This window comes from Mustelus asterias, chromosome 20, assembly GCF_964213995.1.
Source record: "Mustelus asterias chromosome 20, sMusAst1.hap1.1, whole genome shotgun sequence".
In the NCBI taxonomy this organism is placed as follows: domain Eukaryota; kingdom Metazoa; phylum Chordata; class Chondrichthyes; order Carcharhiniformes; family Triakidae; genus Mustelus; species Mustelus asterias.
The window spans coordinates 35236747-35308835 of record NC_135820.1 but is presented as its reverse complement, the minus strand read 5'-3'; positions in this window follow the sequence as shown (position 1 = coordinate 35308835).

The window sequence follows — 72089 nt, the reverse complement described above, 5'->3', positions numbered from 1 at the left end:
ACAGTCTTCATCTTAACATTCTGATAATCTCCCTGTTCCCTTGATGCAATTTGCAACTATTGTTGGTGAGAAAGGACATTTTTCAATATAATTTTTAAATCACGTTCTTCTTAAGATATGTTGTCAGTGAGAATTTCCTCAGATCCAACTGATGTAAAGTAGTCAATTTTATACATCTAGGGGCACTTAAGGTTGGAGGATATCAAAGCACATCAAAGTGGCAATAGTGAACAACATTTTTGTTATGTCGGTATACACTAATGATGCTTTACCAGTCTGAAGCATTAATGTAATGTCAGTCACTGCCTGGTGCAGCCACTTGAATCCCATTTATTAATTGCCTTTGATGCCTCCCTCTTCTCTTCAGCATAAACTGATGGATGTCTGGAGAGATCTTACCACAGTTAAATGTCAGATGAAAAATCAGCAAAATCAAAAGATTAAAAATAAATGAAATATTAACCACAGTTAGAAGATCATCAAATCTCTTCATTAGGTGTGGAAGGGAACTTTTTTTTCATTAAATATTACTTGACTTCTTGAGTGATGTCAGTTTAAACCTGAGCAAAAAGGATACGTTTATTTTGTGTCAGATTGCCTCTCGTTAAATGCTAATTTTATGCAATCGCATTTTAATTTTGTTTAATTTCGCAATTATTTTCTCTCCTCTCTCATCTCACCCATGTGACATTTCCATTTCCCAACTAACCATCCTGAAGCCCTTTTGGAAGAACATGGTGCCAATTGATGGGTTTTGCTGTTTTTCTTTGTAAAAGTATCCACAATGGGCCAGCTAAGACTCGGAAACAATGTTTACCTGGGCACTTAAGCTCTTATCCTGCAATATGCCTGTTTGTGGCAGAAGTGAAGGACATAAAGAATGTGTTTGTAACTGTGACACACTATATGTTTGATTGTCATTTTATTATTAATATTATTTAAAGGAAGAAAGAGTGCAGAAAGCTGGAGCACAGTGAGTCCTCGTCCATAAATCACAAAAAGCTACCATGCAATTTCAGCAGGTAATAGGGAAGGCAAATGGAATGTTGGCCTTTATTTCAAAGGGAATGGAGTATAAAAATGAGGAAGTCTTGCTAAAACGATACCACACCTGGAATACTGTGAACAGTTTTGCTCCCCTTATCTAAGGAAAGATATACTGGCATTGGAGGCAGTCCAGAAAAGGTTCACTAGGTTGATTCAGAGTACAGGAGGGATTTTCTTATGTCAAGAGGTTCAGTGGGTTGGGCCTGTACGCATTGAAGAATGAGAGTTAACCTTATTGAGACATAAGATTCCCGGGGGTGGGGGCGTGGGGGGGCGGGGGGGGGGGGGGGGGGGGGGGCGGGGGCGGCGCATGGGGGGGGGCATGGGGGGGTGGTTGACAAGGTAGATGGTGACAGGTTGTTTCCACTTGTGGTAGAGTCTTGGACTAGAGGGCATAATCTCAGAGAAGGGAGTCACCCATTTAACATAGCGATGAGGAGTAATTTCTTCTCTTGGAGGGTAGTAAATCTGTGGAACACTTTACCACAGAGGGCTGTAGAGGTTGGGTCATTAAATATGTTCAAGGCTGAGACAGACAGATTTTTAATCAGTAAGGGAATCAAGTGTTATGGGGATAAAGTGGGAAGTTGCAGTTGAGGATTATCAGAACAGATCAGCCATGATTTCATTGAATGGTGGAGCAGACTTGATGGGCCGAATAGCCTTCTTCTGCTCCTAAATGTTATTTGTCTTATGCATCCGTTTTTAATACATAATTTAGATTTTATAGGACGCTATATACATGAAACATATTTTTCCTGAACAGAAAATGGGTTAACCAGATTAATCCTAAATTAGAAAAGGCCAAAACGAGAACTTCAATAATTATTAAAACATAAATAATGAGTAGTTTGGAGGAGCAAAAAATAAATTTGGCTTCAAATGTAGCTCAAAGCATTTTGTTTAATCTACAAGCAGGAGGGGTAAAGGGAGGAAAGTAGACATTGATGGCCCACCTCAATACTGAATGTGGACTGCAAAATTCTGTCCAAGGTCATTGCCAAACAGGTCAGGTCATCTCTGGGGTTGGTGATTCGCTCTTGCCAAACTTGGGCTATGCCCAGAAGGAAAATCTCTGATAGTTACACATTACAAAGAGCGATGAAAAATAAAGCCCAGGAACAGGCCATTTAGCCTTCCAAGCCTGTGTCGATCATGATGCCCTAGGTAAACTAAAATAAACCTTCTGCTCTTACTTGGTATGTATCCTTCTGAACCTAGCCAGATGCCTCTTAGGTGTTGCTAATGTGCCTGCTTCCACCACCTCCTCTGGTAGCGCGTTCCAGGCACCCACCACTCACTGCGTGAAAACCTTCCCCTGCATATCTCTCTTAAACTTTCCTCCTCTCATCTTGAACCTGTGCCCACTGTAAAATACCTCTGACTATCCACTCTGTCTATGCCTCTCAATTTTGTAGACCTCTATCAGCTCTCCTCTCAGCCTCCATCTTTCCAGTGAAAATAACCCTGGTTTATTTAACCTCACCCCATAGCAAACGCCCATGAGACATCTGCCTCATCAGCCTGGACCAAGAGAAGGCCTTTAACAGAATATTGCACACCTATCTGATGGATCTGCTCTCCAAAGTAGGAGTTGTGGAGGGAATCGACAATTGGACCCAACTGCTCTACACAAATATCATTAGCGCAGGTGGTGGCATGGTGGTTTTGTAATCCAGGCCTAGTAATCCAGGAATCCTAATGCTCTGGAGACCAGGGCTCAAATCCTACCATGGCAGATGAGAAAATTAAAATTCAATTAAAAAAATCAGGAATTTAAAGTCGAATGATGACCATGGAACAATTGTCGATTGTCATAAAAACCCACCTTGTTCACTAATGTGCTTTCAGGAAAGGATTCTTACCTGGTCTGGCCTACATGTAACTCCAGATCCACAGCAATGTGGTTGACTCTTAAGTGCCCCCTGAAATGGTCTAGCAATCCACTCAGTTCAAGGGAAATTAAGGATGGACAATAAATTCTGGCCCAAACAGCAATGTCCACATCCTGTGAATGAATTTTTAAATAGTTTTAATCCATGGGTGGAAATCAGAAAGCTTTCTGATCAAATCTGAAGCCAAGCAGGGCTGCCCTCTCTTCTCTGTCCTGCTTGTGTGTTGCATAGATTTTTGGTGAGTTCTTCAGGAAGAATTCTGGCATAAGAGGGATGAAGATCCCAGGCAGTGAAAGCATACAGGTCAATGCCTCCCTGTACATGGACAACATGGCCATCTTCTGCTTGGATCTGCTGTCAGTGCGCAGGTTAATGAATGTCTGTGACCAGTTCAGACTGACCTCAGAAGCAAAGGTAATTTGAGGCAAGTGCAAGGCTATATTCTTTGGCAACTGGGCTGACCAATCCTTTTTCCTCTCATCATAAGGTCAGACCACCTAAAGGTGTTGGGGATATGGTTTGGAGAGGCTGGGCATGTTCCAAAATGGGGAAGAGCATACAGCCAAGGTGAGACAGAAACCGGGCACATGGGAGTGAGGTTACCTTTCTATTTCAGGTAAGAACCTGGTCGTCAGATGTGAGGTGCCCTCAGTGTTGCCATATGTAGTGCAGGTATGGCCCATACCCTGAACCTGTGTCAAGCAATCACACAAGCCATCTTCTACATTATCTGGAGCTCAAAGATGGATTGTGTCTGCAGGAACATCTGAATAGAGGGGGAACATTGTACCCATCATTGCCCTCATCCTGATGACCATCTTTGTGTATGGCTGCATCAGGCTGTGCCTGGACTCTTGGTACACAAACACCATGCATCATTACTTGCTGAGTTTCTACTCTACTTGTTCCTGGTGTGTGTGAAGGATGGATCTGGGCACACTACTGCAGAACATTCCAAGTAGTTGGACCATGTCGTATCACCTGTCCCCTGTGAGAAAGTTTGTACAGAAAAACAACATCAGACAGTGGTTCATATGCAATGCCCTCGAGGACTTGACGGAAATGAGATGGTGGATCCTGTTGGATCATTCCCTTAGCAGGCCATCAAAATGATTTGACAGAGTGTCTCATCACCAAAACGTTTAAATAAGCACCAAGACATAGTTTGGTTGGTGATGAGAAGGGAATTCCCCGTCAGATCTTTCATGCACACCTGATGCCTCTGTGCCAATGTAAGCTGCCCTTGAAATGACAGGACTGAAGAAGAAACCATCACCCACCTCCTTCTGGAATGTGCCTTTACAAAAATGAACTGGAAAGAAATGAGATGGTTATTATCGAGGTTCCTCCTGAGTAGTTGGATGACTCAGGACTGTGTGCTCTCAGGGCTATTCCTCAAGACACACACTGAGACAAATATCAAATACTGCTGCTGGACCATCAGCTCATTGAAAGAAACTATTTGGTCTGCTCGAAACGTATTCTTCCAGTGCAAAGAGTCGTCCATGACTCAGTGTTGCAGACTGGCACATCCAGGACAATGTACCAGGGGACGCAATGAAGCTTGGGGCAGCTGCAGCAAAGGTGCAATGGAGAAAGGCCACCGCCATAGTGTACTGAGGGGCTGGAAACATTGTAGAACCCCCTTCCCCAGGCTGTATGCCTGATATTGAACATACATAGTAAATATTACATGTATCACAATTGATAAGAGGCACCGGAGTGCAACGTGCTCTATGGAGAGAAGTTGAATGTGATTACACATCCTGTATTGTCCAGTTTGAAATGTCTTGGAATGTACTTTTTGAATTTTAAGATTAAAATATGTAGTTTTGGAAAAAGAAAGGAAGCCAAACATAAATCCTCCCAGTGTCAGACAGTCTTTGCACTCCTGCCAATGGTTATTCAGCACCTTCTTCTGCAACTCCCTGACTTTCTGCTTCTTATTGATGCAATTTCACTGGGAGGGTGATCTTTTGTAACATTCTGCAACATAAACTATACCAAGTTAGTTCTGCTTGGTTTTGTGAGCAGTCCAGCCTTCTGATGTGTTGTTTTCCACCACAAACACTTGTTACTATTGTTGGGTGTGGGCCATTGCATCAGTTTTTAATGTACCATGAGTCTCTAGTTTCCTAGCAACAAGCATGACATCTTACCTTCTCCTAAAGCACATTGGACTTGTCAGTCTGAAGAAACCATTCAAACAATGTGGACATCATCCTCTGGTAGTTTTCCATCTTGTGAGATGATAGTTGTACCTTGGTGGTCAATTCTGTGTTAAACATAACCTGCTCTGGCTCAGGATCGACACTGTCTGGCCGCCTCTGCTGCATATGTTACAGGTGAAGACTATTGGTTGAGAAACTTCACCATTTGCTGACCCTATTTACTCTTGACCTTCTTTTCAGCTAGTTGAGCAATAGCCAGTTCACCATGGCTATGATCTTTGGGTATATGACTGTCATCCATTTGATGAATGTGGCCAAATCATCGCAGATGTCTTTGACTTAGTAGAATGTGTGCTGACAGAATTAGCATGCTTCAGCACCCCTGAGTCAGTAATTTGTCAGAATCACAGAATTGTTCTTATGCAGAAGGAGGCCATTCAGCCCATTTTGTCTGCACAGGCTGTTCTGAATGAACAATTTACTTAGTGTCTTTCCCCCTGATTTCTCCCCATAACCCTGCACATTCTTTCTTTCCTTTTGAATGAATTGATCAAACCTACCTCCACCATACTCTCAGGGAGCACATTCTAGACCTTAACCATTCACTGCATGAAAAGATTTTCCTCATGTCACCTTTGCTTCTTTCACCAATTACTTTACATCTGTGTCCTCTTGTTTTCACTTCTTTCATCAAGGGAAACAATTTATCCCTATCTACTCTGTCCAAGCCCTTCACGATTTTGAATATCTCTATCAAATCTCCTTTCAACCTTCTCTTCTCAAGGATAACAGTCCCAAATCCTCCAATCCATCTTCATAACTGAAATTCCTCACCCTGGAATCATTCTCATAAATCTTTTTGGCACAATTTCCAAATCCTTTATGTCATTCCGAAAGTAAGGTGCCCAGAAACTGAGGCCAAACTAGTATCTTGTACAAGTTCAACTTAACTTCTTGTTATCTATGCCCCTATTAATAAAGCCTAGGATAATGTATGCATTATTAAATGTGCTCTTAACCTGACCTGCCACCTTCAATGAATAATACACTTATATACACATGTCCCTTTGCTCCTGCACATCCTTTGGAGTTGTACCCTTTATTTTATGTTGCCCCTTACCAAAATGAATCACTTTATGCTTCTCCGCATTGAACTTCATCTGAAACTTATCCACTCATTCCAGCATTTTATCTGGTCTTTTGAAATTCTAAACTAGCATCTTCGCAATTGTCACAATTTGTTTCTTCCTGCCTGTAATCAGTATGTTTTGCACGGAAAGACAGCTTTGAGCAATGGCAAGTGGTCTGATTAGCTCAGTTGGTTGGACGGCTGGTTAGTGATACAGAGTGACGCCAACAACGTGGGTTCAATTCCCATACACCTGAGATTATTCATGAAGGCCCCACCATCTCAACCTTGCCCCTCGCTTGATGTGTGGTGATCCTCAGGTTGAATCACCACCAGTCAGCTCTTCCCCTCAAAGGGGAGAGCAGCCTATGGTCATCTGGGACTATGGTGACTTTACCTTTACTCTCTTTTTCCGGGGTTCTGCACTTTTGAATATTGAAGAAATGTCTCTCCTATTCTTGTATGACCTGAGATCATAAGGAAGTGCAGGCTTCATGCATGTAGTTAAAATGTTATACATTTTTGAGAAGATGCTTCAATGAGTCAAAGCAACTTATTTTGCCCTTGGTTCTGGTGTCATTAATGTTTAGGGTATTGATGAACTTCACTTCCATCAATAGGGCAGTTTTGCAACTGTTTGTGTTGCAGGTCATCTTGGACCACGTGGCAGAATGCAGTCACTACATCTTGTTCTGCCTGAGTCTTATTGGCAAATTGTACGTTCACACAGAAGCTCCTCATAGAGGTGATGGGTTGGAACAATATTGAGTTTTCTTGTTCTTTCAATCCTTTTTAATAACAATCACCATCTGTTCCTTCACTATCTGATAGCCCTCATTGGGCACCGCGCTTGTTTTTGCTGCTGACGAGACAAAACGAAAATGGCAATGTGATGATTTTGCTTGCAGTTTGTCTTTTGGCAAAACCTCAGACTGTGTAATTAGGCAGCCAAGTTTAACTGCAGGAAGGCTGCTTCACTCTGATTGTAATTTGGACGGGTAATAAGATGCCATGTAAATGGAAGTTATTGCTTTATGATCAGCATCATTTCTCTAATGTTACATTTTATGCTCTTGAATAAAAATAGCTGTTGTGGCCAAAGACTCTGCAATCAGTAGCCAAAACTGTGCCGGGAGGAGATTCAAGAAGGAAATAAATTGTATAGTGATTACATATTAAAGTTTAAAGGACACCTGTGCAGTATCCAATGGAGGAACTAATTTGGAATTAGTGCGCACATCAGTGTTAATTTTTTCTTCCTCATCACACCTGTAGGGAACATAGTGACTCTCTATCACAATTAGTGCTGATGCTATAGGACCCAGGAATGACCAAAATCTAGTGCCCACTTATTGATTGTAAGAGTGTTAATGTGGGTGTGCCTTGTGTGTACTACATTGATGCAGAGTAGGCAGATGGTGCCTTCAAACCAGCATTGACACTCAACCTGCTGCTTTGGACCTTGCAGGTAATATTACCATTCCTCCCACTGCACGAGGAACTCTCATCAACTCACCTCATCCTCCCAAAATGTAGTAAAATCATCAGCATGGGACTTTCAAGTGAGGTGCATTTGACTTTCCTTTGCAATTGCAGGGTTAGCGGGAGCACTGTGTACCCTATCCAGAATTGAGAATCCCTACAGTGCAGAAGAAGGTCATTCAGCACATTGAGCCTGCACTGACAACACTAGGCCCTATCCCTGTAATCCCACGTATTTACCCTGCTAATCCATCTGACACTAAGGGGACAATCCACCTCATGTGCTCATTTTTGGAGCATCCAGAGGAAACCCACACAGACACAGGGAGAACATGCAAACTCTACACAGACAGTTACCCACGGCTGGAATTGAACCTGGGTCCCTGGCACTGTGAAGCAGCAGTGCTAACCACTGTGCCACCATGCCAGAAGAGTTCACATGAGCCATTGGGGTGAGAAGGCAAGTGGTCCTAAGCCTTACCAAGGAATTGAGTGAATGTTGGAACAGAAAGATCTCACGCAGTCAGGCTGCAATTCTTGAGCTGCAGCACATCAGGGAGACGGAGAATAGGGACCTCAAAGGGGGAGCTTGACAAAGAGATGATGAGGAGGAGGATGAGGTAGAAGATGACAGAGTTGCAAAGGAGGAATGGAGGAGGAAGGCAGGAGATGGAGGAAGAGAGAGTGAAGAGACCCATCTGGGAAATGATTGATCTGAATGGGCTATTGGGAGTGGAACATCAGCCTCCTGTTTCCCTTAAAACATCCCCACATCACGATTTCACACTATTCCCCAACTTTCCATCCTTCTGCTATTGACCATTGCACCATCTTGGCCAAATTCTGAAATATATGACAGCACAAAAAATGTACAGTGGTTAGCACTGTTGCGTCACAGTGCCAGGGACCCAGGTTCGATTCCTGGCTTGGGTCAGTGTCTGAGTGTGAAGTTTGCACGTTCTCTCCGTGTCTGCTTGGGTTTCCTCCGGATGCTCCGGTTTCTTCCCACAGTCTGAAAGACGTGCTAGTTAGGTGCATTGGTCATGCTAAATTCTCCCTCAGTGTACCAGAACAGGAGCCGGAGTGTGGCTACGAGGGGATTTTCACAGTAATTGCAGTATTAATGTAAGCCTGCTTATGACTCTAATAAATAAACTTTAAACTTCAAGGTTTAGCCAACTTCTTCCAATATTACGTACAAAACTGAACTAATCAATCATTTGCAGACTCTTTCATTCCTACAAAAACCTTCTAACGTGGTTTCAACAGCTGGTGCAGCTTGAGAGCACTGCCCGCTTAAGATGGGAATGCTGACTTTAAGAAGAGTTGACCAGCTGTGCATTGTTCTAGGCAGGCATGTTAAAATCTCAGTTGGGCCACACTAGAATGGGCTAGGCTCAGCTATTTGTTGGAGCAATGCAATGGTTCCTAGTTCCTAGATGGACAGTTTATATACAAAGGACATTGGTGTCAGAAGGATTCCCAGGCCCCCTGTTGTGCAGTCAGCCAGCCAGCAGCATGTTTCATTTTGGGCTGCATGCTGTATTCATATTGATGAACAAGCCACATTAAGCTTACCTTCCTCAACTCGACTGGGAGTGGGGTAATTGTGCATCATGATCCCTGTGCCCATAAATGGACCTTCTCCAATGTTAACCCATAGGACATATTCCTGGCACATTGTCAAAACTTAGTGAACAAAAATAAATCAGCAGCCAGTTAGAAAATTCATATTTAGTCATGCTCCCTGAGCTCGCTCAGCTTCATGATTTATCCCGTGTTTTGGGACACCTCGCTGCAGTTCACTTGGGTCATTCTTTTCTTAAAGCTCTGCTTTCCATGTGCTCTTTAAAAGAAAACTTTGCAATAACTCTGTTTTTTTTTTAACTTAAAGCCACAGCACTTGCTTTGCAGAGTCATTTCCTCTTTATTATTTTTCTACCCACTGCTGGCCAATTCAGGTTTCTACTGCACCTATACCTCAGGATCTGGCAATATCTCAACATCTCAAATGACTCTATTCATGCAAAGAGAGGCATTCTGCTGAGTATTTATTTCAGGCTTCCATTAAAACAGGATACCCACAGGTGTCGGGACAAAGGCAGTATCATGACAATTCATCCTTGTCACCAGATGTAAAGATGGACATTCACATACTTCATTAACGAACACAAAAAGGATTTATTAATAAAAATTGTTCCGCAGCCTCATGGCTGAAGCTTGCTCCCTACATGTCTCCTTGCAAAAGTGGACTCTACCTCCTGAGGTGATTACCCATTCTGAGTCCCAATTGGTCCCCCAAGCCAGGTGATCCTTTCCTGCTGTGTTACCCTTAAAGGGGCAGTCATCACAGTGTTTGTATGTTGAACTTATGCCATCCGCTTTTTTAAGGTTTCATGTTGTGGTGATTTGCCTCAGAAAGGAGGCATCAGATGACTTCAGAAAGGAGACAGTGAAAGACCCCAAAAAGAGGATAATCATAGAAATCCTACAGTGCAGAAGGAGGCCATTCGGCCCATCGAGTCTGCACCGACCACAATCCCACCCAGGCCCTGTCCCCACATATTTACCCGCTAATCCCTCTAACCTACACATCTCAGGACTCTAAGGGGCAATTTTTAACCTGGCCAATCAACCTAACCCGCACATCTTTGGACTGTGGAAGGAAACCGGAGCACCCGGAGGAAACCCACGCAGACACAAGGAGAATGTGCAAACTCCACACAGACAGTGACCCGAGCCGGGAATTGAACCCGGGACCCTGGAGCTGTGAAGCAGCAGTGCTAACCACTGTGCTAACCGTGCCGCCCCAATGAAAGATCCCTCAAGGGGGGGGCAATGAAAGACCCAGACAGAGGAAACAAAATACCTCAGAAAGGGGGCAAAGAAAGACCCGACGAGAAAAGCAATGAGATAATTGCAGAATGGAAACACTTTGTCAGAGACAAACTTGACCAACAAAAAAAGTTGCAAAGAGTTACAAAATGAAATTAAGAAGAAGGATAAATTAATGTAGAATAAGCTGAACTCCATGAAAAAGCAACTAGAAAATAAAAACAAGTCCAGTGAAGAATTGAATTGAGAGAATAGGAGCTTGAGGAAGGCTAGATTGGCAATGAGAAATTAACTGAAGAGGTAAAAACATTGAAATTGACAGCAGAATCAGCAATTCAAACAGAGAAAAATACAGATTACGTGCCAGAACAAGATTGCTGAAATGGTCACAGTAACAGAAAAGCACAGGAACCATTAAAATAAAATGGTTGATGGAAAAGATGCTGAATTGAAATGCTGGAAAGAGAAGAAACTTTATCACATGACCTAAATATTAGAACTAGAGTACTACAACCATTCCTTCACATGTAACAGACCAAGATTGTGAAAGAACTGTCGAGATGTAGGACTCTGTTGTATTGTGATGATATGTGCCTGCATGTATTATAATGTAAGGTGCTCGGCAGAGCAAGTGTCAACATGTGACTGGAGAGCCACACCATCCACAGAGTGATGTATATAGCCACATGGTCAGAGAACCGTCTAGGACAGAACTTGGTAAGCAGAAAGTCTGCATGGAACAGCACCATTCAAGACCATATTTGAAACTGTTCATTGTTAAAGCCTACTAATAATATGTTTAAACACAAGCCTCAAAAACATATCAATGAGCCATCACCACTGCAACCCATAGAACCCATATTAAGTATATAATAAGAAACTTCAGTAGTGGATCGAGTTAGATCCCCAAATTGTCTCTAAGACCATACCCCTATTGTAACAAGTTGATATCATGGATCATTCGTAAACATGAGGAGTAGAGAGATGCTCCAACAGTCAGTGTTGCCATCAAGAAATGTTTTCAAACCTGTAGGCATCAAAGTACCTGATCAACCTGCTATAGACATAACTGATTTCTCCATGGAAGCAAGCAGTCTATGCCAGAGGAGGTGTCCATTATTACAGTTCCTGTTAACATGGCTCATGTGGAAGCATCTCAGACTACTGAATTATGCTGCTCTACAAGAATCAGAAGAAAACCCCAAAGACTCAATTTATAATTTTCCAACTAATGTATATAATGTTTAGTTAAAATTTAGGACTGAGTAACTTAATTATTGAAGATTGTATAAATGAGTTAAAGGGGGAGATATGTGGTGATTTGTGGTGATTTTTCCTCTATGGGCAACACAGCAGAGTAAGGATCACCTGGCTTGTGGGATCAAATAGGACTCACTGGGTAATTACTCCAGGTGGTGGAGTCCCCTCTTGGACAGGAGACATGTGCAGCCATTTGGTTGCTGTTTTCTTATTAATAAATTATTTTTGTGTTCACCAATTAAGTCTGTAAAAATGCATTATTACACAGGTCCAGTGGTAAGAGACCAGTATTGGAGAGGAGTCACAAGGCATTCTACATTCTGCATGCACTTGGAAAAGGAGCAGCCTGGACACATCACAAATCATCGAGGATATTTGTTAGTTTGTGAGTTAACGCAGGGTATTCCACTGGTCGTGAGTAAGAAAGAGACGGAGGTACTGGATGAGGATGGCGTGGCTATTGTGCTGTGGAAATACAATGCGGAAATTGGATTTGCCAAGTTGTTTTGTAATTCTAATCTTTTATGCAGTTGATGAGACAGAGGATTAATTACAAGCATGAATTGGTGAATTGATATCCAGTGCACGAACTGAAGAAAGCAGGTCTGTATAGAACGATGTATTCAACCATCTATTTGATCAATGTCCTATAGCAGGAGTTCTGTGGATTCCTGTTATACAGTGTACAGCACCAGTGAGGTCTGTAGGGGTGACCTCAGGCTCATAGGCAGCAAATATAATTAGATCATCCATCATAATTGAAAATGCACTCATGTATGATTTCAAGAATTTGAGTTCAATAGTCCAAAAAATGACTACAGCCAGGTTTGATGCATTTGGTGGCAGTTATAAAGAAAGATTCAGAGTCCTTGTAACAGTCTTTGCTCACAGGAATCGGTGACCGCAATCACTATTGTCATGCTGCTTTCAAAGTGTAGGATTTTTTCTTTACTAATGAGCCTTGATATCAATAGTGTGAAGGGGCAGGCAGCAAGAATTGTGAGCTGGTATATTCAACAATGGCATTCCTCAACTGCAGACAATAGTTTTATTTTTTCCAACATTATTTCCAGTCAAAACATTTCCTGACTCTTTAATACGGACATTGTATTACCCACTGTGCCAAGTACAATAACCATTACAAAACCACAGATAGCAGGTCAGAAGATAGGAGGGGGTAGGTCATCAAACTAAATGATGTTACAATAACATGGCAGTGTTTATTCTGTAAGAAGTCTCACAACACCAGGTTAAAGTCCAACAGGTTTATTTGGTAGCAAATACCATAAGCTTTCGGAGCTTGCTGCTCCTTCGTCAGATGGAGTGGTCTCTGTTCTCCAACAGTGCACAGACACAGAAATCAAGTTACAGAATACTAATTAGAATGCAAATCTCTACAGCCAGCCAGGTCTTAAAAGGTACAGATAATGTGGTTGGAGGGAACATTAAACACAGGTTAAAGAGATGTGTATTGTCTCCAGACAGAACAGCTGGTGAGATTATGCAAGACCAGGGGCGAGCTGTGGGGGTTACTGATAATGTGACATAAATCCAACATCCCGGTTTAGGCCGTCCTTATGTGTGCGGAACTTGGCTATCAGTTTCTGCTCAGCGACTCTGCGCTGTCGTGTGTCGTGAAGGCCGCCTTGGAGAACGCTTACCTGAAGATCCAAGGCTGAATGCCCGTGACTGCTGAAGTGCTCCCCCACAGGAAGAGAACAGTCTTGCCTGGTGATTGTCGAGCGGTGTTTATTCATCCGTTGTCGTAGCGTCTGCATGGTTTCCCTAATGTACCATGCCTCGGGACATCCTTTCCTGCAGCGTATCAGGTAGACAATGTTGGCCAAGTTGCAAGAGTATGTACCGTGTACCTGGTAGATGATGTTCTCACGTGAGATGATGGCATCCGTGTCGATGATCCGGCACGTCTTGCAGAGGTTGCTGTGGCAGGGTTGTGTGGTGTCATGGTCACTGTTCTCCTGAAGGCTGGGTAGTTTGCTGCGGACAATGGTCTGTTTGAGGTTGCGTGGTTGTTTGAAGGCAAGAAGTGGGGGTGTGGAGGTGGCCTTGGCGAGATGTTCTTCTTCATCAATGACATGTTGAAGGCTCCGGAGGAGATGCCGTAGCTTCTCCGCTCCGGGGAAGTACTGGACGACGAAGGGTACTCTGTCCACCGTGTCCCGTGTTTGTCTTCTGAGGAGGTCGGTGCGGTTTTTCGCTGTGGCGCGTCGGAACTGTTGATCGATGAGTCATCGATGAACAGTTCCGACGCGCCATAGCGAAAAACCGCACCGACCTCCTCAGAAGACAAACACGGGACACAGTGGACAGAGTACCCTTCGTCGTCCAGTACTTCCCCGGAGCGGAGAAGCTACGGCATCTCCTCCGGAGCCTTCAACATGTCATTGATGAAGACGAACATCTCGCCAAGGCCACCTCCACACCCCCACTTCTTGCCTTCAAACAACCACGCAACCTCAAACAGACCATTGTCCGCAGCAAACTACCCAGCCTTCAGGAGAACAGTGACCATGACACCACACAACCCTGCCACAGCAACCTCTGCAAGGCGTGCCGGATCATCGACACGGATGCCATCATCTCACGTGAGAACACCATCTACCAGGTACACGGTACATACTCTTGCAACTTGGCCAACATTGTCTACCTGATACGCTGCAAGAAAGGATGTCCCGAGGCATGGTACATTGGGGAAACCATGCAGACGCTACGACAACGGATGAATGAACACCGCTCGACAATCACCAGGCAAGACTGTTCTCTTCCTGTGGGGGAGCACTTCAGCAGTCACGGGCATTCAGCCTTGGATCTTCAGGTAAGCGTTCTCCAAGGCGGCCTTCACGACACACGACAGCGCAGAGTCGCTGAGCAGAAACTGATAGCCAAGTTCCGCACACATAAGGACAGCCTAAACCGGGATGTTGGATTTATGTCACATTATCAGTAACCCCCACAGCTCGCCCCTGGTCTTGCATAATCTCACCAGCTGTTCTGTCTGGAGACAATACACATCTCTTTAACCTGTGTTTAATGTTCCCTCCAACCACATTATCTGTACCTTTTAAGACCTGGCTGGCTGTAGAGATTTGCATTCTAATTAGTATTCTGTAACTTGATTTCTGTGTCTGTGCACTGTTGGAGAACAGAGACCACTCCATCTGACGAAGGAGCAGCAAGCTCCGAAAGCTTATGGTATTTGCTACCAAATAAACCTGTTGGACTTTAACCTGGTGTTGTGAAACTTCTTACTGTGCTTACCCCAGTCCAACGCCGGCATCTCCACATCAGTGTTTATTCTGAACAAGGTTGCTCCATTCTTCCAATTTAATAAATCTGTAAAGGGCATAGCAATTTGGCATAAAAACAGAAAGTGCTGGAAATACTCAGCAGGTCTGGTAGCATCTGTGGAGAGAGAAACTTAGAGTTAATGTTTTGAGTCGACTATGGCTCATCTTCAGAACTGAAGTGGGGTGGAGATGTGACGTGTTTTATGCTATTGAAAAGGATGAGAGGGAGGAAAGCAAAAGAATGGGCCTGGGATAGGGTGGATGGGGTAGGGATTAAATGGCAAAGATGTCATGAACAAAGGGAAACAGGAGTAGTCATGGTTGTAGTAAAATTCAGGGAAATGATGGCATAGTGGTAATATCACTGGACTAATGCTCTGGAGACGTTGGGCACAATCTTACTGTCACTGCAGGCCATGCTTCCGCTGCAGCGAAAACGGGGAGTTTGGCGACAAGTCAAATTTCCATCAACTGCAGTGGAAGGTCGGAAAATTCCGCCCATGAGTTCGAGTCCCACCAAGGCAGCTGGTGGAATTTAAATTCAATTACTCAGTCTGGAATATAATGCTAGTCTCAGTGATGGTGACCGTGACAACTATATGAGCCAGATAGGTTGTAATAACCTATCTGGCTCATGAATGGGAAGGAAATCTGCTATCCTTACCTTGTCTGGACTGCATGCGACTCCAGACCCTCTGAAATTGCCGAGCACAGTGGTTCCCAAAGGGTACGGCGCGCCACACTGGTGCGGCGAGAGAGGATGGCAAGTGTGGCGGGAAGATTCAAGGACAATCAAAGAAACATTTAAACATGGTTTAAACAAGCATTGTTTTATACTTTCTGGATGTCCCATGATCATATTATAAAGTAGTTGTGTTCTATGTTATGAATCAAGCACTGCTAGGAGTTGTTTTTTTTTGTTTTTGAATGTATTTCTTATCAATAAAAAATTAGGTGTGGCGCGAGCAAATTTTTATTCTGAAAGTGCGGCCTAGCAAGACATTCAGTTAAAGGGCAAATGCTGGCTTTGCCAGTGACACCCACATCATAGAAATCATAGAAACCCTACAGTACAGAAAGAGGCCATTCGGCCCATCGAGTCCGCACCGACCACAATGCCACCCAGGCCCTACCCCTATATATTTTACCCGCTAATCCCTCTAATCTACGTATCCCAGGACACGAAGGGGCAATTTTAGCATGGCCAATCAACCTAATCCGCACATCTTTGGACTGTGGGAGGAAACCGGAGCACCCGGAGGAAACCCACGCAGACACGAGGAGAATGTGCAAACTCTACACAGACAGCGACCCGAGCCGGGAATCGAACCCAGGTCCCTGGAGCTGTGAAGTAGCAGTGCTAACCACTGTGCTACCGTGCCGCCCTATATCATCTCATGAAATAATAAGGAAAAAACAGTAAAGCAACAAAGTATTTGTCTAGAACAGGGGAGGGTTCACAATGAAACATACCGTGTTGTGAAATGCTGCAGTTGACCCCATAGGGGCCACAGAATGATGGGTGAGTGCTTAAGCAGAAAGCTGCTGCAACTGTGCAATGAAGGATGGTGTTGGATCTACAGGAATTTCTCCGAGAATATCAACATCATGTGCACGGGTGCTGGATATGAGGTGTTCAAAGCCTCATGCAGCTCCCAATGTATAAAACATGGTGTTACGCTGCTCTGTATTAGAAGAATGAGCTCTTGCAATACTCTCACACTGACTCCATTTCAATGACAAACAGTAACCTTTGCAAAAGCTCCTTTCAATGCCCAGAATTTTATCCGTCTGAACGAAACTATGAAAACAAAACAGCTCGAGTCCCCAACCCAAACTTACTTACTCAAGGAAAGCTTAATCCCCAGCAACTGGAAAATGGGGGGTGGAGGGATTAAAAATAGTTGTTTTATTATTTTGTTTAAAAAATCTAATTGGAGGTGTTTTGCCAAGAGAGACTGTGTGGTAAATTCAGGATTGTAAAATCAGTGATGACACGAATACAGTGAAACTGATGTTATACATTCGTGTTCTACAGTGCAGAAGGAGGCCATTCAGCCCATCGAGTCTGTGCAGACTCTCCGAAAGATCATTCTACCTAGGCCCACTCTCCCGCCCTATCCCTGTAGCCCTGCGCATTTACCATGGCCAATGCACTTAACCTGCACATCTTTGGATTGTGGGAGGAAGCCAGAGCACCCGGAGGAAACCCACGCAAACATGGGGAGAACTTGCAAACTCCAGTCACCTGAGGCCAGAATCGAACCTGTGTAGAGGGAGTTACGTGACTGTGAAATAACCAATGCCCGTAGCTTTGAATTGTGTCAGGTGGGGAAACAGGGGGGGATTCCCAAAAATGAAGCTGAGCACCGGACCCCACTAACTGTAAATCCGCCACTGATTCAGAATGAGTGTGAGTGCCAAAAGAATAATCGGCCCTGTCCAATAGCTAAAACGTGAAAAACAAGATTAAGACTGGCATATGACAGAAACACATAAACAAAATCAGGGACAGAGTTCATGATTTGAAATTGTTGAACTTAGGGCCCGATTTTACCATTGCCCGTCCAGATTCAGCGCAAAACAGACATGCTCGGCAAAGGTCTGTTTCGGGTGCTCCAACTTCTGAAGAGGTAAGTTCAGAGCTTCCAATGGCTCTACGACTCAGATCAATGGTGTTTGGGATGGGGGGGGGGGGGGTGCAGGGGGGTGGGGTGGGGGCGGGGGGGAGGGAGGCGGGCGAGATCATTCTCTGGTGAGGGGTGGGTGGGGGGAGGAGGGATGCCAGATGGTTCTCTGGTGGGGTGGGGGGGGGTGGGGGGGCGGAGGGGGGGGGGAGACCAGATTGCTCTCTGGTGGAGGGGAGAGGGAGGGCCAGATCACTCTCTGGTGAGGGGGGAATGGGGGGGCGGAGAGGAGGGAGGCCCGATCATTCTCTGGAGGGGAGGACAGATGCCCGATCATTCTCTAGGGGGGAGGAGGGAGGCCCGATCATTCTCTGGGGGGGAGGAGGGAGGCCTGATCATTCTCTGGTGAGGGGAGGGAGGGAGGCCAGATGGTTTTCTGGATGGTGGGGGAGGAAGGAGATGGGTCAGATGTATCTCTGGCAGGTAGGGTGGGGGAGGCCCGATCATTCTCTGGTGGGGGGGCAGGGGTGCAGGGGCAGGAGGGACCGCTGCCACTCTGCGGGCGATTGGTGGGGGGGAAAGTGTGGCAGAGGGTCGCGATTGGTCTGGGTAGAGGGGGTTGGATGGATAAGGGGGACAGTTATGTTATAGGGGTGGGTCAATGTCTGTGGGAGCCATAGCACCCGCCTTTTGCTCCTGGGCCGCTTTATCCGCTTTTTACCCATGTGACAGGGGCGCATTTTTCAAATTTTTTTTTTCACTGCGCAAGTACAGTTCAAAGCTCCAATCAGAGCTGCAGCATTTCAGGTGCGATGAGCTCCGCCCACAGAGCGATTCAGACTCGTGATTTTTTTTCAGGCTAAGTGCGTATGGGGACGCCTGAGAACAGGTTTTCAAGTCGGATCTGATTTGCGCCCAAATTCAGCACTTAGAATCAAAATGGTAAAATCAGGCCCTCAGTATTGAGTCCAGAAGGCTGCAAAGTACCTCATCGTAAGATGAGGTGCCATCCTTCAATATTATTTCTGTTTCCTTCTTTACAGATGCTGACAGACCTGCAGAGCTTTCCCAGCTTTTTTCTGTTTTTATTTCAGCTTTTCAGTATCTGCAGTATTTTGCTTTTATTTTTACCACAATTTTGCACTAACAAAACTGGCGTATCATAGCTTGTTGGATGACGTTCCCAGGAGTGATTCTCCTGATGCTAAGTATTTTTTGCCACATTTAAGACATCAAATGAACATTTCCTTGGCCTGACATCTGTGACTGGAAACAAAAAATAATGTTGCCAACAGTTGACAATGGAAATATTTAAAACCCAAGGTGTGATTTTTCGGCCGCACTCGCCCCAAAATCGGAGAATCCTGCCCGAGGTCAATGGACCTTGGCATGGTCCCCCCCCCCCCCCCCACCCCAACCCACTACAATTCCCGTGGTGGGCGGGATGGGAGAACTCCCCCCATATATTTCTTCCTCTTTCTCATTAGAGCTCCAAGTACATACCTAGTACGCTCGGTGCCCCTGGAATATATACCAAAATATATTGGCAAGATCACAAATATTTAAAAAAATAAGCTTCCTGGTGACATGCTGAATGATTTCGGGCTTAATACACAGCTATAATGGATGATTTACAGCTAATCTTATATCAGGGCAGGAAAGTGCCACTTGCTGAGCTGGATCAGGACAACTAAAATAAAAGCAAACGCTGCGGATGATGGAAATCTGAAATAAAAACAGAAAATGCTGGATCAACTCAGCAAGTCTGGCTGCATCTGTGGAGAGAGGAACAGATTTAATGTTTTGAGTCCATATGACTCAAATGATGTGATGTAACCGGAAGGGTGCAAAGGAGGTTCACCAAGATGTTGTCTGGGATAGAGCATTTGAGCTGTAAAGAGAGAGACTAGATAGGCTTGGATTGTTTTCTTTTGAGCTGAGAAGGCTAAGTGGGGACATGATTGAGGTGTATAAAGTTATGAGGGGTAAGGACAGGGTGAGTAGGGAACAGCTGTTCCCCTTGGTTGAGGGGTCAATCACAGAGTGAGCATAGTTTTAGGGTAAAGAGCAGGAGGTTCAGCTGGGATTTGAGACAAAACTTTTTTCATCAGAGGGTTGTGGGAATCATCATACAGAGACATGGTTGCAGGATAATCATGACTGGGAGTTCAATATCCAGGGGTATCAGACTATTCGGAAGGACAGACAGGAAAATAAGGGAGGTGGTGTAGCTCTGATATTTAAGGATGACGTCAGGGTGGTAATGAGAGATGACATAGGTTCTATGGAAAAAAAGGTTGAATCCCTTTGGGTGGAAATTAGAAATAGTAAGGAGAAAAAGTAACTGATAGGTATCGTCTATAAGCCACCAAATAATGACATCATGGTGGGATGAGAAATAAACAAAGAAATAACTGATGCATGTAAAACTGGTACAACAATTATCATGGGGGATTTTAATCTACATGTCGATTGGTCAAACCAGGTCGGTCAAGGCAGCCTTGAGGAGGAGTTCATAGAATGTATCCGCAATAGCTTCCTTGAACAGTGTGTAATGGAACCTACGAGGGAGCAAGCTATCCGAGACCTGGTCCTGTGTAATGAGACAGGAATAATTAATGATCTTATAGTTAGAGATCCTCTCGGAAGAAGCGAATGGTTGAATTTGAAATACAGATGGAGTGTGAAAAGGTAAAATCCAATACCAGTGTCTTGTGCTTAAACAAAGGAGACTACAATGGGATGAGGGGGGAGTTGGCTCAGGTAGATTGAGAGCAAAAACATTATTGTGGGACAATTGAGGAACAGTGGAGGACTTTCAAAGCGATTTTTCGCAGTGCTCAGCAAAAGTATATACCTCAGTGATAAGGAAGGACCGTAGAAAAAGAGATAGCTATGGATATCTACGGAAATAAAGGAGGGTATCAAATTGAAAGAAAATGCATACAAAGTGGCAAAGATTAATGGGAAACCAGAGGATTGGGAAAGCTTTAAAGGTCAACAGAAAGCCACGAAAAAAGCTATGAAGAAAAGTAAGATGGATTATGAGTAAACTAGCTCAGAATATAAAAACAGATAGCAAAAGTTTCTACAAATGTATAAAATGAAAAAGAGTGGCTAAAGTAAACATTGGTCCTTTAGAGGATGAGAAGGGGGATGTAATAACTGGAAATGAGAAAATGGCTGAGGCATTGAACAGGTATTTAATGTCAGTTTTCACAGTGGAAGACACAAATAACATGAAAAAAATTGATGACAAGAAGGCTATGGCACGTGAGGACCGAGAAACTATCATTACCACTAAAGAGATAGTATTGGGCAAGCTAATGGGGCTAAAAGTAGACAAGTCTCCTGGCCCTGATGGAATACATCCCAGGGAACTAAAACAGATAGCGGGGGAAATAACAAATGCACTAGTGATAATTTACCAAAATTCGCTGGACTCTGGGGTGGTTCCTGCAGATTGGGAAACAGCAAATGTGACATCACTGTTTAAAAAAGGAGGTAGACAAAAGGCGGGTAACCATAGGCCGGTTAACTTAACTTCTGTAGTAGGGAAAATGCTTGAATCTATCATCAAGGGAGAAATAGTGAGACATCTGGATATCAATTGTCCCATTGGGAAGACGAGCATGGGTTCATGAAGGGCAGGTCATGTTTGACTAATTTGGTGAAATTCTTTGAGAACATTACGTTCGCAGTGGACAATGGGGAACCTGTGGATGTGACGTATCTGGATTTTCCTAAGGTATTTGACAAGGTGCCGCACCAAAGACGGCTGCAGAAGATAAAGGTGCATGGTGTTATGGGTAATGTATTAGCATGGGTAGAGAATTGATTAATTAACAGAAAGCAAAGAGTGGGGGTAAATGGGTGTTTTTCTGGTTGGCGATCAGTGACTAGTGGTGTGCCTTAGGGATCAGTGTTGGGACGGCAATTGTTTACGATTTACATAGATGATTTGGAGTTGGGGACCAAGTGTAGTCTGTCAAAATTTTCAGATGACATTAAGATGAGTAGCAGAACAAAGTGTGCAGAGGACGCTGAAAGTCTGCAAAGGGATATAGATAGTATAAGTGAGTGGGCAGGGGTCTGGCAGATGAAGTACAATGTTAGTAAATGTGAGGTCATCCATTTTGGTAGGAATGACAGCAAAATGGACTATTATTTGAGTGGCAAAAAAATGCAGCATGCTGCTGTGCAGAAAGACCTGGGTGTCCTTGTGCATGAATCACTAAAAGTTGGTTTGCAGATGCAGCAGGTAATTAAGAAGGCAAATGGTGTGAAGTTGTACAAACTAAGTAATGGCATGATGGGAAAATTGGTCAACTATTTGCTACAATCTAAGAACGGCTGACCAAGCTATTTCAAAATGCCTGACCCCTGTAAGACCTGATAAGGCTGACTCTGCATAACTTAAGACATGAATAAGACCAGAGAAGGTCAGGCTATTCCAAAATGCCTGACCTCTGTAAGGCCTGATAAGATTGACTCCTCATAATCTAGGGCTCTATGAGTAAGACAAGATAAGGTCAGGGATGAAGGAGTCACCGACCTTTTTCTGTTACATCAAAGGACAAGATAAAGGTATGAATGATGAGACAAAGAGTTCTAGGAGGTCAGCAGGTTGTGCCATGATTAATGACATTGTTTATGATTCTATTACTGATCGAATTCCTGAATAAGCTCTAGTCACGCAAACTGATAATGATTATGTATAAATACTGAACTGATTGTGTAAGCGCGGACTTGAGGAGGAATGAGCAAGTTGTACCAATTGCTCTCTGAACTCAAGTTTCAGCCAATACTGCATGCAGTCTTTCGTAAATAAAGACTACGTTATTTGTGGGAATGAATTTTCTTGAGTCTTTCTATCACAGTCAAGAAGCAGGAAAGTTTCCACTTCAACATTTGGCGCTGTGAAGCAGACATCAATACCCTGAGTGAATTCCGTGGGGGACTGAAGAAGTGATCAAGCCACAACCCGGAGGGAAGAGACGGACGCCAGCACAAGGTAAGATTCACCTTGGTCTCTCTCTCGGTTCGGTACCATGACCCCTCGTCCCTGACGGAGGACACTAACAGGTGACGGTATTTGAAGCTAAGTTGGACTGTGAGTAGAGTGTTTAGGGTCAGGGACCCGATTGTGACTGTGAGTAGGGTGTTTAGGGTCAGGGACCCGATTGTGGCTAGCCTAAGGTCAGGGGCCCCTTGATCTCATTTTACATCTGGATCAGGGTGATACAGGCTTAGTTTGGGTCAGGGACCCTGTGATTTGATTTTGGTACCAGGAATTCTTTTTATTAACGTTTTTTGCCAGGGGCACAGTATACTGACGTTATGGGACAGAGTTTAGACAAAACAGGGGGCAATTCTCCTTTACTTTTTATGTGTTCTGAGACCCCCGCTCAGGAACGTAATTTATGTCTATTATCTGCTGCACTAAATAGTAAATTGGGTAACGATATTTGGCCACTAGGCGGCACATGGAACTTGGAAAATTGCACTGCAGCAGAAAAAGCTATTTGGATGAGAAATGCAGGTTCCAGGTGGAAAACTTTAATTTCAAAATGGAAAAAAGAGTCGACTAAGCGCCGCGAACAGTTGCTATTAATGAGTTGGAAGGATAACGCCCGTAAAAAAGAGATTAATGAATGTGTGGACGGGAAATCAAAGGATTGGGAAACTTTAAAATTGGAATGTGAACTTTGGGATAGGAAGCATCATGAGACGAAACGACAGGGTAGGGATGAGAAAGCATTGGGTGATAGGCAGGCTGGGCTAGCCCATCAGATTAAACAACAGGAGGATCCTCCCAGTTGCTCTGGCATGTCGCTGTTTCCCTATTCAGGCGATACGGAGGAAGAGGAGTTGTAAATCTCCTCGATGCTGTTCAGCTTCCTCGTCAATTGGCTGTTATTAAATGTGCTGCACACACGAAGGGGGACACTCCTGTACAATTAGTGAATGCCCGTGCTGATTCAGCTGCTAAGGTGGCAGCTGTATCGGTCTCTGTGATTGTTCCCACTGGGGGTTATCAGGCTCTAAATCAGGTACCTGCATTAGGAACGAAGGGCATGCCAGAGATAACTGAGGTTCAACAATTACAGAGGGAGGCCTCTGATTCTGAGCGTACACTATGGAAGTCAATGGGGTGTTCGCACTCCTTGACACGGGACCTCTGGCTTACTCCAGTTGGTCAAGTTTGTATTCCGGATTCTTTATTGCCACTCCTTATTGACTATTTGCATTCTTGTACCCATCTCGGTAAGGAGGGAATGGTACAGCTACTTCTAAAGACTGGGTGGCACCCAGATTTGAATACAGCAGCGCAAACGCGGCTGGATCGATGCCTCAGTTGCATGAGAAATAATAAGGGTAAAGGCATTAAATGCCCTCCCGGAACCACTCCCTTGCCAGATGGCCCTTTTGCCTGTATACAGCTTGATTTTATTGAATTACCAAAAGTACGTTGCTATAAATATTGTTTAGTAATAATCGATGTGTTTAGTAAATGGATTGAAGCCTTCCCCACCACGAATTGTACTGCACATACGGTGGTGAAGTTATTGTTGACAGAAGTTATTCCAAAATGGTGAGTTCAGATAATGGACCACATTTTGTGGCTCGGATCAATACTGAATTGTGTGAAGCGCTCGTAATTAAACAACAACTGCACTGCGCGTATCACCCGCAGGCAGCAGGAATTGTGGAAAGAACCAACAGGACTTTAAAAGAAAAATTATCTAAATTGACTGAAGAAACTGGATTAAATTGGCTAAAGGTGTTGCCCTTGGCACTGTTTCACATGCGGGTGACTCCACATTCGTGGACCGAACTGTCAGCTGCAGAGATAGTCTACGGTCAGCCAATGAGGACTCCCTGGGATGCCCATGAAAAAGCCCTGGAGGGAGTAGACCTCCATGTGATGGGGGAACAGATGCAGAATTATTTGAAGCAATTAACACTTTCTCTGAAGGTTGTCCACTCACAGGTGAAACAGGCACATCTCCCAGTGACAGCAGGGACAGCCACCCCTCGATATCCAGTGTTCGAACCCGGAGACTACGTATTGGTGAAGAACTGGGATAGAAAGAAACTAGGACAATGCTGGAGCGGACCTTTTCAAGTACTACTGACCACACCGACTTCCGTCAAGCTTGAAGGACATTCAAGTTAGATACATCTATTCGATTGCAAGAAGATTGCCTCCAACCCAGATACGAACACAGGATGAAGATCTTCATTATACTGTTTGGACTTTCTGGACTATTTGGCCTTAATGGCCACTCGGTAGTGAAAAAGCTAACTACCCGGGGACTGCATGCCAATATCTATTTATGTATGTCATATATTTATGCTGCAAAATTGAATGTAAACAAGTGTTGGGTTTGCACCCACATCCCCGTCCATTCGAGGGAAGGAATACCTCTCCAATCCCTCCCATTCCATATAGCAGAGACAGTTGAATGGATTCTACGTCAAAACTGAACAGGGAGCGGGGGAGATATGAAAGAATGGAAAGCAGCTGGCTATGAAATGACTAGGTTTTCGGCTTGGTACCAGCCTACTTATAATCATGCCTTGCTTCCACCCTCCCTCACCATCCCCTCGAGTGATGTGTGGGGTTCCCTATGTTTTAGTATATCAGGGAAAGGAAAGTTGATGGGGCAAAGTAGATGCAACCTTACAGCTGAGTGGCAAGGACCAGTAGCAAACCTATCCACCAATGGTATGTTTATTCTTGATTGGTCCAGGGTATGGAATATAACCTCTAATAGCTCATGGGCACATACTTCCCCAACACCCTGGATGACATTGGCTGATGATTTTACGGCCTATAATGGAACATATTTCATATGTGGCACTAAAGCATACTCGTGGCTTCCTACCAATTGGATAGGATCCTGTTATCTGGGATATGTCGTATCCTACATGCACCACCTACCCTCCCTTCAGCATTACCCCTCGCGAGCCAAAAGGACCATTAGCGGAACCGAACGGTTCTTTATGATGGCCTTTCCACTATATGGAAGGGGCAGGGCAGCTAACGAACTGATTCTTATGGCCTCAGCATTGGAACAACTGGCAAACGAAACAGCGGCAGAAGCCAGGGCAACTGGACAGGTACTGGCCGAGGTCTCGGCTGAGCTGGTGGCTGTCCGGACCGTGGCATTACAAAATCGGATGGCTTTGGATTATCTGTTAGCCTCGCAGGGAGGAACGTGCGTCATTGTAGGTGAGGAATGCTGTACTTATATCCCAGACGCCTCTGAAAATATCACCAACCTTGCCGACCATATTAAGAGACAGGCTGATCAAATTCAAGAGGTTGGCCGTGAATTTCTTGATTATGACCCACCGGGTTGGTTAGGATGGCTGGGTCATGGATTATTTGATTGGATCTTTAAGGCCTTAATGCTACTACTACTACTACTGCTACTGGGGATAGGATTGCTTGGTTGCTTGTGTAATTGCATTTTTAATCGGGTCATGGATATAGCGATTTAATTAGTTGTCATGATATGACAAAAGGAGGGAATGTGAAGTTGTACGAACTAAGTAATGGCATGATGGGAAAATTGGTCAACTATTTGCTACAATAGAAGAACGGCTGACCAAGCTATTTCAAAATGCCTGACCCCTGTAAGACCTGATAAGGCTGACTCTGCATAACTTAAGACATGAATAAGACCAGAGAAGGTCAGGCTATTCCAAAATGCCTGACCTCTGTAAGGCCTGATAAGATTGACTCCTCATAATCTAGGGCTGTATGAGTAAGACAAGATAAGGTCAGGGACGAAGGAGCCACCGACCTTTTTCTGTTACATCAAAGGGCAAGATAAGGATGTGAATGATGAGACAAAGAGTTCTAGGAGGTCAGCAGGTTGTGCCATGATTAATGACATTGGTTATGATTCTATTACTGATCGAATTCCTGAATAAGCTCTAGTCACGCAAACTGATAATGATTATGTATAAATACTGAACTGATTGTTTGTGTAAGCGCGGACTTGAGGAGGAATGAGCAAGTTGTACCAACTGCTCTCTGAACTCAAGTTTCAGCCAATACTGCATGCAGTCTTTCGTAAATAAAGACTAAGTTATTTAGTCGGAATGAATTTTCTTGAGTCTTTCTATCACAGTCAAGAAGTATGAATGTTTCCACTTCAACAGTGGAATTTTGTCCTTAATTGCTAGAGGGATGGAGTTTAAAAACAGTGAGGTTATGTTCCAGCTGTATAAGGTGCTGGTGAGGCCACACCTGGAGTACTATGTTCAGTTTTGGTCTCCTTACTTGAGTAATGACATACTGGCACTGGAGGGAGTTCAGAGGAAATTCACTAGGTTCATTCCGGAGTTGAGAGGGTTGGCTTATGAGGGGAGACTGAGCAGACTGGAGTTATACCCATTGGATTTCAGAAGAATGAGAGGAGATCTTATAGAAACATACAAGATTATGAAGGGAATAGATGAGATAGAAGCAGGGTAGTTGTTTCCACTGGCGGGTGAAACTAAGGGGCATGGCCTCAAAATAAGGGGGAGCAGATTTAGGACTGAGTTGAGAAGGAACTTCTTCACCCAAAGGGTTGCAAATCTGTGGAATTCCCTGCCCTGTGAAGCAGTTGAGGCTACCTTATTGAATGTTTTTAAGGCAATGATAGATAAATTTTTGAGCAATAAAGGATTTAAGGGTAATGGTGAGCGGGCAGGTAAGTGGAGCTGAATCCATGAAAAGATCAGCCATGATCTTATTGAATGGCGGAGCAGGCTCGAGGGGCCAGATGGCCTACTCCTGCTCCTAGTTCTTATATTCTTATCTTCTAATCTGGAATGAACTGCCTGGGAAGGTAGTCGAGGCCGTAAACCTTAAATATATTTGGATGAGCACTTGAAATATCATAATATTCAAGGATATGGGACAAGTGCAGGAAAATGGGCTTGGCACGCATTTAGTGGTAGTTGTTGTTGATGCAGACTTGATGGGCTGAAAGGTTTTTTCTGCATTATATGACTCTAAGACTCTATGGCCCTTCCACAGACCTAAAGAGGGATAGAAATGTGATGAATTATATAGTTGGAGTGGTGGGTGGTTTAGAATGGAAATTCAGGGATAGGTTGGAGCTATGAAGAGATTAACGAATATGTCACAGACATAAGAAAAAGGGGATGTTAATTGTGCATTAAGGAATGAAGAGTGTGAACAATGTCATAAGGGTAAGATGGCAGAAATATGTTAATAGCAGAATAGAGGTCAGTGTTCAGTGGGAGCAAACCTGAACAACAACAGACAGGGGGCCATACAGGGAAGGGGTGAGGTTGTGTTGGGGCAGGCTAAGGGAACCAAAATAAAACAAAAAGGGGTAGTAATGATGGAGGGGAAAGTTCAAATTCTAAACTTGTTGAACTCAATGTTGAGTCCAAAAGACTGCAATGTGCCCAAGCGGAAGATGAGGTGTTGACCTTCCAGTTTGCTTTGGGCATCACTGGAGTATCAGTTGGTGCACAATTGACCTCTGACATCCCAGGTTATGAAGAAAAGCATTGGTCAAAGTTCACTCAGTTACTATCATTGAGCCACTGGAAAGTTAATGTGTGTGAAAATCAGGCGAGGATTGGATTGTATTACCGCCAAGTTCAACCAGTGGTTGAATAACATACCAACATTTACTGCTCAGGCTTCCCCATGTTCCCTGCAGGATAAGGTAGAGGGGGTGGGTACTGCCATTGCCCCAAAAATTGTGCTCTTGTTTTCAGAAATCAAACAAAAAGATAGAAAACTGAAAGAACAAGAAGAAAATTTGGCTGAAGTGCACTAGGTAAATCAGAATCAAATGTGAAATTCTTTTCAGGTTGTCTGAGTAATTAGAACTTACTTAGGCACTGCAACAGCTAAAAAAAGTGAAGGGCATTTTTGCGACAATGGATTGCCATAGGTGATTTTCTCAGGTATATTTTAAGTAGGATTGTTCCATAAACATGAATTCAGACACTGACAACAGCTCCATTCTGTACTTTGATCTCTTCAATTTATTCAACATATTCTAGACCATTTCTGTTATCTCCTGTTAACATTCTTGCTAGCAACACCAGGGGAAGTCAGCTGTCAACACTCGAACGGAACGAGGCTCTGTCAGCAAGACAAGGGATTCAGTGACCACAGGTCTTCATGAATTTATTCATTTCACTACTTTTGATCCTAGAGATAGAACCCGTGCCAAGGACCGAACGGAATTGCACAGACATAGGTCTTCCATTTCAAAGCTACAGCCAGAGGATCTGTTGCCTTCACAAAGTATTGTTCATTCTGGCTGAAGTTCAACACACTCACTGAGGCTCTGTGATATCAAGCTGGCATCTCAGTTGCTTGGAGGGAGCATGCTCACAAATTTAGGTACTCAGGAATGGGTCCCATTTTCTTTTAACAATGCCTGAGTCACCATTGTAAAATGCACCATGGGGCTTGTTCATTTCCTCCTACTCCACTGATTGGCCAACAGATAGTTAAGAATGTATTTTATAATTGGGATCCATTGTACATACACAATGAAAAATATCTGGGGGGAGACTGTTGTTGCTCGGATGGTTGTGGCCCTTTAACTCTTTAACTAGTAGAAAACGGGACTTAAGTCCACTCAAGAGTAATGTCCCACCTCATAAAGCTGATGGCTAATCAGGGGTCACCAGGAGCAGTAGACACTACACGTATTACAGGAGGCTCAGTTTCAGGGAGGGGTAGTAGAGAGGCAGTGGTGTTGGTTGGGAGAAGAGTAACCATCGATGACCCAAAACCTAGTTAAGTCGATGATTTTGCCTGTCCCCTGTGAGGGGAGGGAGGAGTGTGGGGGTGCAGCAGTTGGGAGATATTGGACTGAGCAGTGGGAGAGATTGGATATAGGGAGGCAAAATTGTGGGGGGAAGGGCTCTGATCAGCACAGTGAGCTAGGAAGGAGTCACCCACCACTCTTTCAAAGCTGTTGAGATGTGCATTGGGTGTAAGCCTTTTCTGTAGTGTTATGTATTGTACTGCAATGCACGTTGATTAGTCACATGATGGGCAGTGTTATCACTAGAAGGTTTTCGATGTTGGACTTCAAACCGACAACACCTCATAAATAAATCTGTATTGAGATGGTTCAAAACTCACAATGTGGCAGCTTATCATCTTTTGTCTTGTTAGTGCTGCCAGTCAAAATATTTAATATATAACATGTAGCCTGTTAAATGGACATTAATTTCCCTCTTAAAGACCTCAATTGGGCCATGGTCGGGTAGCCCACCCAATTTCTCCTCCAACGCATATAACATTGTGGCAGTGATGGGCAGGCAGGCAGTGGGCACAGCACCCTAATTTAAAGTTCTACCTACCTGCTTTTTCAACTGCAGGTGGCCAGTAAAATTCAGCTCTGTATTTTTTTTAAAGATATCATCCCAAGGAGGCAGCGAGTGTATCGAATCATAGAATCCCTACAGTGCAGAAGGAGGCCATTTGGCCCATCGAGCTTGCATCAGCAACAATCCCACCCAGGCCTATCCCTCGTATTTACTCTGCTCATCCCCCTGACACTAAAGGGCAATTTAGCATGGCCAATCCACCTAACCCGCACATCTTTGGAGTGTGGGAGAAACCGGAGCACCCAGAGGAAATACACGCAGACACCAGGAGAATGTGCAAACTCCGCACAGTGACCCGAGATTGGAGTTGAACCTGGGTCCCTGGCACTGTGAGGTAGCAGTGCCACTGTGCCGCCCAATGATTCCGTCAAAAGCAGAGGATCTATAAAGCACACCCCTCCCATAGCTTGCTCAAATTCCTCTTGCACTCGAGGACCAATTTCCAATGAATTCTGGAGTGCTCAGTTTGGGCGTGCACTGGTCACACACCCAAAGTGAGCAGATCAAAGTCTGCCTCCGAGTCTAGCCTGGCAATAAAGGTCACAAATCTGAAGAGTGGCTGTGTTACTTAGAGGCGGGCGTCATTCCTTGCATTGTTTTTCAGCACGACAACAAACTCAGTTGGGTATCTTCTTAATACCACACATCTGTACAAAACTGCAGGAAGCCACTGTAACAGAAGCAGGCTGCAGACACTCTAATGTATTGGGGGAAATCAGGGGATGTTCCACTGTGGGGTCAGCAAAAAAAGACTGAGAGCAGTTGGGAAAGGAGGAGAAACAAGACAGCAGAGATTGAGAGTAAATACAAAAGATTGAAGAAATCTTAGATGGGTCAGAAGATGGAATGAAAAACAGGAGGTTGCAGTGCTAGAAAAGAGAAAAATGCTAAAAAATATTACTTTAAGTATTGTGTCCCAACTAGGTGAGAAGGAATGAACTGGCCCCCTTACATTCAACCTCCTCATTTGGTCACAACAAAGGATTACTTTTCTTTTTCACGAGGATGTGCCTTTTCTAACTCCAAATGTATTTAATTGTTTAAGCTGTAAGCAATAAAGAGCCAATCAAACGAGATATTCTTGAAAAAAGGAGTACATTTATTAACCACTAAACCAGAAAAAATGTGATGTCAAGCATTTGCCCTCCTGCAGTTTTTCGGGCACACGCACCCACATATACACACACACACACACACACCACACACACACACCATACATACACACACATCACACACACACACACACCACACACACACACCATACATACACACACACACACACACCACAGATACACACACACATACACGCACACACACATGCCCGCACACACATTCCACACCACACACACACACGCACACACACACCACACACACACATACACACACACCACACATGCACACAAACACATAACACACACCACACACATATACACACCACACACACATGCATACACGCCCCACACACACACAGACCATACATGCACACAAACACACACATACATCACACACATACACACCCACACACATATACACAGTCATACACATACATACCACACACACATAAATACCACACACGCACATCAAAAATAAGGGGAAAAAAGCAAAACACTGTGGATGCTGGAATCCGAAACAAAAACAGAAAATGCTGGAAAATCTCAGCAGATCGGAAGCATCTGGGGAGAGAGAATAGAGCCAACATTTCGAGTCAGGATGACCCTTCATCAGAGCTCAGATGAAGCATCATTCAGACACGAAACGTTGGTTCTGTTTCTCTTAAACCTGGTGTTGTGAGACTTCTTACTCTGTTTCTCTCTCCACAGATGCTGTCAGTCCTGCTGAGATTTTCTGTTTTTGTTTCAAAAGTAAGGGGAGTTAGCATCCAATAAAAAAGAAAAATGAATTTGCACCCAATTTAGGTTAGCTGCTTTCTTGGATGCAGACAAATGTAGAAAATGTTGCTATTATATTAAGATCTCCGTTTGCTGATTGGCATGTCATAATGTTGGCTTCTCAAACTGACTGACACTCTTATTCCAAAAGAGAGAGGGAGAGAGAACAGCTTTTACCCTGTTTCCTCTGCTGAAAACTTTCTTGACATTGCCATTGTCACATCCAATGTCTCTCCAGTGGCTGGTCAGCCTAACCTTGAAATACTTCACCCATTGTGTATTTCCCAGAGGTTTTGGGTGTGTTTGTTTGTGGCAGCATTTGCTTCAATATCCAGTACTTTGAACTTTTGACATTTTTTCTTCAGGCAGCTATGAGTTTCGATGGGTGTCCGGATTATGGGAAATGTCTCTCTCTTTACACTCCCCTAAGTTTGGAATGTGGTCTTGCATTTTTAATCTCAGTTCAAACTGCAAAATTTTCCAGTCTGTTGAAAAATATATTTTCAAAAATAAAAGGGCAAAGCCTCGTAACAACAGTTCCATTTTAAGGATCACCCCTCCTTAGCAAGCATCGGATATTGTTGACCACTTTCTCTCACACAAGCCTTTTTTCAACAAATGGTAATTAAACTGATGGTTGCTGGAAAATATAAGACTCACAAAAAGAAAGCTGGCAGCACCATATGTTGCATTATATTTAAATAATGTGAATGGTTCCAGAAGTGGTTCCTGGCAGGAACAGTGCTCCTGGAGCAGTGAGTGAGGACTTAATGCCATTGACAGGCAGCAGCCAACCTCAAGAGGCAAACATCTTTTATTTTAGATTTTCTCCAAACCAAATTATTTTGGCTACACTTTGAAAAAGAAACCTACAGAGGATACACAGTGTGAAATGTGGTAGCTGGAGTGATGTGCTCTGTATCATAAATACTTTCTTTGTATCATTGCCAATTAAAGTCATTAGAGAAAGGAAACTAGCTTGTACAAGCATATTGGAAATGTCAGCTCCATAGGTTAGTAACAGAGGGGGAATTTTCCCTGCAAAAAACTACAGGCACCATCTTACGAAAATAATTCTAAAGGCGCGACTTTATGAACTCATCCCGCCCATCGGTTGGCGTGGCGAGGTGGTTAAAAAGTTAAAGTTTATTTATTAGTCACTAGTAGGCTTACATTAACACTGCAATGAAGTTAGTGTGAAAATCACCTAGTCGCTACACTCGGCGCCTATTCGGGTACACTGAGGGAGAATGTAGCATGGCCAATGCACCTAACCAACACGTCTTTTGGACTGTGGGAGGAAACCGGAGCACCCGGAGGGAACCCACGCAGACACAGGGAGAATGTGCAGACTCTGCACAGACAGTGACCCAAGCTGGGAATTGAACCCAGTTCCCTCGCGCTGTGAGGCAGCAGTGCTAACCACTGTGCCACCGTGTCGCCGTTGCATATGGAGTGAAAAATTGGAAACACACTCAGTTTCACACCAGTTCTGATCTTACCAGACATTTGTTCCGAGCGCGAACAGCTTCACACCCCAAATGGGTGAGTCGCACTTTAGCATGTATTTGAATGCATTTCAATATCATTAGTGACTTCAGCACCCAGTCGTTTCCCCCTCACTTATATTAACCACCTCATTGGTGAGACATCCTGCAGGTGAGAATTATAGCTGCCATGTGTAAGTGTTGGTTCAGGCACAGCAATGAGGAAGGCAAGTGAGGAGGTGAGTACCACTAAGCAACAAGCTCTGGGGTGCAGCGGGGGCTCTCAGCCATGGCCATGCTGTGGGATGGGTTGGGGGACTTGCATGGATGCATGGGTGTGGTGGGGCTTGTGCCAGTCTCGGGTTTCTGTGACCGGGGTCACCACCGGTCTGGGGCTCGGGTTGCGTGTGCTCCCCCTGCCTGTGGAACAACCCCCAAGGCGTTGCATGTGAGGTCCACTCCTGACCCCACTGACACCGCCATGGTTACCCTGCCATCTGTCTGCTGGAGAGGCTCTGTATCCGACTGCTGACATTCCATCCCAGGCCCCACTAACAGTAATAAGCTGCAGCTATGTCAGCTGCTGCTCCAAGCAGGGGACCTCAGCAGGTGTTAACACGTTTCCTCTGCATGGGCTCTGCAGTGCTGCCTTCGATGGGAACCCATAATCACGAGGGTGCTTCTCCACATCTGTCTGAACTGCAAGCTATTCCTGGAAGCCACTGCACCAGACATCCAGGTGGGTGCACCGATGCCTATGCTTCAGGGATTCCCAATGGGGACCCTGCACAGCCACCCATATGCTCTTCATGATCCCCATGGCAAGGGTGCAGTGATGATTGTCAACCCATTGAGGTAGCGCATGGCACCGGGGATGGTGTCAAGTTGCCACTGTCCACACCCATGGGGGCACTGGTTGCTGGGAGGGCATGCGGGTTCCAGAATGGATAATCTCAAGGACTGTCTCTCTCTTTCTCTCTTTCTGTCTCTCTCACACTGTCTCTCTCCTCCCACACCCCCTCCCCCACTACCTCACCCCACCAGAGCGAAGGTGGATTTTGCAATAGAGCCAAAAGACCCGGCAGTCAATCTTGTGGCTGCTGCAGTGGAGGAGGGAGCCATGCATGCACTGGAAGGCCAGCGTGGGCCAGAGATTACAGCAAGAAGACAGGGGGCTGCTGCTCAGGACATGAGGTGGACACCCATCAACCCGAGGTGGAGCCAGGGCACATAGGAGATGGAGACCTCAGCAGTTCAGTTCATGCATGTCCTTCAAAGACCTGATGGACAGCGTGTGTCGTAGGCTCAGTAAGGAGACAGTGCAGGACCTGTGTCAGGGCCCTTGCAGACTTGGCACCATGAGGGACAGGGGGACACCCGTTCCTGGTGGCGGTGAAGGTCACTGCGACCGTAAACCTTTCCACAGCTAGGTCCTTCCAGGCTGCCAGCAAGAACCTCTGTGGAATTTCCCAGTCCACGGTCCACATGTGTGTCCTCTAGGTGACGGAAGCCCTGTTTGCCGGGGCAGACCAGTGCATCAATTTCCATGTGGGCCAGGAGGACGCCCAGGTTTCAGGCTTTGCCACCATCGCCCGGTATGCCGAATGTGCAGGGTGCTATCAAATACATGCATGTTGTCCTGCAGTCCCCAAAATGTCAGGCACTGCGATTTGTCAACTGGAAGAGGTTCCACCCCACAGTTGTTCAGCTGCTTAGATTTATCTTCCTTTACACTCTTTGCAATCTTGCTGCTGTTTACTTTAACTAATCAGAAAAACTGCTGTTTGCTCGCATTTAAGATCTGAGTTTGAATTCAGCTCAAACTTAACTGATGTAAGTCTCGCTTTCTGGTGACTTAGAAGATACATTAGAGCCAATGTTTGCTGTCTCAACTCTGCACTCAGAAGTGAAGTCCAAATGTACACAATTGCATTTAAACTTTATACAAAGGGTATTCATTCAACAATCTCACCTGGGAGACCATAAAAACAGACAGCTTTCGTGCTGATGCAACAGAAGCTTCTATTTCTTATGTTCATAGTTTATACTTGATTGCAATTATGAAGAAAATTTACTTCTCTCCCAATGCTAGCTACACCTGAGCTGATCCTGGCTGGGCTAATCGCTAAATATAAAGTGAAGGAAAAGGTTTATTCCTCAGTATCTTTATCCACTGCCTTCATATAAACATATGTGGCCTGCGGGGGCAGCACGGTAGCACAGTGGTTAGCACTGCTGCTTCACAGCACCAGGGAACTGGGTTTGATTCCCAGCTTGGGTCAAAGTGTGGAGTCTGTGCAATCTCTCCATGTCTGTGTGGGTTTCCTCCGGGTGCTCCGGTTCCCTCCCACATTCTGAAAGACATGCTGGTTAGGTGTATTGACCTGTGCTGACTAGGGAAATTTCACAGTAACTTCATTGCAGTGTTAAGCCTTACTTGTAACTAATAAATAAACTTTACTTCTGTTCACAAGAAAGCTATAATTTTGAGCTCTACCTCATACACTTCATTTATTATCAACATAACCATTTTTCTTTGAATCTAAAGAGATGGGCATTGAATTTCCTGAGGTGTAGTTTTGGGGTTAGGTCTGCTTGGGATTGGTTTAGGAAATCCAAGTGGGATCATAGAACAATCCGGGAAATTTTGTTGCGTCCTGGAGTTACCAAATGTCCTTTAGCCCATCAATGGTTTATCATGTCAGAGGGAGCCAGGCCAAATTGAGGAATCGCCTGTCTTCCCTCCTTCCAATATGCAGAGATGAACCTGGTCTATAAGTCAGCTAAGGAGCAGAAATCTTGGTCTAGAAGACGCTATGAATTGTTACTTGCTGTATCAAAGGAAACCACAGTAAAATGGGGAAATAAGAACTGGTTGAAACTGATTTTTCCTTGTGCGTCTATGTCAATTTGTCTGCAAATTTGGTTGATTTGTTGGTCTGCTGGCAACTCAGGGGAATGGAATGAACAGATGGGGACTGCCAGTGGCTATACTATGCCATACTTCAGACTCTTCCTCGTCTCCATCAGCTCTCCCATTTGTCTATATTTTGGCTGGGGTAAATGTTGAAGACTTTAAGATTAATTCGTCAGCACTGAAATGACCAGCAGCCATTCTGCCACATTTAGCCAGTAAGTTGCCAGCAAGCATTTCTAAGGCCCATGATTATTGACTAGAAACCAAAAGTGTTGGGGATTTGGAAACATCAGTTATATAGACGTGGGAGTGATTATACCGATAAGATTGATGATGGTGATGCTGTTGCCCATTTATAAAGTTCACATTCTTTTTTTCAACTCATTAGTTGGTGTATTTTTCTTAATTGCAGTAACAAACTCGATGGTTTTATTAGCTTAGAGAACACTAATGCTTTTTTTCCTTGAAATATGCTTAATTATTTGCATAATAATGGCATGCATATAAGTTTAAAGCTCAGTGGTTGTGTGCGTGTGTGTGTGGTTAGTTTTCCAATTTTTGATAAATATGTGACTTGAATGTTTTAGTGGTGAAAGTGAAATGGCTGTGGGAAGAAAGCACTGTTAACACATCTGATTGAGTGTATAAGTAATTGTGTTCATTGTATTTATATTAGTTTTTATGTGACTTACTCTTTAAAACAGAGTGCAGTTATTATAGTTCATGATTTTTGATTTTTTGTGCAGTAAAATTCTTTTGTTTAACCGTGAATCTTGGAGCTTCATTAAATACCTGGATGTTTCGATGCTAAAAGAAACTACAAACATTACTGTTCTCTGCTGAGATTATAAGCAGCGCTCCATTTTTCTCAGGTCTGAACTAGGAATTGGGACTATAAACCAAAATGGGAGCAAACCAATTACAATGGGTGGGATTTTACACCCCCCTGTGGTGTGTTTGGCAAAAGCGGAGGCAGCCTGCCATCGGCCAGTAGCAGGATCTTCCAGTCCTATCACTGTCAATGGATTTTTCTGTTGTTTGTATCCTCCACTGGCCGGAAAGCCATGGCGGCAGGTCACTGTTAGTGGGAACGGAAGATCCCATTGGTGCAAACAACCGGAGTGCACAATGTACTTGGCCCCTCAAATTTGTTCAGTTGTATTGGGTGGAACGGTGGCACAGTGGTTAGCACTGCTGCCTCACAGTGCTAGGGACCTGAGTTCAATTCCTGGCTTGGCCACTGTCTGTGTGGAGTTTGCACATTCTCCTCGGGTTTGTGTGGGTTTCCTCTGGGTGCTCTGCCTTCCTCCCACAGTCCAAAGATGTGTGGGTTAGATGGATTGGCCATGCTAAATTGTCCTTAGTGTCAGAGGAACTAGTTAGGGTAAATGCATGGAGTTATGGGGATAGGGATTGTGGTCGGTGCAGTTTTGATGGGCCAAATGGCCTTCTTCTGCACTGTAGGATTCTATGAGTCTACTTGAGACCAGCCTCAGTGCGCTGTGTCTCAGCAAACAACTGCCAGGATGATACTGCAGTTTCCTGATGGCACTAACATTAGAGGGCAGGACACGTTCTGGGAAAAAATGCAGGAGGGCCAAGAAAACTGGTCAATGCTGAGAAATAAGCAGTGATACATTTAATCTTCAAAGTGAATATTAAAATTCACATATATTAATTTACAACAGTGATAAAATTTCAAAATTCTCTTCATTGACTGAAGTTAAAAGAAATCTTTTTGCACAGAATTGTTTATAAGGATAATGCAACACTTTACCAGAAGTGACTATTTAAATGTTTTGGCACTGAACAGTTTTATTTAAGCAGAATCACAGAATAAACAGCAGGGTTGGGTGGGATGTGCTCCATTAGTTAGAATCAACTCAATCATTTTTCTCTCACTAAATGCTAGAAGTGTGAGTTGTTAACAACACACTGGGGAGTAAAAAGAATCTGGGACATTGGCGAACAATGAGATAAACAGGCTTGAGAAAGAAACAAAGGAAGGGTTGAAAAGAAGTGTGAACCAGAGTGTGTGAATTCAATGTCAGATCAGGCACAGAGAGAGAAAAACAGAGGGAGAGGAAGATCGCATTAAGAGTGAGAAAAGAGGGGCAGAATTGACAAATTAAGGAAAAGGAAATTAATTTCCTATCTGGGGGAATGCCAGTTTTAAACTGTTCCCTTACTGGACTGGAGAGGTTGAGTGACATTGGAGGAACATAAATCTCCTCATTAACAAGGTACTTACACTGGTATGTTGCATCTGTAAGTTATGCGATAAGTTTAATTGGCAATTATTGCACAAATAGAGCAATTTCATGAAACTCATGGGAGTTTGAGGCCAAGCTTCTGTTTTTGTGAGGTCAATAGTAGAGCAGTGCAAATCATCCAGAAACCTGTGAAAATTCATAATTCACCAGATACTACTTGCTAGCCACAATTTGTTGGCTGATTTACATATTAATAACGATAAGCGTTGTTAAAATGTTGGCAGCAAAATCAGGGCTGCTGTGAAATGGCCGGTCCTCCATTCTTACCCAGTGCTGCTGAACAGCACTGGCCATATTGGAGCAGCATTAGCAGAGGCCTGTCAAGAAGGGTGAGAATTGCTCCCTCTACTGGGCAGCTGGAAAATTATCACTTTTCTCCATTGAAATATACTGGGCTCTAATTTCCCATGGTGGGCCACTAAAGGCATCTGCCATTAATTAGACTTGCCCTTCTAAGTTTCGATTATTACATTTATTGTGCAGCAATTTGCTGAAAGTGAGAGCTGTCTGTGCCTCAGCAAGTGAAAATGGGCATCTGGGACCTGAGTGAATAGGACAATTGTGTGAATGTGTGTACACATTTTTAACCAGTCAGGTTGAAGGATTGTGAAATCAACAGCACAAGGACAAGAAGGAAGTACAAATTAGAGTGCGAGATTCAATGTACAATCTGTTGTAAAGTGACTAATATTGACCAGTTTGCAGTAACACTTTTTAACTTAAGCATGTTACACGGTGAGAAAGACAAAAGGGGACAAGAGTCAGGTGAAGGTCCAGCACAACTTTATTGAACGAAGAAAAACAATATTTATCAGACTCCGCTATTGTACTTTAATTAAACTCCATCAAACTCTATCCATCTCTGCACAGGGCTCTTCAGTAAACAGTAAATCTCTAAGTAAACAGTTTCAAATCTACACTAGCTATCCATTTCTGACACGCACTTCTGGGGATTTGTTACACCCTATTCACAAGTCCCTATCACTGAATTTGAACAGTTTGTTAGAAAAGACTGGTAATACTCATCATTATCTGATTCCAGGATTGTTGTAATTTGCCTTTAAATGATAGCAGCATGCATCACTTTAAGGGATGTGTGTGTCACGTGATCCTGCCTCAGTTCCATTTCAGCCTGGAGCAGAACACAGCAAACACAACTCTGCTGCTGATGGCTTCCAGCTTTCTGAACATGTATATCTGTTTTCATCTGCCTGGAATTAATAAATGAAACAGCAACATATTTGTACAATATTTTGAATGATGCTTTTATATCATTGTTACACACATGACGTGGAAGCTTTGAAGACACAGGCCCTGATTTTACTGGCACACCCGCCCTGAAATTGGGGTGGGTGAGGCTCGCATAATGACATTCTCTGTTGGCCTCGGGCGCGATCTTATGAGTCTTGGGTGGGTGCACCGGTAGAATTTCGGCCACAATTTATTTATTGATAGAATAGTTGTGCTTCAGATAAATATAATTTTAAATGCATTGCATGGGCGGAATTCTCCCCCCAAAAAATCTAAGTGTTGAGTTTGCAGGAAAGCTGGAGTAATTCACGCTGGTTTTTTCAGTGGGAATTTAGACTAGAATCTCCCACACTCTGCACTGCAGGGGCCACCAGCATGAATATCAGTAGATTTCAGGGGGCGGGCCTCTTCCCTCCCGGGAGGCTGAAATCAGCGGGCCTCTGCCGTGGCCAAGAACTGTCAGCCTCCCGTTTGCAGCCAGCCCGAGACCCCCGCAGTGCTGCCCACCCAACACCCCCATGGCCCAATCACGGCCCCCCATCCTGACCATTCCTGGGCCCAGCCTCTCCTGACCCGCCCCGATCTCCAGCACACACCCCCAATGCCAACCCCCCCTCCCTAGCCCGCCCCAATCGCTGGCCTCCCTTCTGCCCCATCAACCCTGTTTGCAGAGTGGCAGCAGGACGCCCACCCCAGCGATCACCCACTAAGCCCTGCTCCCATCATGCCCCACCCCCAATAGGTCCCATCCCCGATGGGAAGTGCCAAGGTGCCCCCTGGGCATTGGCATCTTGCCCCTTGGGCAATGCTCAGGGGGCATGAACCGCCTGACCCCCTGGGGGCCCCTGTATCCCCCCTTCACTCCAGCAGGATCAGGCTGCTAGCTCCCCGACTATGGGGAGCTACTCTAAACCCCGTTGGAGTGAAACTCTGCAGAGTGGGAGATGCTAGCAGGCCCGGAGAATTCAGTCCCGGGCCTGGTAATTACATTTAAATTACATTTAAATTACATTTAAATTACTTACTTGTCTTCCCGCTGGTTTCCAGCGCGGATCTGATAGTGCTGCGCTAGAAAATTAGCATGGTGGAGTGGGAGAATCCCTCCCCATATCTTGAACTCTTCCAATAACAAAAGCACCACCCTCTTCTTGACAACAGATATGCTTAATGGCAAATAACTCTCTGTTGCACATCAGGCCTATTTGTCACTCCAAGCAACAAGTATACACACTTAATTTCATCCAGCTTACTCAAACTGATTGAACATGGTATGTGTTTTAAGATGCTGAGTTAACGTACTATAATCCGGCAAAGTCATTATGCACAAAAGACAACATGGACATGGTTTGCCAAAGGAATAGCTTTTTAATTCCACAGGCGTCTTGTTAGTAGGTTCGCTAAAAGATTTTACTAAAAGTTTAACTTTTGGCGGCACGGTAGCACATATGGGCGGCACGGTAGCACAGTGGTTAGCACTGCTGCTTCACAGCTCCAGGGTCCCGGGTTCGATTCCCGGCTCGGGTCACTGTCTGTGTGGAGTTTGCACATTCTCCTCGTGTCTGCGTGGGTTTTCTCCGGGTGCTCCGGTTTCCTCCCACAGTCCAAAGATGTGCGGGTTAGGTTGATTGGCCAGGTTAAAAATTGCCCCTTAGAGTCCTGAGATGCATAGGTTAGAGGGATTAGCGGGTAAAATATGTGGGGGTAGGGCCTGGGTGGGATTGTGGTCGGTGCAGACTCGATGGGCCGAATGGCCTCCTTCTGCACTGTAGGGTTTCTATGGTTCTATGAACTGATCATAAATTGCCTGCAGTGCACAGGCAGAGCAATAACATGGCTTTGTAAGCATGAGAGAAGGACGTATTAAAAATCACCAGGCGCAAGGTCACATCGCCCGGTTAAAAAAGAGGATGTGTTTGCTATAATTCCCAGAATATCAGCCACACTTGAGAATTGAAACTGATGTTAAACCCTGAAATACGAGGACACCTGAAGATCAGCACACTTAATTGTAGAACTTCTCCCATAATGCAATGGTGGTTGGCTTTAATGAACCATTGAGAGGCTGCGAGTGAGATGTCAGCTGTCAGCTGAACATATAACAATATATTTTATTGGATTTTGTGTCGGAATAGTTTGCCTGAGACATGTGATGAAATCATGAGATTCTTTGCCATTTATTTCAATAAATATAAAACTAAAGATGCTGAAACCTGACGATTTGCAGATCTGGATCTGTAGTTTTTAAATTGACCAACTGGTTGACCTTAACAGCAGAGAATTTTTGACATGATTTCCAAAATTGAGGAAGTTACTTCCCAAATTCTCCACTTTCGACTCAAAACCAAAATATTCGAGAGTCTAGAAAGTTTTGAACGCCACATCTGGTTGTTTTCTCCCTTTGTCGCCACTGTTGTTGATTAATAAATACATCAGAGCAATAGTTGGTCAAATATCACAACCATGCTAACTTTATATATCCCCTTCTGATTCAGCTTCAGCTGCCTTCAGAGTAGTGAACCATAATGCTGTATAATTCGACCATCTCGCGAGGATGTATCGAGGATAGGTCTAGCTTTCACCTTCTTCCGTCAGGAAAAAGATACAAAAGTCTGAGGTCACGTACCAACTGACTCAAGAACAGCTTCTTCCCTGCTGCCATAAGACTTTTGAATGGACCTACCTCGTATTAAGTTGATCTTTCTCTACATCCTAGCTATGACTGTAACGCTACATTGTGCACCCTCTCCTTTCCTTCTCTATATACAGTTGGCTTTGTCTGTATAGTACGCAAGAAACAATACTTTTCACTATACACTAATGTGACACTAATAAATCAAATCAAAAGGAGCATACATGGGAGCATAAAGAGCTGCACATTAGAGATAAGGCCAAATGGACAGTTTCAGCACTGTTGGCTGACATCGGCTTCTAACAGGATTATGTGGTGTTGCAGTTTTTTTTGGAGGCTAAGCACTTTGATTTGATTTGATTTATTGTCACATGTATTAACATACAGTGAAAATTATTGTTTCTTGCGTGCTTGTGGTGAACCATAGTTGGTTACCACTATGAGTGCTGAGCCATGGATGGTCAGCACTATGGGTGTTTGTAGATATGTTACTGTTGTTACTGTTGGGGTTAGGGTTGGGCTGTTCTACCTGTTGATATTGTTCTGTGGTACACTCCAGTTGGCTCCGCCTACCTGGGGAGGTATAAAGATCACTGCACTGCCTGGTGACCCTTTAGTCTAGGATTGTATTGTATATAGTGTGCTCCATTCTTGTTAGTAATAAAAGCCTTTATTTCCCGGGTACAATCTAGCCTCCCGAGTGTTTTAATCGCGCATCAGTGCTATACAGACAAAGCATACCACTCATAGAGAAGGAAAGAGAGAGTGCAGAATGTAGTGTTACAGTCATAGCTAGGGTGTAGAGAAAGATCAACTTAATGCAAGGTAAGTCCATTCAAAAGTCTGACAGTAGCAGGGAAGAAGCTGTTCTTGAGTCGGTTGGTACGTGACCTCAGACTTTTGTATCTTTTTCCCGAAGAAAGAAGGTGGAAGAGAGAATGTCCGGGGTGCGTGGGGTCCTTAATTATGCTGGCTGCTTTGCCGAGGCAGCGGGAAGTGTAGACAGAGTCAATGGATGGGAGGCTGGTTTGCCTGATGGATTGGGCTACATTCACAACAGTTTGTAGTTCCTTGCGATCTTGGGCAGAGCAGGAGCCATACCAAGCTGTGATCAAACCAGAAAGAATGCTTTCTATGGTGCATCTGTAAAAGTTGGTGAGAGTCGTAGCTGACATGCCAAATTTCCTTAGTCTTCTGAGAAAGTAGAGGCTTTGGTGGGCTTCCTTAACTGTAGCGTTGGAATGGGGGGACCAGGACAGGTTGTTGGTGATCTGGACACCTAAAAACTTGAAGCTCTTGACCCTTTCTACTTCATCCCCATTGATGTAGACAGGTGCATGTTCTCCTTTACGCTTCCTGAAGTCGATGACAATATCCTACATTTTGTTGACATTGAGGGAGAGATTATTGTTGTCGCACCAGTTCACCAGATTCTCTATCTCATTCCTGCACTCTGTCTCATCAGTGTTTGAGATCCGACCACTACGGTGGTGTCGTCAGCAAACTTGAAAATCGAATTGGAGGGGAATTTGGTCACATAGTAGGGGGCTGAGAACAAAGATGTGCGGGTTAGGTTGATTGGCCAGGTTAAAAATTGCCCCTTAGAGTCCTGGGATGCATAGGTTAGAGGGATTAGTGGGTAAATATGTGGGGGTAGGGCCTGGGTGGGATTGTGGTCGGTGCAGACGCGATGGGCCGAATGGCCTCCTTCTGCACTGTAGGGTTTCTATGATTCTATGATTCTACAGCCTTGTGGGGCACCTGTGTTGAGGATGATCGTAGAGCAGGTGCTGTTGCCTATCCTTACTGATTGTGGTCTGTGAGTTAGGAAATTCAGGATCCAGTCGCAGAGGGAGGTGCCGAGGCCCAGGCCACGGAGTTTGGAGATGAGTTTGTGGGAATAATGGTGTTGAAGGCTGAGCTATAGTCAATAAATAGGATTTTGACATAGGTGCCTTTGTTATCTAGGTGTTCCAGGGTTGAGTGCAGAACCAAAGAGATGGCATCTGCTGTGGACCTGTTGCTGCAATAGGCAAACTGTAGTGGATCTAGGTAGTCCGAGAGGCTAGAATTGATTCGTGCCATGACTAGCCTTTCAAAGCACTTCATAATGATGGATGTCAGAGCCACCTGCCGATAGTCATTAAGGCACGCTGCTTGGTTTTTCTTAGGTACTGGGATGATAGTCATCTTCTTGAAGCAGATAGGGACCTCAGATTGTTGTAAAGAGAGGGTGAATAGCCCGCCAGCTGATCTGCGCAGGATCTGAGTGCTCGTCCAGGTACCCCATCCAGGCCAGTTGCTTTCCGTGGGTTGACCTTCGAGAAAGCTGCTCTGACATCTGCAATGGTGACCCCAGATACAGGTTCATCCAGGGCTCCCAGGATGGAGGGCATGCCCTCGCTGACCTCTGGCTCAAAACCGGCAGAGAATGCATTGAGCTCATCAGGGAGGGGTGCATTGGAGCTGGCGATTTTACATGCCTTCATCTTGTAGCATTAAGATGGCTCAGCTAATACAATGACTCATGGAGACAGTATCCTGATTAAAGACGCATCTTTATTTACCAAGCTTGGTTTAACGCAGTGAAGGAGGGTGATTTTGGTGGTAATCCAAAATCTCAAATATTTTTGAGACAATCGCCCCCCCACTAGGAAAGACATTGATAAACTGGAAAAAGTGCAGAGAAGATTTATGAGGATGTTGCCAGGACTAGTGGGCCTGAGTTATAGGGAGCAGTTGGCCAGGCTAGGATTTTATCCCTTGGAATGTAGGAGAATGAGGAGTGACCTTATTGGGGTGTATAAAATCATGAGTGTCATAGACAGGATGAACACACACAGTGTTTTTCCCATGGTAGGGGAATTGAAAACGAAAGGGCGTAGTTCAAGGTGAGAGGGGAAAAATTTGAAAGGGACCTGAGGGGCAACTTCTTCACACAGAGGGTTGTGCATATATGGTACAGAGAAAATGGCTGAGGTGAGTATAATAGCAACATTTAAAAAGCATTTGGGTAAGTACATGGATGAGAAAGGGTTAGAGGGATATGAGCCAAACGCAGGCAATTGGGACTAGCTGGGAGGGCACCATGGTTGGCATGGACCGGTTGGGCCTAAGGGCCTGTTTCCGTGCCATATTGATTTATGACTCTAAGTTAGAAGTTATCAAGAACAACTGTAACCAATATGTAGATTTCCATTTTAATTAATTACAGAAACTGGATACTTGGTTAACCAGCCGGTTACCTTGGCAGCAAGTCCTTGCCAAGCTGATTTAATGCAATGCAAAGGATTTATTTTCAAAAGTTTGATTTATTCCCAGTGATAGAAATTGATTTGCCAAATATTAAACATGCGGAATCTATACCATGAGTTCCATGTACAGTTCAGAGTATAAGCTATACATAAATAAGGGACATCTGTGCACTTGTCCCATCTCAGAGTCAGAATGAGCGAATGTTAAATCAAACAATTCATAACCATATCGTTCCCTCAAACTGGGCCACAGATCATTGACTGGCCATACTTTCCTTTCTCCTCTCATTGGAAGGCAGGTAAGTTCACCTGGGCAATATACTGTTACAAAGCCATGTTTATACCAGAAATAACTTGATGTACTTACTGACTGGAAACCATTGGTTGAATTTTAAAAAGACAGAAGCAACGTTCCAGTAACTTGCAACTGCAATTTCAAAAATGGTTGAACATTTGCATCATTGTATGTGACAAATTGCCTGTCTGCAGGAACACATCAAAGATAATCATCGGAGGAAGAATATGAATGAACCACAACTCCTGAACCATTCACTGAACATCCAGATTCAAGTGGGTGGGAAACAGCATTAGATGAAATCACTTCAGGTGAGGAAAAGAATTCACTCATCCATAATCTAATCAAGTCTACACTTTGATCATGTATGTGCCATGGTCATATTTGGGTTACTGGTCAGTTGATGAGACAGGTTCTTCCGACAAACCAGCTGACCCTCTTTGTGTTTTAAGAAACTGTTTTCTCCAGGCCATAGACAGCAGCAGATGAGACACTGGCATGGCAGGATTTGGCCCTCTTTGGGCCTCTCTCTCTCATTCTCTCTCTCCCTCCTCATGCCCCCCAATTCCTACCATCCAATTCGCAAGTTTGTCCCATCTCTTTTTTGAACACCCATGTATCACAAGCATAGAATTTGTTTAAAAGGTCATTCCAGTCACTGCTGCTGTCTTTGGGAGGAAAGATAAATTGACCATCAATATCCTAGAATCCCTACAGTGCAGAAGGAAGTCATTTGGTCTATCGAATCTGCACCGACCACAATCCCACCCAGCCTCTATCCCCGTAGCCCCATGTATTTACCCTGCTAGTCCCCCTTACACTAAGAGGCAATATAGCATGGCCAATCAACCTAGCCTGCACATCTTTAGACTGTGGGATGAAACCGGAGCACCTGGAGGAAACCGACGCAGACACGAGGAGAATGTGCAAACTCCTCTCAGACAGTAACCTAAGCCAGGAATCGAACCTGGGTCCCTGGCGCTGTGAGGCAGCAGTGCTAACCACTGTGCCACTGTGCCACCCCTTGTGCCACCATGCCACCCCTAAACTCCCTCAACATTGGATTCTGAAGGGCCATCAAATCCAACATGGACCAACCTATCAACTTATAAAACCTACATAGCTTCAAGCTTTATTGGACTTTAAAATAGGACATCCTATAGTCCCATTTTGTAATCTATATTGTGTGTGTGAATCTGTATGTATGCGTGTGTGAAAGTTGAAGCATTTTCATTATTTCACTTAGGCCAGTTCAAATCCAATAGATATTATTTTCTTTCCTTTTCAAAACATTCAGGGAAACCTTGCTGTTTGTGTCTATTACAGTCACAGCACGGAGTCAGTTAAACACTCATTGAATTAGCGAGCAGATCCATTGGCTGGAATTCTCTGGTCTTGCATACACTACTAACACTGCCAATGAGAACGGAGAATTTGGCGCTCAGCCAAAACGCCATTCACTGTAGCAGGACTGGAGAATCCCAACTGTGGGAAAGGTTGGAGAATCTGGCCCTTTAAAAAAAACTGTTGTGGTAAAATAAGGAGTCTGAAAAGAGGGGAGCCATTCAGCCTCTCCTTAGCTGATTGTAACAGAAATTTGGAGGCTGCATCTGTAATCGGGCTCATAGACAATGAGACATTACAAGCAGAAAGTTAAATTGATTACTGGAAGTATCCAAGAAATGTCATATGGGTTTTCTTGTGGTTTAGAGTGTTTAGAGTTCTTAACATCCCCACATCTGAGACCAGTACCTTCCCAGAACAGAGTGAAGTAACTTGGGACAGCCCAAAAGCCCTATCTATTGGAGCGGGGGTCTTGTGGCATCGTGGTAGCATCTCTAACTCTGGATCAAAATCTTTGCATTCAAGTCTTACTCGAGGACTTGATGGCTATGGAAGGTTGGTGCAGTGGCGGCATGATGGCACAGTGGTTAGCCTCATAGCGCCAGGGACCCGGGTTCAATTCCTGGCTTGGGTCACTATCTGTGTGGCGTTAGCACGTTCTCCCCATGTCTGTGTGGGTTTCCTCTGGGTGCTCCGGTTTCCTCCCACAGTTTGAAAGACGTGTGGTTAGGTGCATTGACTTGAACAGGCGCCGGAGTGTGGCGACTAGGGAAATTTCACAGTAACTTCATTGCAGTGTTAATGTAAGCCTTACTTGTGACTAATAAATAAACTTTAACTTCGTACTGTGGCTGAACAGTTGATTAACAGCCTGTAAATTCATCCAAAATGGCAAGTGACGAATTTCCTGGTCAGCAATGACAAAATTGCTGCAGTACTTTGCCAAGCCTAACCATGGACCAATTCAATGGGAGTCCATGGTTGCTACTGTACTTTTCAGGCATGGTACCTGAAGAAGGAAGAGGTTCCATTGAAGAGTCAGGTGCAGGTAGACATTTAGGACATTTAGTGTCTGTCCAAAAGCTAGGAAGACTGAAAACCTTAAACTTGTGACCAATATTTTACAATTGAACCTGAAGAGAAAGTAGTTTGGAATTTGAAATGGATAAGCTAGTAATTAACAAAGAAAAAATAGAATATTGCAAAATGGAGCTCGGATTCCAAGCACAACAAATATAAATGGTAATGCAGAAGAAAAGGGAAATGGAGGAAAGAGTGAAAAGAGAGGACTAGGGAGAGAAAATTCCAGGAAAAGAGAGAAAGAGCTTTCCAGCAGGAAATGCAGGAAAGGGAATTTGGACAGCTCAAACTGAATAGAGAAAGGTACACTGTACCAAGTGAAGGCATCATGAGTGAGGATGCTAGCTGAGGAGCAAACACTGAGCTCTTAAAGTACTCACAGTTGTACCCCAATTAATGAAGAGGATGTGGAAGCATTTTTAAAATTTCATCTGAAAAGCTTGCAAAGCTGTTGAAGCGGCCAACATTTGGACTCTTCGACCTCAAAGCAGAATATCAGGAAAAGACCATGAGGTTTATTCCCTGTTGCCTACTGTGTTTTTGTCAAACAGAGATGACCAAAAGCCCCATCCTGAATGCATACAAGATGGTACCAGAAGTGTATCATTAAAAATTCCAAACTTTCCAGAGTCAACCCGGAGAAACTTTGATTGGGTTTGAAAGGGTTAAGCAACTTGCTTTAAACTGATAGATATGGGTGCTTCAGACAGATCCTACCTATGAGAACCTGAGAGACGTGATTCTCCTTGGGGAGTTCAAAAACTCACTTTCCCTTCCCATTCCCATAAAGACCCAGATGGAGGAATAATCAGTTTACAAAACCAGACAAGTAGCCATCATAGTAGACAGCCATGAATTAATACACAGACCCCTAACTCAAAATAAATTGGGATCTGATCATTCTCATAGGCAATGGAGAGATAATGGGGACTCAAATGAAGCTGAAACAGGCTTGAGAGAAAAAGACAGTAATAAAGGATGACAAAATCAGCCCCAAATTTTAAAAGAAGGAACCAAGATGAGAAACTGGTAGGGACACACTGGGCGGGATTTTATGGCCTCACTCGTCCCGAAACCGTAAAATCCCACCTGAAGTAAACAGAACTTCCCATTGTGCGTCCCTCGGCTGCTCCGATTCCCGTGGCAGGCGGAGCGATAAAATTCCGGCCACCAGGTTTATTTCCAGTGAAGAAAGTCTGGGCATCTAAAAGTTAATTGCTGGCATTAGCATAGTCACATAGGGCTGTAAAGTTAAATTCATGGATGCGGCCTTGAAAGCTGTGAACCTTTGTTCAAATATCACAGCAACCAACCTGACTGTTTGTCAGGATTTCTTTGTTTGAAGCGGAAATTGCAATTAGTTTTTTTCTAAAAAGCCAGAAGAGGAGATCAGCATTCTCAGAGATATTAATTGTTTGCAAACTTTGCTCGTGGTAGATTGAACTTTTCCACTCAAATGTAGAGTGAGTGCCAGTGTGCTGGTTAAAGGCCTTACTGGAAAACGTGTAGAGATTCCTTTAATAAAGGTGCACCTACTGACCAAGCTAGTTACAGAGGGCAGCAATGATGGATGTGATCCCAAGGCTACCCATGCAGGGGATAGACCTTTTGTTAGGTAATGACTAACTTATTAACCCTAAAGTGTCCAGAGCAGTCCACAGAGACTGGGGAGACTGAGGACAACAAGCAAAATTCTGCACAAATGCAGAGAGTTGAGGGAGTCTCAAATATCCCACAGGAGGTGTTAGAGTCAGTAAGGATTAAGTTGGCTAAAGGAAAACCCATTGAATTTAAGGATGCCAGGATAGAGCCTGCAGAATTTATAAAGACCAAAGTAGAGAGGCAGAGGAAAGCAAAAGTGCTGGAACGGAAGAGGGTAGAGGGGAATGCAGCAAAAGTATGGTTAGTGCAGACCTTCTTCCCAGATTCAAATAGGGACAGGAAAGTTCCCAAACAGGCCAACAGAAAGTGAAGGAGATGCCTCATCTAGTTGAAGTGCCATTGGGGAAAGCAGCAGAAGCAGGACAGCTGCCTGCAGGCAGCAGTGCCCCAGAGCAGAGGGGACAAATTTAGGGAAACCCATCCTCAAAATAAATGAGAGAGGGAAGGTAATATGCCTGGAGGTGAACAGAACTGGTGAAAAAACAGAAGTGGAATACAAGTGAAGTCAGCGTGGAATTGTGGAAAATTAAATTGGCAGTTTCTAAATTTAACTAAAAGCTAGCAATTCATCTTCAGAATCCACTAAAGACAAAGAACAAATGGAGAACCCAGATGCCTCACAGTGGCTCAAGAACAAGTGATCATCCATGTCACCTTAGAGATGAAAATGATTAAGGTGCCAGAAACCGCGGGCTGTGGAAACAGCAACTAAGGGGTTAAGAACTTTACAGGCAGTGCAATTATAGAGCATCATAAATTTGTATGGTACAAGCCTTAGCACAGAAAAGGTCTCTCCACAGCAGCCTATGAAATACAACCCTTTCAAAAACTCAAGTATTGAGCTTGAGTTTCAACTTAGCCCAAACTCCACATCATGCCCACAAAAGACTGTGTGCCTGTTGGCATTGAAATACCCAGAGCTCTACCAGCAGAAACTAATGAAAATCCAAACACCCCAGATGGCATCTAACTGGGAATTAGAAAGGAGAAAAGAGCACAGAAGGCACTGACACTGAAACAAAAGATTCGTCCTTGGGCCAAATAACAACACAACAGAGATTTAATTATAATTGCATCTCATCCAGAGAGGATGATAAGAAAGTTGAACTTGAACTGTAGCTGCAGCACTGCATGATTGATAAGTGAGCGTTGGAGTTTGAAAGTGTATTTATTTCTGTTTTAAACAAAGTTATAATGAAATGCCACCATAGCAACATTTGTGAATAAGGGGTAAAATATTCATTATCTATTCATTCATAATATATTCAACTTGGCAGTTGCACCACATTTAAAATGTTAACGTTTTAAACTTCAGGAGAGGAATGGGAGAATATAAGTGCTGCCTCGAGGGTCATGATGTTTTCATCCTTATTCCTTTTAACATTTTTAATGGACTTTCTTCTTTATTGAGTTGCAGGATGTCAGTGCTGGAAAATGCTTTCCCATTTCCCAGCATACCTTTTAATTCTATTTTTTACTCTTGTTCTATGCTTCTAAAACTTCATTCTAATGCTTTTAAACTCTCTAACAATGCTCTAATTCAATCTCTTCTTTCTCTACACCCTAGCTATGACTGTAGCACTACATTCTGCACTCTCTCCTTTTCTTCTCTATGAACGGTATGCTTTGTACGTACAGTGTGCAAGAAACAATACTTTTCACTGTATACTAATACACGTGACAATAATAAATCAAATCAAATCGAATCAAAATCAAATCATTTTTTGGATCCAGTGTCAGCATCTAGCATGCCTAGGTTTGTTGCTGCACTGTGGTTAGATGTAGAGTACTGCTCGCACTCTGCTCCAACATACTACCTCCACCTTAATTTCAGAGTAAAACCCCCTATTACGAAAATTGCCATTTCTCTCACCATCCATCTTTTAACTTGCAAAGTGAAATGACCCGTTATTCCCAAATTCTAGGCAGTGCCTTTGTCCATTTGGGGTTGAATTAGGATAATAAAGCATTCATTTACGTGCATAACCATTGACAGAGAGGGAACTTTTTCCTATCATCAAACATCAAAGCTTATTATGCGTAGCATCACTCAGATTGAGAAAGGTGCATCGGTGTGTTAACTCAGCGGGTGGAATTCTCCTATGCCCCCAGCAGTGGGTTCAATGGCGGGCAGCAGGAGTGGGGGGAGAATTTGGCTGGAGTGCAAAAATCAATTTCATGCCGATGTGCATTTCTTGTGGTACCTTCCACTGGCGCCTGTCATGGCGGATTCGGAAACTCACTGGACGTCGGCATGAAACTGTTTTGCATCCCGCTAATGGGATGTGGATCAAGGTCTGATAAGAATCTTTCAGATGCTCCGCTTGATTCTCTGCGACGCCAATGGGAAAACATGCCAGTGCAAAACACATCTGGAACAATGCAGATGTCAGTACTTATCTGGACAATGCTTGGGGCTGTCTCTGAGTTCGAATGAAGGCCACCAGCAATCCTGGAACATTACAGCTGTGAATGGAGGAGCATCTACAGGTGGATCTTCCAGATTCAATGTCATTGAGGAGGTCCATCTTCAAGCCTCAGAAAGATCCTGGAGATTCATCTTCCTTTTCAAGAGGTCTGTGTTCTTTCTTCAATAGTGATGTTGGGCACCTTTTCAATATGGCGGACAGATACGACAGTGGACAATACACCATTAGGCCTGCCCTGCCACTGAATACATCCACTTGTATGATTAATGAGGGCAGGGCTGGAAGATATAACATGGTTTCCAACCGGCCTCCACAGCGGGAAACACTCCATGTTGCCACCCTCACCATGGGACTTGCTCCCAGATGGGAGAATTCTGCCAGTGTCTCACTCCATAGAACACTGACCTAGAATCATAGAATCACTACAGTGTAGAATGAGGCCATTTGGCCCATCAAGTCTGCACGGACTCCGAGTATCTAACCCTGGCCCTCTCCCCCCACCCTATCCTCGTAACCTTACGTATTTACACCACTAATTCCCCAAACTTACACATCTTGGGACACTAAGGGGCAATTTAGCATGACCAATTCACCTAACCTGCACATCTTTGGACTGTGGAGGAAACCGGAGCACCCGGAGGAAACCCACACAGTCATGGGGAGAGCATGCAAGCTCCACACAGAATGCTCAATCTGACTCAAAGTGCAGATCAATAGTTGCTTGGTTACTAATTGCCCAAATGTGCCAGTCATTTCTTTCAGGTCATTGTCCCTGATGGGTTTTCTATACAGCCTGACTCAGTTTTAATGGCTTTGGAGTTCGTAGGTAGAATTTTTCACGCGTCCGGTCGATTTAGAATCTGCTGTTTTAAGCCACTGAAATGCTGCCGGTCAGTCTTTCAAAACTCAGCCAGCGGATTTAGCCCAATAAACAAGTCAGGTCATTTTGGATATAAAACATGGGTACTATTGCAGGAATATTAATGGTTACTGACTTTAACATTGTTAACAAAAGTTCTGTCTAATTAGAAACCCAGGAATGTAGTCTGATTTTGCAAGATGTTTTTTTCTGGTGTTCCAAACCTTATTAATAAATTAATTTTATTAATGTTTGATGAACCAGATGCTGCCACAACCCTCGAGATTAGTATTCTCTTTGAAGCTCCGTACAGAAGCTACATTTTGAGATTCAAACTTAAATTCGTAGCCAATGGAGCTCATTTTCTCCCAAGGGCTTGAGCAAGTTATATCCTCATTTTTGTTTCCTCCCATTATCTCTATCGTCTTTCTTTACTGCATATGTGCGCGTACCATATATATTCCAGATTCAGGAAGCACAGACATAAAAGAAAAATGCTTTATGGCCAGTTTTTCTTTTGCATAGTAAAAGTGCTAACTGTAGTCTTGTTTGCTCAAGTATAGTTTTCTTCCCCCCAATTCATGTGATTTACTTTCTACGTGTGAATCATTGATGGTTAACAAGGAAAATTTGAGTTCAGAGGAAAAATTGCCAAGTCACTGAGAAGGATTATAAATGTGACTAAATTGTACTAAGTTGCTGCATGGATTCACTATTTCCTCTTTCTGTATGTCATTGAGTGCCCTTTTTGATATTAATAATGGTGCAATTTCAGGAATGAACAGATTGTATTCTGCTTGTGAGTAATATTTCTGCTGGTCTTTTTCTTATGTTTGTTCATGGTGCTGCCATTGCTAATTGCTGTTTAGAAACTGGTGGAGAAATGCCTCCTCAAAACCACTGTAGTCCATGTGGTGCAGGTTCATCCAGAGTGTCACTGGGGAGGGAGTTCTAGGACGTTGACCCAGTGACGATGAAAGTATGGTGATACGGCTCCAAGTCAGGGTGATACATGACTTGGAGGGGAACTTGCAAGTGATGTTGTTACCATACATATGCTGACGCTTGTCCTTCTAGGTGGTAGAGGTTTGTGGGTTTGGAAGACACTCTTTAAGACAATTTGGTTAGTTGCTGTCGTGCATCTTGCACATGGTACATGACTACTGTTATGTTACGGTGGCAGTGAAGTTAGCAAATATTTTTAGAGTGGTGGCTGAAGTACCAATCAAGTGTGCTCCTTTGTCCTGGATGGCGCTGAGCTTCTTAAGTGTTGGAGCTGTACTCATCCAGGCAAGTGGAGCATATTCCATCAAACCCCTGACTTCTGCCTTGTAAATGATGGAAAGGCTTTGGGGAGTTGAATGTTGCGGGGGGGACTTGAAAACGAGCATCTGACTCAGAGACTGGCCGATGCCCACTGCGTTACAAGACCTCCTATATCTATTTCATATGCAACATCTTAAATAATGGGCTAACTAATGGGGTCAGGTGTTGATTGCTCCTCAAAAGTTATTTTGGCTTTACATGATTCAAGAGGGATCTGGAAAGTATTGGATTCAAAAAGCAGTTGTCTAGTTATTGATCCAAATTGATACCCGAAAATGGTGAATACTAACTTTAGTCCAGTTGGCTGGGTTAAGAAGGGATGCAGGGACCTTTAGACGTTCTTGTATTTCTTCACTGAAATCAAAGTCCCAATGCAAATTAAACTTATGGCCTATAGGATGTGTGTCCAAGCTCTTCTGCATCATTGTTCGGAGCTCCTAGATATGAAATGGAGTCTTCTGGTGACTCGGGGATGAGTCTCATGGCTAAGCTCAGAAATGCACTTGTTGAAAAAGTGGGCATTGTTTTCTGGGGATGAAGATTGCAACATACACTCACCTGTCACTAAGTATCCTCGAGGCAGATATGGTTCTTTGGTGATACCATTCACTTGAGGGCCTGGATTAATCAATTGCTGTGAAGCGTGATTGGTATGCTTGAACTGAAACATCTAGAACATCAAGGTGAATGGTTCTTTGTAGCAAATCAGGATTTCTAACAATATTCAATTCAGAACATATCTGTTCATATCCTTTCTTCATTACAAATTAAAGGGCAGTGTACACACTAGAAGTGGCAAGTGGGAACACCAGCACCTGGCAGTTCCCTTCCAAGTCACTCACTATCTGTACTTGGAAATATATCGTCGTTCCTTCACTGTCACTGAGTCAGAAAGTTGGAACCACCTTGCTAACAGCACATTGGGTGTACCTACACTACAATGGACTACAGCATTTCAAGAAGGCAACTCACCACCACCTTCTCAGGGGCAATTAGGGATGGGCAACAAATTCTGCTATAGCCAGTGATGCCCACATCTCATGAATGAATATCAAGAAAAGTGCATTGAATTCAATATTATTTTGCCAGCAAGTACTGGACCGTTGTGTAAGTGTCAAAAATTAGGGAAGATATTCTGTCGGTATTCCAAATAGGGTCAAAGCAAATTCAAAAGAGGGAGAGAATCTGGAAAGGGTGAAGATTTTCCAGGAGGCAAAGTAGGAGGAAGAAACACTCAGGTACTTATGAGATTCAATTGACCCCAATAGAAAGAACTTCCCTGGAAATGGAGGGAAAGTGGTGGCGACGTTCACGAGGGGTCATAGGTTCAAGGTGAAGTGGGGGAGGTTTAACACAGATATCAGAAGGACATATTTTACACAGAGGGTCGTGGGGGCCTGGAATGGGTTGCCGGGCAAGGTGGTGGAGGCGGACACACTGGGAACGTTTAAGACTTATCTAGACAGCTATATGAATGGAGTGGGAATGGAGGGATACAAAAGAGTGGTCTAGTTTAGACCAGGGAGCGGCGCGGGCTAATTGTTCTTTGTTTCTCGTTTCAAGGCTTCATTCTATGATCATCTTGCTGGTGCCAGTACAGAGCAAGACTGCGGATAGTTGGGAACCTGTCTCGGGGGCAGGGAATTCATATGGTGTTCGTGGAAGTGGAAATGACTAGGGTTGGGAAGCATTTTCCGATCAGGGCCAGTGTGATCTCCTGGACTCGTTTCGATCGCCTCAGGGGGTCGGAGAGGAATTTCCCAGATTTTTTTTCCCCATATTGGCCCTGGGGTTTTCACTCTGGGTTTTCGCCTCTCCCTGGAGATCACATGGTCTGGAATGGGGGGGTGGGGTGAGTCAATAGGTTGTGATGAACAAAGCATCGTAGCTGTGAGGGACAGCTCGGTGGATAGGATATTAGTATGTAGATAGGCTGGAAAATTGGGCGGGGATCCTGGATTCAGGATTCAATCCTGGACCGGGGAGCGGCGCGGGCTTGGAGGGCCGAAGGGCCTGTTCCTGTGCTGTATTGTTCTTTGTTCTTTGTTGTTCTTGTTGAAAGAGCAATCCAGAAAAGGGTGAGAGAAACAGAGAGTGAACACACAAAGATGAGGAATGGTAGAAATTGGAAACTGTCTCCAAATCAGAAAAATAACTGGGAATAACACCAACACAATTGTCAGTGTAGTAGAGAAGAGATCTAGAAGGTTTTCTGAGTTGGATTGAAAAAAGACCTCTACAAATTATACAAAAAGAGAGGCATGGCTAGAACTCATGCAAGTTCCCATGGAAACACCTTTTATCTGTATGAGGTTAAAAGAGAAGGTTTTCAGGATGAGACTTATTCAGGCAAAGGAAAGTAAAACAAAAGTAAAGTTTATTTATTAGTCACAAGTAGGCTTATGCAATGAAGTTACTAGAAAATCCCCGAGTCGCCACAATCCGGCGTCTTTTCAGGTACACTGAGGGAGAATTTATCATGGCAAATTCACCTAACCAGCATGTGTTTGGAGTGTGGGAGGAAACCGGAGCACCTGGAGGAAACCCACGCAGACGCAGGGAAAATGTCCACACAGACAGTGACCCAAGCTGGGAATCAAACCCGGGTCCCTGGCGCTGTGAGGCAGCAATGCTAACCACTGTGCCACCATTGGAAATGATTGGGCAACAGTTTGAGGAACAGATATGGGGATTGGAGGGAGGTGTTGATAGTGGGGGGGGGGTTAGAGAAAATCCTGATGGGAAATGGAGCTGCATGCCCACATTGAAAAAGGAGATACTGAATCTGAAAATGTGAAGGCACCAGGAAATGCCAGAAAGGTGACACACGTTGGTAGATAAAGACTGGGCATTAAATTAATTGGGCAGCAAAAAAGATTCTAACACGGGCAAGAATTTTTAAATTTACACATCTTGGGAAAGAGAGGTTCAACAACAACAGATGTTTAATGCAGTACGTTAAGAGTCTGGAACAGATTAGGTGGACAAAAATCTGGGAAGTTATAGTTTTGTTGTTCAGTCATTGGATCGTGGTCAAGACGGCGATGACATTTTTAATTCTGTCACGGCCAGAATATATGTGCTCTCTTAGTGTCCAAAATCAGTATGCTTTGTATTGAAAGGGATGTGTATTTCCTTCCCTTTGGAGTGTGTATTCCAATTAAATAATTCAGCAGCAAGTTTTTGTGAGTGTAAAACATCTTACCCTGAATTGGCGCAATGTTGTAGTCTTGGACACACACACACATACATATATATGGGTCTTGTAAGGTGAAGTATTTGCAGCAGATTGTGATGTTTCTTATAATTTAATATCCAGGAATTTGTTTCTCCGATGAATCTAGAACAGGTTAAGTATTTGCCTGCTTAATTACTTAAAGCTAGTTTCAGATTCTGTTTCTCAAGATCCATCTCATGACTGAGGGTGCTGATGGATCTGTTGGTCCGAGAGTAATAAGATTGCAGTCCTTGAAACCAGTTTCAATCATATGACCATTAGGTTAATACTTCAAAGGCCCACCCATTGTGATTTAATGGGAATTTAAGAGTGGCAATTGGGTTTTGGTGTTCCCTTTTGCTCAATATGAAATATGGAGACAGGCAGCTTGGAAACTCCATCATCTTTAGCTATTGGTCCATCCTAAAGAATAAGATATGTGGATTACACAAATAGCTGTGAGGTATCCCCACATATGTTCATATTTAGGTATTCACCGGAGTCTTAATACTGTCTAGTCCAAATGTCAAAAGTCATGTGATTTGCCATCTTAACAGTTTTTTTGTTCCAATTTTTAAAAATATTTTCTGAAAGTTCAAAATCTGACTGCCTTTACTGGGCATGATAATTAGTGCATTGGCGTTCACACTCAACCAGCAGGGGTCCTTCTACCATACAACATAAGGTCCCCTTTTACAGAAGTTTTGATAATTATGTCGGAATCGGAGTTAATAGAATGCAGGCAGCAAGCTCAGAGTGAGATAAACCAAATTGGATGAGAGGAAGAGAGAGAGAGAGCGCGCGCGCGAGAGAGAGAGAGAGACTGAGGTGACTGATGCCACAGTTTTTGTCAAATGGATTAAGGGCAGACAAAAGATCAGAGGATCTAGATGGATTGTAAAAGTTGGAAGGAAAGGTGGTGAGATTCAGAGAATGTAACTCCCTGACGGCACAGAAGACACACAGGTAGAGAAAGAACCCAGCATCAAGCTAAACTCAGAATTCACTAAAGGGGTGAATGGAACTAAGGCCTTAATTGAGGGCAAGGTTTTCAGAGATAGAAGTGGATAGATCATGTTTTCTTTGGAAACCCCAAGAATGTATGTTTTGGACAAGAACAGCGTTGTTTTAAATAAGCAAAATGAAAAAGAATTGGGTTTTTGCTTGGCATTCTTTGTTTTTCTAGCAACTCTTCAAATGTCTGACTGAGATAACCTTTATGTTGCAAACTTCCTTGACTCAAAAAAAACTATTAATCATAGAACCACTACAGTGCAGAAGGAGGCCATTCGGCTCATCGGGTATGCACCTACTCTCCGATTGAGCATTTTACCCAGGCCCATCCCATGTATTTATTTGGCTAATCCCCCTAACCTGCACATCTTGGGACACTATCGTGAAATTTAACATGGCCAACCCACCTAACCTGCACATCTTTGGAGTGTGGGAGGAAACCACAGCACCCAGAGGAAACTCATGCAGACACGGGGAGAATGTGCAAACTCCACACAGTCATCCAAAGCTGGAATTGAACCCGGTTCCTTGGCGCTGTGAGGCGCTGTAAGGCAGCAATGCTAACCACTGTGCCACCATGCCATTCTGAGGATTAGTCAGATTAATAAGTCTATTAATAAATTAATAAATCTATTGGCTGTGAAAGTAGTTAGCACATTTGAATACTGGTTGAAGTTTACTACTTTGGGATGATCTGGAAGTACCTGTCTCTCAGCAGCAGCTCTGCTGACCTTGTGTCCCACTCTTGACCCCTGAAAGTGGCACAGTGGTTAGCACTGCTGCCTCACAGCACCAGGGTCCCAAGTTCAATTCCAGCCTTGGGTCACTGTCTGTGTGGAGTTTGCACGTTCTCCCCGTGCCTGTGTGGGTTTCCTCTGGATGCTCTGGTTTCCTCCCACACTCCAAAGATGTGTGGGTTAGGTTGATTTGGCTATGCTAAATTACCCCTTAGTGTCAGGGGGATTAGCAGGGTAAATGGGGATAGGACCTGGGTGGGATTGTGGTCGGTACAGACTCGATGGGCTGAATGGCCTCCTTCTGTACTGTTGGGACTCTAAAGAAAGGCCTGACCCCAGACCCAGAGATGATCTGGTTTGCATGTTTTAGTGGGATCTCTGCCACTGATCCTGTCAGGGAACAGTTGGAGAGTAGCTCTGGGATGGTGTTTGCTGCATTGCAGATTAGTTAGTGGCCTCTGGCTGGCACACAAGTTAAAAATAATGTTTTGAAAATCCATGGCCAATTAAACCTGACTCTCATTAGGCTATTGCTTGCTGTTAAATTAGACAAGTCTCTTCTCTAATGTCATCCTTGATCAGCTGTGCTTGTTAATATTTACTTTCTTTTTGCTCCCACTTCTACCGCTATGTTTTTCATTTCAACTGGAACAATAAGATGGCAGTTTTGTAGGTTTATTCCTGAGTCACCTCTCTGAAATGGTGACCTCCATAACCACACTCTGCTCCAGATCAGCATGTTAGGGAATTCAGTCAACTAATAATGACATTGATTTGTTGCGAATTATGTCGTTCAAAGATGAACATTCCCACAATTTTGTTGGATGGTCATTAACAACAGGGGAAAACTGGCATTCTTTTGGTTTACATTAAAAAACAAATACCGAGTACTTATATAGTACCTTTAACATATGTCATTAACAGGAGAGACGTTAATTTAAACAGCTCTGATTTCTCCTCTCCACCACTCAGCCATAAACAGGAAGGTGTGTTTGATGTGGTTCACCCTTTAAAAGTGTGTCTCCCAACCTCTCAGTTTTGGTGCAATCCAATTTTATGTTGATAACCACACAGGAAACTCGAGATAGGATGAACTCAGAGGGTTAATTTATTAGCACATGCTCAAAACGTGGGAGGGGTGTCGCTACGTAGCCCCCTGTGCCCTCATACATTAAAAGATAGAAAGAGGCAGAACGATTTACAGGGCAAAGACCACAGTAGGGCAATAGTATTGGTTACACAAGATAGAGCATGCCATGTCACATGGTGAAGAAAAGATGGGGCCTGGTATCTTCCTCTGTGTTGACTATCTGTTGGCATTCACTTTTGGAGCTCACAATTCAAAATGGACATTATGGCAGCTGGCACATGAACCTTACAAATCAATGCCTTTACGAGCAGTAAATAAGTAACTGATATGTAATATAAATTGTGAGTGAAGGCCATGAACTAAGAAAATAAATTCTTCTACGTGATTCCACTATTGAAGGTACTGAAATATTACTCCATTGTTGTAAGATTAATGAATCACAGCGAAGCACGGATAATCAGCATTGCAGCCCAGTGAAAAATCAGCATCATTAGCAACTGGGTTAGGGTAAGAATCAAAGCAGAATGAGTCGGCATTGAGGGAAGGTTGCAGCTACAAAGGTCCTATCATCTGACTTTTCTGTATGTTACTCATATCCAGTGCTACATATCAATAATTATATCCAACCTCTTATTTTCTTACACAAGCAGATCAATTTGACAAATGTGCACTGGACTTGTGCATGCAAATAGCAGCCATTAAAATGGCAACTCTGCTTAGCTTTGAAGCAGTGACTACAGAACCATAGAAAAGGGGCTAAGTTATTCCCCTGACTGTCAGAATCCTGCAGCTTCAGCATTTTCAAGGTCAGAGTGTCACCAGTTCTAATCTTCAGAACTTTGTAGAATCTCACATCTTCTGTCTGACAGCATGCAGTAATTCACACCCCCATCTCCTGTTTCATGAAAGTTATATAAGATCATTATAGGTGGAGGTGGATTGAAGAACTGTCAGAAGCTTCACTTTTTGATTCCTTTCTCTCAGTCAATATTTTCCTGGCAGACACTGTCTGTTTCAGTCTAAAACCACAGTGTGCAGCCTTCATAATGACAATCCATCAAAGCCAAACCTTGAATAAAATTGCCAGAGATATCTTGTACATCATTGTTTCTTCCATTTCAACAGCTCAATATCCTATTTCTAATGAGCAACTTGTTGATTTCAGGCACGCACACAGACACATACACACACACAGATGCGCACACACACACACACAGATATAAAGTCAACCAACCAATTAGCTCACCGACTTGATTCAGAAAGATGGGCTTGTAGTCAACACATTACAGCAATAAGCAGCTTTCTGAAGAAACATCACCTTCATGGAAACTGTCCTTACCAATGATTCATTTAACAAGGAAGAACTGGGAAACATTTCATCACAATGACTTCATCTGCACAAGCTCCAAAACTGCACTGATACAATTTACATCACCGCACTATGTTTGTGCAGACAAATGAATAAAGGTTTGCCGAACATTTTTATCATCAAAAACAGTGCGTCATTATCTATAAATTATAAGGTGAAATATGGTGGTCTCTAATAATAAAGCAACAAGTCACAATAGATTTTTTAAAAGCTGTTCTCATAGAGTGTATTTTACAGTAAAGGTCATATCAACACTAACCATTACCCCACCCCCACCCCCATATACTGACAGCGGGTAATTGGATCAGCTCTGATATATGGCCAATGAATGCCAGGATGAATTTACTCTTTCCGTGCTCTGAATGAGTCCTGGCTTTATGTGCGCCTATCTCTGGGGAGAGCTAATTTTGGACCATAAGGAGTGGAATAGGAAGCAATCGTATTGTCAAATCAATACTGCACAACTTCCTCACATTGCCTGAATATGCCCTACATTGTCTGAATAGCCCATACTACCCACCCACACTAGCTAACTATGCCTCACTTAACCCTACCAACTCATACTACTGAACTTTTCCCACATTACTGGAATATACTCTTCTGGGTCGCACAAGGAAAGTTGTGGCCTCTCCTTCACTGGACTTCATCTTTTCTTCTTGCTGGTAGTCTCCGGATGCTCAAGAATCCTTTCCATTCTACTAGGCAGCTAGTGCTTTCCACTGGTTTCTGTGAGGCACTAACCAGCAGTAATTGCTGAGGCCTAGGAAATAAAATCCAGAGACAGTGAGTACAATTCACATTTAACACGCAACCTATATTGCCAACCTCCACCCAACCAGACACCAAGGGCAGGATTTTATGACTTCGCTCGGGCGAGGTTTGTAAAATCCCGCCTGAGCTAACGTAGAATTCTGTTCTGTGAGCGGTAAAATTCCAGCCCATGAGTTATCTGAAGCCTATTCTGGGTTAAAACTGCCCATGCATTTGCAAACTGGGTCTTCTTGTTTACAGCAAGACTTAACAGGACAGAAATGTAGGAAGAGAAATGCATTGAGGTACCACCTTAGGTTGAGTGTGATGGACTCCTCCATCATTCACTGCAATCTGAGGAGTGTTGCTGACATCCCTTCCTGATATTCCCTTGATATTCGCTCCAGCTCCAGTAACTAATTATGGACCGAGTCCTGAGGCTCATCATCTGACTTGGGACTCAGCAGAACTTTGGGTTCCAGCTGTCCTCTGAATGCTGGCGATCTCTGATGTCCCTGTCTCCACCTGATGTAGACCAGATTGTGCGCTGTGCTCACCAGATTGTGATGCTGAGCCTGCTCTGGATCTAGGTCCCGCCGAGATGTGTGCATCTGCACTGGTGGACAGTTGGGATGAGCGCTGCAATGGGTCTTCAAGGCTGCTTATTGCAACTTCTTCAAGGTGTCCTGGGAAATGGAGCTGAGGGTGGCTTGCAAGTCTCCTAGGATGCTTCCAGATGCGCCTATGAAGGAGAATAGAGAAAATTAGTGCATGGTAGAAGATTTGGAAAGAAGACAAAACACTCACAGTATGGTTGTCTGTGGGATGAGCTAGTACAAGATCCTCATTTGAGTGTGTGCTGCTCACTTGCCCATTTCCACAGGCTGCAGTGAGGGCAGCAGTTCAGCAGTATGGGCCATCTTCATTTTGGCCCATCTTCCTGCTGTGCAGCCGTCCTAGTGTGCATAGGTGTACTTCAAATATGGTATTTGGGGCAAGGTAATGGTGAGGTCATGATGCGACGGGTGAATTAGAGTTCAGCCATCAGCGATATAGCATGTTTTCCCTGCCTACATTAATAATGAGCTCTGAAGGGTATGATACGGTGTGAAAACCATCATTGTAGTCAATGGGAAAGATGCCGTTTTTCACGCCAGCTGTGGCACATAGTGTAAGAAATAGAAAATTCTGCCTATTATCTTAGTTTTAATAATATCATTGCAGTAACACTCACATCTTTCCTCTCAATATGCAAGTACACCACTTCAAATGCTTCTTCTCCCTATATACCTTTGTGATTTAACTCACACTTATCACACAGTTTCCTATTATAACTCAGTCATACCTAGGACTTCCATACTGCTGAACTGCTCAATCTTCCTTTCTGGTGGGTAGGCTTTTAAAACCTGTTCCTAATGTCCCCTAAGTACTATTGATCAATTTACCACAGGTTCATTTCATCCTTTCGCTTTGCTGGGCCTCCTGTTGTATATATCCTTTCACCTTTCACCTCATTTTCTCAGCTGATAAAATCACACGTCGAGGTATTGAGCTACAATTTCTGCACCTAGCTACAGAACTACCACATTCAGCTTCCTCTACAGTCTCTGCAGTCTCATCCCTCCTCCCGTTGCAATCTGCTTCCACCATATATCGTCGCATATATCGTCCACTTCTCTCACACCAAGCTGTTTTTTTGTTTACTCTCTCTATTCTGCCACTTTTCAATGAATCAGTTTTTCTGGCACTATGAACACACACTGGAATTCCCTTCCTAATTCCATTCACTTTGCCACCTCCTTCCTGTTTTTCAAAAGCCTTATTGCAACCTTCCTCTTTGAACAAACCGTCAAAGCCCCTTTGTCATTTAATGTGCATAATATGGTTTCTTTATGTTGCAGTGGTAGTGACTCATTGAAGACCTTGGTGCTTGCGTGTTTAAACATAAACACCTCTATTGGTAGGCTTTAACTATTCATAGTTTCAAGTATGGTCTGGCATGGTGTTATTCACCATGCAGGCTCACCGCTTGCAGTGTGTTGTTCTAGACTGTTCTCTGACCATATGACTACATATAGCACTCTGTGGGTAATGCCACTCTCCAGCCCCATGTTAACGCTTGCCCTGCTCAGCAGCTTACATTATAATGCATGCAGACACATATCATCACACCCCAGCCTTCCTTTGTTTTCTGTTGTTCTCATTCTGCTACCATTCAATATTCTTCCTCCTTAAAGCATGCAGATTTAGATACAGAAAACCAGAGGGAACATTCTATTTCTTATTATATTCTTATTATATTTTTCCATTCAGGCCAATGATGGAAGTACCAATGGAGAGATATTCAATCTCTGCTCCTCATTTTAACAGCTGGTACTTTGTGCTAAACATTCCCAAATCAGTTCTTACCACATTAAGTATGGTGTGTTTCCTAGCTATTGACTCTATCCCTCACCCTGGCAACTGTTTGAAGTTCACCAGACTCTTCACAACCTTGCTGTCATATTGGACTGAGATAAGTTGCATGAGCACCTACCTGAACCACCACTAAGATTACTTGTTTCCATCTCCATAACATTGTCCAACTTTGCCCCAGTCTCAACTCATCTGATGCTGAAACCCTCATTCGTACCTTTGCTATCTTTGGACTTGACTATTCTAACACGTCTCTCGCCAGCCTCCTGCATTCTCCCCTCTGTAAACTTGGGGTCATCCAAAATTCCACTGCCCGTATGCTTCCTTGCACCACATGCCAGTGACCGTTCTCTCTTGTGCTCACTGACCTGCATATGTTTCTGTTCAAACAATGCCTTAACTTGAAAATTCTCAGGGATCCATCCCTCCTTATCTCCCCCAGCCCCACAGCCCTGTGTGATATCAGTGCCTATCTAATTCAAGCCTTTTTGGCATCCCTGATTTTAATTGCTCCACCATTAGTGGTTATGTCTTCAGCTGGCTGGGCCCTAAGTTCTGGAATTCCCTCTCCAATTCTCTTTCTTGTGTTCTAAATTTAAGACCAAACTTCTGAGCATTTGTCCTGATACCTCCTTTCTGTGGCTTGATTTGATGTGATTTCATTTATTATTGTCACATGTATTGGTACACAGTGAAAAGTGTTATTTCTTGCGCACTATACAGACAAGCAGCTTAATTTAAGGTAGGTCCATTCAAACGTTTGATGGCAGCAGGGAAGAAGCCATTCTTGAGTTGGTTGGTCTGAGATCTCAGATTTTTTTTTTCCCGACAGAAGAAGGTGGAAGAGAGTGTGTCCAGGATGCGTGGGGTCCTTGATTATGCTGGCTGTTTTCCCGAGGCACGGGAAGTGTAGACAGCTTGGTGTTTATGCTTTATAACACTTCCGTGAAGCACCTTGGGACATTCCAATATGTTAAAAGCGCCAGATAAATCTAAGTAGTCGTTGCATTCCTGTAGCAAATAGCAAGCGAGTGTGTACAAAAAAGGGATAGAGGCATGTAAGGATTTCACACAAATGTACTAGGCAATCCAATCTTACTGTGAATTTTAAGTAACTAATTAAAATTCCTGATAGCTGCTGTTGTAGAAGCTGCATAAATAATAGAAAACTCATGGAAGGTAGTTCGTGCTCTGTGAAATGTGCACTGCACTAAAACTGCCCAGTGGAAAAAAAACATCAATTACTGACTACTGCTGTTGATTCTAAATGTTTTTTTTTGCACAAAAAAATAGAGTACTTCAAATTGAACAATTTAATTAAAGCTGGATTTACCACACTATGTTTCTTAAAAAAAACCCTGAATTAATGGGTCATTGGAATTAAGTGGTTATGAATTAAAAAGACTAGACTGTGGATATTTAATTACAAAGAAATATAATGTAAATCATCTAAAGGGGTATTATCACCTTAATAATAAATTACCAAATAGACTTAATTCCATCATGGTTTGTATGAAAATAATGCTTGATTGCTATGTTAACTGACTGTGCTAGATTGGGTGTAGCTGGGATTGCCAATATTTTCCTGGCTGTTTCCTCACATGATCTGCCAACTCCAATTGTCCAGCCCTGTCAAACAGCCTTTTACCCTCTCTTCAATATTTTTACAATCGAGAAACAAGACACAGCTACCTGAAGAGCAATACCACCCTGTTCCAGCAATCAGGTTAACCCTCAGAAGACAACTTATTCTTATACCGCTTTGCATACCATCATCCTAGTACCAATTCATGTGAAATGAAAAATTGAATTGTACAATGGATTCACACCCGACATGGATTTGCACATTCTCCCCGTGTCTGTGTGGGTTTCCTCAGGTGCTCTGGTTTCCTCCCACCATCCAAAGATGTGTGGGTTAGGTTGATTGGCCATGCTAAATTGACCCTAGTGTCAGGGGGGTTAGCAGGGTAAATGTGCGTTATGGGAATAGGGCCTGAGTGGAATTGTGGTTGGTGCAGATCCGATGGGCTGAATGGCCTCCTTCTGCACTGTAGGGATTCTATGATCTATGTTTTATGATAGGCTAAAGATGATTAAATCCTCCATGAGAGAGGAAACACTCTCATATCAACATATGGCATTTATATTGTCCAGTTAAGCTAAAACTGTCCCAAAGTGTTCTGCCGAGGGCTAAATAGATAACATTAGATGCCAAACTGCAAAGAGATATCATAGAAATCATAGAAACCCTACAGTGCAGAAGGAGGCCATTCGGCCCATCGAGTCTGCACCGACCACAATCCCACCCAGGCCCTACCCCCACATATTTTACCCGCTAATCCCTCTAACCTAGACATCCCAGGACTCTAAGGGGCAATTTTTTAACCTGGCCAATTAACCTAACCCGCACATCTTTGGACTGTGGGAGGAAACCGGAGCACCCGGAGGAAACCCACGCAGACACGAGGAGAATGTGCAAACTCCACACAGACAGTGACCCGAGCCGGGAATCGAACCCGGGACCCTGGAGCTGTGAAGCAGCAGTGCTAACCACTGTGCTACTGTGCCAATGTTAGATTGGTGACAAATAGATGGATTTTTAACAGGTTTTTAAGCAAGAGGAAAGAAATATGGAGAAGCTGAGAGGCTGAGGGAGGGAATTCTAGAACATACAGTTGAAAGCTTGGCTGCCAATGATGGGATACACAAGAGGCCAGAATCAAAGGAATATAGGCTTCTGAGATTGCTGTAGCACAGCAGGTGGGTCCTGATATTAGAAGAATAGAAAGGATGTAAACACAAATGGTTTGCTTCAGCTTCAGGCATTTGCCAGAGAGAGTGATAGAATTGGTGCCTAGGGAACAGAGTTTGTGGCAGGAACCAAAAACGATGGCTTTGGCCTTCCCAATAATTAGTTAGGAGAAATTTATGATTACTCTGTAATGTGACAAATGATAGATCAAATTAGCCAGAAGTATAGTTCATAGTTTGACTGCATTAGCAACACCACCCAATGTTCAGTGGAAAATGCTTTACATCCACTAACGCAACATACATATTTCATACGTATTTCTTTACTAAAAGACATCTACTGCCATTCAGTAACCAAGAAAATAAAATGAACAATATGGCCAAAAATACACATGCTCTGTTTTTGGTCTCATTGTTTTACCAATGAACCCATAAAAGTTTAAATCTCATATGCATATGGAGTGTAAATGAGTATGAAGATCATATACTTAATGATTATCTGGTATTTGTTATTTTTAATAACAGGAGAGGAAGGTGACATGCTGGTTATGACTGGAAAGATAAGAATGGAACTAGGTGAGTTCAGTCACACCCAGTTGTACATTGGAGAAGGGTTGCTGCAGGAGGTCCGTGTGGTTAACTGTACCAATGGTGGCAGACAGTGGGAGAATAACAAAGCAGAATAGTTTATCAGGGTTTGCAGTCACCCAGGTGTCATTCGTGACTTTGATAAGAGCCTTTTCATTATTATGTCAGGGTGAACACCTAATTGGAGAGATTCAAACATGGGTTACGGGAAAGATAGGCACAGATTTGGAGGGTGACAACAAATTCAAGCATATCAGGGAGGAAAGCAGATTAGAGAGTCGGTGACTGGTTGCAAGGATGGAGAGATCAAGGGTGCTTTTTTGTGGTAGGGTTTGATTTGATTTGATTTATTATTGTCACATGTATTGGTATACAGTGAAAAGTATTTTTTCTTGTGTACTATACAATCAAAGCATACTGTACATAGAGAAGGAAAGGAGAGAGTAGAGAATGTAGTGTTACAGTCATAGCTAGGGTGTAGAGAAAGATCAACTTAATATGAGATAGGTCCATTCAAAAATCTGATGGCGGCAGGGAAGAAGCTGTTTTTGAGTTGGTTGGTACGTGATCTCAACTTTTGTACCTTTTTCCTGACGGAAGAAGGTGGAAGAGAGTATGTCTGGGTGTCTGGGCTCCTTGATTATGCTGGCTGCTTTTCCGAGGTAATGGGAAGTGTAGACAGAGTCACTGGATGGGAGGCTGGTTTGTGTGATAGACTGGGCTACATTCACGACCCTTTGTAGTTCCTTGCGGTCTTGAATAGAGCAGGAGCCAGACCAAGGTGTGATACAACCAGAATGAATTGCTGATTGTAGGTTTGAAGGGGAGGGCTCTGTACCTGAGGAGGCAGAATTGGTAATGATATCAGCTAATGTGGGAGCCAGGGGGACAAGTCGGGTGTTGTCGTGACTGTGGTCATTATCCTTTTTAGGGCAACACTGCAGAAGAGGGTCACCTGCCTTAAGAGATCAATTAGAACTGAGAGTGGGTAATCACCCCAGGGGGTGAAGTCCTATCTTGGACAGAAGATGGTCTGAAGACATATAGTAGAAATGTAGGGACAGCTACAGTTTTTCCTTGTTAATAAATGCCTTTTGTGTTCCTTACGAAGTCTGTGAGTGTGCATCATTGCAAGTTGTCAGCAGGAATAGTGTTGAGGGATCAGAGGGTTGTTCTCATGGACAAGATGAGCTTGGACAGGACATGAGGGGAGATAGAAGAGAAATTAGAGAAAAATGCGCTTTCAGGGATGGTGGGGGAAAGTTTGCCCGGTGGGATGGAAATGGCAGAGAATGGTGAATGGATAGTCTCAATCTTAATGACAAAGAAGTCCATGGTACTTTGCAACTATTGGAGTTGATGGTGGTAAAAGCAGGTGAGAGTGGTTTTAAGAAGATGGTTTTCAGTGGAGAAGAGAACCTTGGGGTCATCTCTGCATTCAGGAATTATTTGGGAATATTGAGCAGTTTGGCAGAGGGGACCATGATCTTATCGTCCCTTATGTGGTCTGCATGATTTTGAGATGAATGGTTAAACCAGTTTTCCTGGCAGTCTGTGGCTCTCGGTGTTAAGGGAGTGATGATGAAAGCCATACTGAGGAAAGTAATGATTTTAATTGAGACAAGGGCATCAAAGATGAGGTTATGGCTGTGGAGGTGGTTGGTACAAGAAACAATTCACAGGGTTTTATTGCCTTAACCCCTGTCAGTCACGAAGGGTGAATGGGATGATGCTCCTAATGCGATAATGAAGGACCTTAACAAAATATAGGGACTGCAGCAAGATCAGAATGGCAGCAGTATTTAGAGGAAAACTTCCAGTGTGAAGGAGGAAAGAGCTGCAACATGGAAGCAAGGAATGGAAAGTCTGCTGCCTGGTTCACATATCCTTCCCTGGAGGGTAAGGATTTAAGCAGTCTTCCCTGAGAATTGCAGGAAGAGGTAAGTCAGCTTCACCAAACTGTCATGGCTTCAACTTGCTGAGACAGCGAGTGGCAGGATCCAGGGCTGGGAAAAATGCAATCAGCTCACTAAGTCCAACAAGATAAATGACCTGGAAATGTCAGTTGACATCCTTCACTCTCTCACTCCCTAACAGTCTCCTGCACAACACTCCTCTGACCAGTGCACCTTGTTGTTGCATATATACAGGTTTACAGTATGGCATTCAGCTGTTGTTCTGTGTTACTCAGAAGGGGAAGGAGGAATAATAAGGAAAATATATACTGGCTTGAGCATTGCAAAGGCCTCTGAATTCTCCATCTCTCATTCCTCCTATAGCTGCTAGCCCAATGATTACAAAGTGGTCTCACTTAAGAGAGCCTGATGCTTGAAGTTATGAGGCCTCCCCTGAGTCCATACTTGATCAAACTTTTAACGTGCAATCTTTTTCATGTTTATAGATACAAAGATCGCAGCAGTTCTATAATCCAGAAGAACAGAAAAGTTTTGACTCCAATGTTTGCCGACAAAATCTATGAACATGGAGCAGGAAAGTAGCTTATATTGACAGAGAGCTTCAAAGGTACAACTTACAAGATTTATATGGGACATGAGAAATACCCCAACAAAGTGAAAGTTTTAAAGTTTATTTATTAATCACAAGTAGGCTTACATTTAACACTGCAATGAAGTTACTGGGAAAATCTCCTAGTCGCCTGTTTGGGTACACTGAGGGAGAATTTAGCATGGCTAATGCCCCTAACCAGCACGTCTTTTGGAGTGTGGGAGGAAACCCGTGCAGACACAGGGAGAACGTGCAAACTCCAAACAGACAGTGATCCAAGCTGAGAATCGAACCCGAGTCCCTGGCACTGTGAGGCACCAGTGCTCACCATTGTGCCACCATGCCACCCTAAGGGCTCAGAGGTTAGAAGCTGATGTGTCACTTCATTGAAGTTGCAGTTGGCCATCAGTTGGCTCTTTGTGATTCACCCCACATGGTTACATAGAGTATGCAAATTATGGGTATTCTTACTGCAGCCATTTTATTTTCTAATTTTCAACTGAATTCAATTGGTCAGCCACACCAAGCAGGCATTTTGGACGTTGCCTCGAATCAGCAGGGTGATCTCAGTTCCAGAGCAGATAAACTCTCCTTGGCTACATTTTAGCAATTCCCAAAAGTACCAGCCTTGAGTCTTTCATGTTCCTTCTCTCACCTCCATTCTTTAGTTACAATTGAAACATGTTACAGCAACTTTTCCTTGTAAATACCTCTTACCTCGGAGATCAGCAACCATTTAAAAACCTCGTGTTCATCCAGCCCACCCAATAGCACATCCCTGATATGCAGAATTGGGAAGTATTTACTC